Below are 72,089 nucleotides of genomic sequence, written 5' to 3'. Positions count from 1 at the left end.
AATTCATGTGGGCTGAACACAAAGAGCAGCAAGTCTCAACCTCTCCTTTCCCAATCTCTCCAATCTCATTTCCAGAGACACTGGAATTTTACCTCATTGTTAACCCCTAATTAAGATGCTTTTATTGCTTATTATGAATGTTTCTGAGTGAGATCTTCTATACTCTCTGCCAAATTAAATGTGGACTTTTGGGGGTGGGGGAGAAGGCACACTTGGCAGTGCTCAGGGCTTACTAAGTAACCAGAACTCAGATATTATTTCTGGCAGTGCTTAGAATTTTTCAAATTAATTTCCCCAGTTTTTTCTTCTCAGGTTTCTTTTTATCTCTCCCAGTTTTACCTTCCCCAAATTTATCACAATTTTTAGTTTCTCCATTGACTGAACTTGTGATGTTAAGTAATATCCTTAAAGTCATATTCTCTATTTTAGTTACATGTCATTCAACTATTTTATCTATTTATTGAGCTTTCTTCATAATTTAAACATAGCTATGGCATTCCTTGCTTCATAGACAAGTAGACTATTCATTTGGAAGATCAAAATATTCAAACAATATTTTTCTAGAATAAGCATTGTTCACTGTTCAGACATATGTATTCTATGGCTACACTTGTCTATACCTTTGATCATACATCCCTTCACTTACTAGACTTCTTATAGCCCTGCAGTCTTCTTTCACTTTCAGGTTGAGTCCAGAGATTTGCGTTCATAGTTTTTATTTGATTGTTCATTAACAAGTTCTAATTTATCTGATCATATTTTAGCTAACATTTGTGTGTGAGAGATATTGGAAGAGGGGGGAGGGAGAGAAGAGGAGATGAGAGAGTAGAGAAGAGGAGAGGACAGGAGAGGAGAGAGGAGAGAGAAGAAGACAGGAGAGAGAGGACAGGTGAGGAGAGAGAAGAGAGGACAGGAGAGGAGAGAGAAGAGAGTAGAGAGAAGAGAAGAGGAGAGGAAGGGAGGGGAGGGGAGGAGAGGAGAGGAGGGGAGAAGGGAGGGAGGGAGGGAGGGAGAGGGGGGGGGAATTGAGCATATATCTGGCTCCACATTTTGTCCTTGGTACAGAGTCCAAGTTCCAAGTCCTTTTTCTGATAAGGAATATTCAGGGTATTGCTTGTCTTAGAAAATCCACTCCTGCTGATGGACAGCAACTTGCCAGCCTGCGTCTTAGTATTGAAGGAAAGACCTGAATTTTCAATTTGTTCTTTAGAAGCCTTTAGTGTCTTCTTTTATTTTCCTCTCACTATCCTTAACTTTTATGATCGCCACATATAGGCTTTTCCTCACTTCTTTTTCCTAACTAATAGGCCTTTTACAATTGCAGATTCATATTTTTCCTTTATTGCTGAGATTTTTTTTTAAGTATGGGTAGGGAACATACCTGGCAAGTCTTAGGGCTAAATCCTGGCTCTGCACTCAAGAAGTAATTATTCCTGGAGATGCCAAGGGGACCATATGGATGCTGAGGATTGAACCCAGTCGATCACGTGCAAGGCAAGTGCCCTACCTCTATCTATATATACTATATCTATAGCTATACTTTCTATACTATACTATACTATCTATACTATCTCTCCAGCCCCAACTTCTTGTCCTTGCAAATTTTCTCTGCTCTCACTTTCTGGAATTTGAATATTAAAAATCTTGATTAATTCTGTATGAATTATCTTCTCTGTTATTCTTCTCAGACTATAATTATCCATTTTTCTCCTCCTTACTAATCTTGTTACATCATAGTAGATAAGTGACATCAAAATAGTTAAGTGAGATTATCTTGTATTTGTCTCATTTACCTATTACTGTTTTAGGAAGAATAACAACTCAGCAAGAAATCAAGGTTGGTGGGGAGGAAAAAGATGAGAAAGGGAAGTAGTGACAGGTCTAGGCTTCCTTGGTACTGGTGATGTCAAGAATGCTCTAGCTATATACCAAAGCACAGACTCAAGAAAACTGAAAACATGAGATCTGAGCTGTAAACACTGAACTTTGTAAAGTGCCTGTCAAAGTGACAGGTAGGTTTTGGGGCAGGGGAGGTGGGAATAGAATAGTGAAACACTGGTGGAGTGAAGCTGACACTGGTGGTGAGACTAGTGTTGAAATATTAGGTACCTGTAGCTCAACAATCAATAACTTCAATAACAATCACAGTTCTTTAATTATATAAAAACTTAATTTGAAATAAAACCTGTCATAGAACCTACAAATTGACCTTACAGGAGAAATGAGTTTCTTGTGCCTTTGTTTCTCCTACTTAATAAAAGGCTATGCATTGTCGCCCATATTGGCTCACTGAGTAATAATGCTGAGAACTGTTCTCCGTGCTGGTAATATACAAGTCAACAGAGGAACAAGTTCCTGACCTCTTACTCTGAACTTTATAGTTATAGCAAATAAAAAAAAGAAAGAGTTGGATATCAGAGAGAACTCTGGAATTACTATATTTTGACCTTTCTAGATTGTAAGGGGTGGTTTCACCCCTTTCCTACAAATATTCTAGGAGTCAGGTTGGAAGTTAACTCAAGCTTGCTCTCATGACACTATGTCGTAGCTTAGATAGTCTTGCAGTAAAGTTCTAACCTTGACCTGCAATGGGTGTAACTCTCTCCACATTCTGAGTCAGACACGTGGCCTGACCCTGCAGTGAGACTGCATGTTTCTCTGAGTTACACCTGCATCATTTTTTTCTGGCCTCCTATGACTTTTTGAAAGACATAAGGAACCCTACTCATCCCTAATTCAACAAGAGAGTGAAGTGAGTTACTCTCTGCATCTGAATGGACTGCTATAATATTTACACAAATTAAGTATGCTATCAGCAAGCAGCTTCCTAGCTCTTTTTCTGTCCTGGGGTCAAACTCAAAGAGCTAACTTCACCCTTCTAGTGTACATCATTTTTATTTTTTGATTTTGGGGGCCACACCTAGTGGTGCTCAGGGGGCACTCCTGGCTCTGTGTTCACTGTCATGCTAACAACCTACATGTTGTTCTATATATATGGGATGCTGGGGATCAAAGCTGGGCTGACCACATGCAAAGCAGCGCCCTACCACTGTGCTATCACTCGACCCTCAACATCACTTTTTATTTGAATTTTCTATGAGTCAAGAGAAAAGGCCCTATTATTTGCTATCTAGAGAGATGACTCAACAGTTGAGAATTCCAAGCTGACCTTTCAGAGGTATTCACTGTATTAGAAAGTACTGCTTAGTTTGAAGATAAGAAATTTCAAAGGTATGTGAGCTTATTTTCCATAATGGTTTCTAGAACCTTCTACAATTTATGGTCCACTGAGAGTCCATTGATAGACTTGCCCAATTTCTAAAACGGGCTTTTTTTTTTATTATTGGTTTGGTTTTGATGTCACACCCAGTGATATTCAAGTGCCCTCCCTCTGTACGCAGGAATCACTTCTGGGCTCAGGGAATCAAGCATATGAGGTGCTGGAGTTAGAACCTGGGTTAGTTGCATTGAAGGAAAATAAATGCCTTGCATTTATTTACCCACTTACCCACTTTACTATCACTCTGGCTTCCATTTTTAAGACTTTCAAAGGGTTTATATTTATATTATTTTGGAAAACCTAGAGGACTAGTGCAGTGGCTTGGTGCTTGCCTTCCAACATGTGGTCACTAAATGTAATCAATCCCTCCTGAATCCCAGGTGAAGCTTGCTCTGGCTGACATCATGGGGTCAATTCTAAAATTTTGCTTATTTTGGGGTCACATACGGTGGCATTCAGGGGTTCACTCCTGGTTCTGCACTCAGAAATTGCTCCTGGCAGGCTTGGGAGACCATTATGGGATGCCAAGAGGGATCGAACCTAGGTTATCGTGTGCGAGGCAAATGCCCTACTGCTTGCGCCATCCATCGCTCCAGGCTCACCTTGAGGTTATTTTCAAAGTTCCATTACTCTGGTCCTCTTGCAGAAAGGTGACCCTTGAACGGGAGAGGTTTCTGTTTGTTTTGGGGTCACACCCGAAGTTCCTCTTGGCTCCGCACTCAGAAATCGCTCTTGGCAGGCTTGGGGGACCCTATGGGACGCGGGGGGAGATCGAACCCAGGTCCATCCTAGGGTAGTGTGTGCAAGGCAGATGTCCTACAGCTTGCGCCATTGCTCCAGACCCACCTTGGGGAAGTGTTCGAGGTCCCCCTGCAGAAAGGTGACCTTTGAGTCAGCAAGGTATTCATTTATTTTGGGGTCACATCAGGAGTCCCTCTTGGCTCTGCGCTCAGAAATCGCTCCTGGCAGGCTTGGGGGACCATATGGGACGCCAGAGAATCTAGAATCGAGGTCCGTCCTAGGTTAGCATGTGCAAGGCAGATGCCCTGCAGCTTGGACTATGGCTCCAGGCCCATCTTGGGGAGCTTTTCAAAGTCCCCCTACTCAGGTCCTCTTGCAGAAAGGTGACCCTTGAGCCGGAGAGGTTGTTGTTTGTTTGTATGTTTTGGGGTCACACCCAACAGACACACCAGGGGTTCCTCTTGCCTCTGTGCTCAGAAATGGCTCCTGGCAGGCTTGGGGGACCATATGAGATGCCACAGGGCTCGAACCCAGGTCCGTCCTGAGTTAAGATCGTGCAAGGCAGACGCCCTACAGCTTGGACTATGGCTCCAGGGCCATCTTGGGGAGCTTTCCAAGGTCCCTCCTACACGGGTCGGCTTGCAGAAAGGTGACCCTTGAGCCAGAGAGGCTTTTGTTTGTCTTGGGGTCACATCCGGTGTCCCTCCTGGCAGGCTTGGGGGACCATAGGCTTGGGACGCCAGAGGGCTCGAACCCAGGTCCGTCCTGAGTCAAGAGCGTGCAAGGCAGACGCCCGACCGCTTGTGCCCTGGCTCCAGGCCACTCGGGCAGGTCTTCAAAGTCTCCCTGCTGGCGTCCTCTTGCAGGAACGGGACCCGTCGAGCTTTAAGACGTTCCGCTTCCAGGAGCTTCGACTTCACACAGCGCCGCCCGTCGCCCGTTGTCTGAAGCTCCGCCTCGGTCTGCGCAGGCGCAGCTCCGCCTCCTTTTAAACCCCAACCTCCACCAATCACGAGCGCTCCCACTCGGCTCCACCAATCGCGAGCGGCGGATGCCTCCGTTGTGCCCGCCCCTTGCGCGGCTCCACCAATCATGGGTTTGCCTGCCGACGTCACCGCCCCCCCATGAGCCGCTCAACAGCCGCCGGCCTCGCTCTCACCAACCGCCTCCTCGAGGTTCCACCAATCAGAGATTTGGCCGCCGTTGACCCCGCCCCTCCACGCGGCTCCACCAATCACGGGCTTCTCCCGCTCCCCATGCGCCGCTCAACCGCCGCCCGCCTAGCTCCCCCCTCCCCCGCGATTCCACCAATTGCGAGCTTCTACCACCGCCAACCCGCTTCCCCCACTCCATCCCAAGCTTCCACCAATCACGAGCTTGCCCACCGCCACCCCCGCCCCTCTGCGAGCTTCCACCAATCACAAGCTTTAGCCGCCGTCGTTCCCGCCCCTCAGCTCAGCTCCACCAATCGCGAGCTTTCCTGGCTCCCCGCGGCTCTACCAATCACGGGCTTGGACCGCCGCTTTCCCCGCCCCTTCGCGCGGCTCCGCCAATCACAAGCGTCGGCACCTGCGTGCCGGCCGCGCTCCGCCTTTGCGGCCGCGCCGGGGAGCTTGTCCGTCGGCCGCCGGCGTCGGGCCGGCGCGGAGTGTCTCGAGAGCCGCTTCCGGGCGGGCGGGCGGACCGGACCGGGCGCAGGCAGGCGACTCGGAGCGGCCGTGGCGGGCGGGCGCGGCGCCCCATGCCCGTGTGGTGCTGCCGCTGCTCCCTGGCCGGGCCTTTCGGGTGAGTGTCGCTGAGGGGAGCCGGGCCGACCCGACCCGAACCGAACGGAACCGAGGCCGGGCTCCAGGGCGATCGCCAGCCCGAGCCGCCCCGGAGGGTCCCGGCGCCTTCTCTGCGTCCTCCCCCGCTTCTGCTTCTGCTTCTGGGCAGGTCCGTCCCGGTCCAGTCCAGCTCGGTCCAGCCCGTGCTGGTTCCGGCCAGCCGAGACTGCTTGGAGCTTGCAAAGTTTGCAAGGGCAGCGCGTGCGAGCTGCAGCCTCCGGGGAATCGGTTGATTTTGGCAAGAAACCAACCAACCCACCCACATGCATTGCATACATTCAGACACACACATGTATATCCTATGCACATTACGTGTGCATTAATATATATGGTTCATATAGACGTGAATACATGTATGCTATATACATAGGTGTGTAGATACTTGGAGTGCATATGTGTATATAGTTTGTATGCATTTTGTATGTATATAATGTATATGGCCAGCGTCCCATGGTAGGGTTGGCACAGCCAAATACAGGATGTTTTGTAGCTCACAAGCAAGCCGGAGAGTTTCCTTAGCCAAAGCACTCCTTGCTGGTCACAGGCTTTCTTAGGAAAGGCTGCAGGGCTTGGCTTTCAGCCTCAGAACTCTAACTCCTGATCGGTTTAATGAGTAGTCTTTAGGTTAGTTTTATTTTAACTGGGGTTTTGGGGTGCATTTATAAATGATCATGTGATATCTGATGAGATGACAGTGGTTGCTAAAGGGAGAAGGGTCTGTACTCTGGAGCTTGCCAGCATCTAGCTTGCAGACAGGTCCTGATTTGGGAGGTCAGATTCCTTTGCGAATGTGGTTGTGGACGCTTGAGAGTTGGGATTGGGATTTCTTGAACCGTGTGATGGCAAGATAGTTTTTTTTTAATTATTTTAGGAGTAGCTAATAATAATAAATGCGTTTGTAAAGAAATGTGACTAGGGGGGCTCTAGAACTAGTACTGGGTCAGCACTTCTGTCATTGAAGCATCCAAGGCAGTCATAGCTGATTTTTTTTCTTAAACAGTTTAACAACTGGAAAATGATTGAACTTCGAAAAAACTTGAAGAAAGCTAGCCTCACTTTCATAGAAATGAATCACAGTGCCAGCATTCTGATCTGTACAATTGGGTTTGACAACACGTAAAACTGGGATCAGCAACTCTTCCACGGCGGGCGTACTTAGAATTTATTGTTGCTTGTGAATTGGAAGTGTTCAGAGAAGTACAAAGGTATTTTTAGGGAATCTTAGCAGGATCTCGTGTTTTCTTCCATTTGGAATAGACGTGACAAATGACAATAATGTTTTATTTTTTTTATTATGTCACCAATAAATGTCATAAATATTTCATATCATATATACGTGTTGTAGATATCTGGAAGGCTTAATATGTAAACTTCTTTTAAAAGTTATTTTTTATTACAATAGGTAGCACCTGTGTTTAATAGCAGACGCTTGTATAATAGTATGTTTTATTGGCTTTGTTATAAGTTCCATATTCTTTATGCACTTAATAGAATTTGGAAAGATCTGGCCAAATTCCCAAAGGGATGTAAGAGAGAATTCAGAACTCCAGGTGATAGAAAAGAATAACAATCCAGGTGTGCCCCACACCTGAGGCTGTAGTAATCTGAACTCTGGGGTGGGGTGGGGTGGGTTGTTTTGTTTTATGCTATCTGGATTGCCTTTAGTAATTTGAAAGATTAGATAAACTTTGGAGAGTTGTGGAAAACATATTTCCTTACTTGATAAAACAACAGCAAACCCCCCTGCCACCAAAGAAAAACAAAACTAGAAGATCCTAAGAACATCTAATGTCTCAGAAAACTACTGCCAAATGTCCTTTTTTTTTTTTTTACAACTTTTGATTCATCAGGAGATTCAGTTCCTACCCATTCAACAACCTTAGATGTTGACTACCATATGTTTACTTACTTCTTGACCAAGAATTGGAGGAAAGGCTAAAATAAAAAGTTTGCTATTTAAACATTAACTAGAATAAAGTATGGATCTAATTGGCTTTATTATCGGCCGGGATCCCACAGTAGGGTTTGCACAAAATAGAGGATATTTTGTCATTCAAGAGAAAGTGGAACAGTTTCATTAGCCAAAGCAGTTATTTCTGGTAACATGCTTTTGTAGGAAAGGCTGCAGGTAGGGGCTGTCATATAAAGGACACTATTTGGGATCTTTGTTGGTTTTTTTTGTTTGTTTGTTTGTTTTTGTTTTTGTTTTTGAGTCACATCCGACAGCTCTCAGGAGTTACTCCTGGCTTTATGCTCAGAAATCACCCCCGGCAGGCACGGGGGACCAAATGGGATACCCAACCACTGTCCTTCTGTTGGAAGGCAAATGCCTTACCTCCAGGCTATCTCGCCGGCCCCTTTCACCCTCCCCCCCTTTTAAATCTCCAGCATTTAGTACCACCTCCTTCCTTCCCCTACTGGTAATAACCACAGAGTGTTGTGTATATTGTTTTGTCTGTTCCACTTCCTTCCTCAAATAACAGATGGAGGTGAAGTCATTTAGTATTTTGTCTTTCTCCAACTCAATTATTTCTGCTTTGCATAATCCCATAAAATTAATCCATGTGGAAAAAAAAAAAAGAGAATCCATGTAGGGCCAGAGTGATAGTCCTGTGGCTGAGGTATTTGCAACCTGGGCTGGATCCTACACACCCCATGTGGACCCTCGATCCTGCCAGAAGTGAACCTTGAATGCACAGCCAGTTTAGGGGACCATATCCTGATCACCACTGGATGTACCCTTCCTAACAATACAAAACAAATCAGTGTTGCTGCAAATGGCAGATTTTAACTTCTACCAATAACTAACTGACTCATTTCATGTGTGTATGCACATCATATTTATCCAATCATCAAGGCAATCAGGTGGGTTTTCTTTAGTAGCCATGGTAAATAGGTATGTAGTAAACATTAGGTTGCTTATAGCTCTTGGATTAATGATTTCTTGTCCAATAAACACCTCAAAGTGTGGTTATTGGAGCATACTGGTAGTTCTAGTTTTAGTTTTCTGAGCATACTCTACTGAGTAATTTCCAAAATGGTGACGTCAATTTACATTCCAGTATAGAAAGATCCCTTTCTTCCATACCCTTGTTCACACTCATTGCTAGTCTTTTTGGTGTAAGCCACTCTCACCATGTGAGATGTTTGTGACAGGAATTCCCCTAGAAATTCTGTTTTTGATCAGATTCACAGCCTGAGAGGTATTTTATCCCATTTCCCCAGGTTATCTTTTCCCAGGTCACCCACCTGTTTTGACAGGCCATTTAGATCCTAGCTGCTTAAACTATATGAACAAGGTGTATAACCGAAACAATATTTTCACGATAAATTTGATTTTTTTGTAAATGTTTGATTTATGTACCTAGTTAATATACCATTATTCTTGGGGTGATTACAAATTTCTCGGGCAAAAGAGGATTCCTGAGTAGAAATGTTTAAGCCAAAGCTTTGATCTAGGACAGGATTTAGTCCTACCTTGTTTGAGAGAGGAGTTGGGGCCATACCCAGCAGTGCTCAGGCCTTCTCACTCTGCTCAGGGGTCTCATCTGGTTGTACTTAGAGCCCCATCTGTGGTGCTGGGTGTTGAACCCAGGTTGGCTGCTAGCAAGGCCAGTCTGTACTAGCAGTACTATCGACAGCCCCCTCCCCCCAGCCTGTGCTTTTTAAGCTGGTTCACCTTGCTCTTTCTCTGGTGGTCTAGTCTTAGGGAGACTACTAATATGAATTCACAGCTTTTGAGAGACATATGGTGGAGGAATATATTATAAGGCTATTTTCTAAAGTGTGGGGGTATGCTTCAGAGCCAGGGTCTCAAAACACAAACCAGGCAAAGGACCTGGCTTAAAGGCCTGTCCCCTAGACCAAATGGCTTCCTCAGTGATCTTAAGCCTCAGAGTGTAATACAGGTAAGGTTATGGTGCAAGTTATAACAGACTCTAAGAAAACTTAGAACTTGAGCCACAGAGTCAGGATTGTGTTGGCAGCTAACTAAGTAGGTACACCATTTTACTTTCTAACCAGTGAAATTAAAGTTTTAGTTTCACCGTAACCTAAGGCTTTGACAACCTGGCTGAATATGGACTGGAACCTCTGCCTGCAGTTCTGATTGGTACTTTCTCAGAAGTTGTTAAAATACAGCTTTTTATGTGCCATACAGCTTTTCCTGTGCTTACTGGCTATCCATATCCCACCTCAGAAGAATGATTCCTTAGCCCATTTTTAAATCGGGCAATTAGTTAAGTTTTTATAAAAATATTTTTTTTGGGCCACACCCTGTGACGCTCAGGGGTTACACCTGGCTATGCGCTCAGAAGTTGCTCCTGGCTTCTTGGGGGACCATATGGGACGCTGGGGGATCGAACCGCGGTCCGTAGGCTAGTGCAGGCAAGGCAGGCACCTTACCTCCAGCGCCACCGCCCGGCCCCAATATAAAAATATTTTTATATACCTGCTACATCATGGGATTTTGCACATATTTTCTCCGCCAATAGGTGGTCTTTGCAATTGTAAAATTTTAGACTTTGATTATCTTTTTGGTTCTTGTTTCCATGTTTTTGCTTGTATTATTTTTTTCTAAAATCTCCTCTTTATACCTTTGTCACTACTAGCTGTTCTTCATGAATTCACTAGGCAATTGCTAAGAAACCTTCAAAAGGATTTCCTTCTCTTCTTGGTTGGGTTTGGACCTGAGTGATGATAATACTGCAGGTAAGGTGCTTGCCTTGCACACCACCAACTCAGGTTCTATTCCTGGCATTCTATGTGTTCCCCTGAGCACTGCCACGAATGCTTATCACTTGAGCATGTGGCCCCATACAGACAAAAAAACAAAAAGGAATCGGAGAAATAGTACAGCAGGTAGACCGCCTGCCTGCCTTGCATGCATCCAAACTGGTTCCATCCCTGGCATTCCATATGCTCCTCCTGAACACCACCAGGAGTGTTTCCCGGGTGCAGAGCCAGTATTCACATTGCCAGAGGGTGATCAAAGAATTATAATGGTACTACTTTTTTTCCAGTTTCTTAGATTATTTAATAACAAACAAAAATTGAGTTTTTGCATTAAAGCAAAATGATTTGGCTTTTGTGTAAGCTGATACATCTTTTGTTTTTATTTTTTTAAGAGAAAAGCAGTTGTAGCACATAATGACCCTTCTTCAGTTACCAAGACGCAGACTTCTACTCCTTAATGTCAGCTTTTCTGCTAAGAATTTGGCATTTTGGATGATGGGTCATGTTGGGAGTTTCCCCTTCCCCAGAAAATTTTAGGAGCACCATCTCAAAGCACATCTGTGATAGGAGCCACTCCAGTCTTGTTTTTGGCAGTGTTCCCTCGTGTCAGATCCCTGACCAAGGTCCACAGTTTGCTAAAAGTCTTGATTCCTCTGTACGTGATAACGCCTTACCTCCACTATTCCCAAGTAACCTGGGTGACACTTGTTGAAGTTATTCCTGTGATGATGTATGCCACCTATAGTACCCCCACTTCCTTCCTGGGTGTCTGGCACATGGTCTCAAAATTTTTGGGCCTTTCTAAATCTGGACAGCATGTTGGCTGGTAAGATGAAAGAGAGTAGACTCCCCATGTTTTGTTCTTAAGTATTTTCAGTATTAATTATTCATTTTTTAAAGTGGAGTTTTTAGCCTCAAAAACGTATTATTTTTGTTGTTTTGTTTGTTGTTTTTGTTTTGGAGCCATACCCAGTGATACTCAGGAGTTATTCTTGGCTCTACATCAGGAATCACTACTGGTGGGCTCAGGGGACCCTAGGAGATGCCAGTGTCAAACCATGTTGGCCATATGCAAGTCAAGCACCCTACCTCAGGGCAGTGGCTCTACCTCTGACCGGGGAATTCTGATCATTGAATTTTATTTATGCTTCTATCATATTTTATTGTATAAAATCTAATATGACACTGCTTGCTAAAATACCTTTCTTGAGTGTTTCAAAGGGGCTTTAGTTTATTTTAGGATGTACAGAATCAGGTAGTATTTAAAGTAACCTGGTTTTCTACATAAACATATATTACATGTACACACACAAGGTGATTCTCAACACATAATCACCCTTTTTAAATTTTTATATGTTTATGGCTTGAAGGATGAAACCGCTTTTTAGTTATCAAGAACTTAAAAAGAGATGGTCATTTTTATGATTTTTAGATGCGTGTGTAAGTGTGTGTGTATGTGTGTGTGTAAAAACAAAAGTGAAAGGCATGTCGTAGACAAAGCTGACGCCTGTATTTTCTGAAAAGAATCCAGATACTGGGGGCCAGAGAGATAGTGCAGGAAGTGGGTAAGGCACTACCCTGCGTGCCACACTGGCAGCATCTTAGGATCTAATCTCCAGCACCATATTTTCTTCCAAATATTGCCAGGGGTCATTCCTGAGCACTGTTGATTCTGGCCCAAATTTCTAAAACCACGTGGTTTTTAATAATACTTTCTGTGATATTAATCAGCCCAAGAGTCTAGGTGTTCAAATGAACTTGGATCAGAAGCATTTGAAGGAAGCCAGGGAACCTGGCTGTAGCAGGAACAGGCCTAAATGTAATATATTCACGTTGAATGTTGTCAGGAACCAGAGCAGGCAAGTCAGGGGTACACTTGGATCTAAACAAAGATGGTAGGAGTGATCTGCAAAGGAATGGTTTGAGCAGGAAGCATGTGGGTGGAAGTCTTTTATCCATCAGTGGCTTTGTCTTGAAGAAAATTGATCTGGTGTGGATAGTTTCTACCTCCTTTTAGTTCAGTATGTTAAGTGTCTGTGGAACTGTCCTGTGGCAGAGGAAACAGAGAGGATTGTAAGGAAGCAGAAATTCAATCTCTGCTGAATTGGTTTTTTTGTTTGTTTGTTTGATTTTTGGGTCAGGGGGACCATATGGGATGCCGGGATTCGCACCACTGTCCTTCTGCATGCCAGGCAAATGCCCTACCTCCATGCTATCTCTCTGTCCCCTGAATTGATTTGTTTTATCCATCATCTCTGGGATCTGTGAGTTCTCTGAAATACTGGTCATCGTCTTGGGAATATTTACCAGCACACTGGTACTCAATATTCCAGGCGTTGTCCTGTTGCTAAGTATATCAAAATGAAAGATAAGTCAAAAAGTCTATTCTGATATAAGTTCTGTTATTACACAACAAATAGGTTGCTTACAAAATTTGCCCACTTATTGCATGAGCATGTCCAGAAGCTAAAATGAGTTTTTATAGGCAATTGGAAAAATTAACATTAAGTTGTTTGATAAGGTATTTGCATGAGGTATTTCCATATTACAGTATCTTTGAATTTATCAAGATATGTATATATAGTAAGATATATAGTAAAATTAGAACTCTATCTAAGGCCAAAATGCACAAATTGTAACTTAGTATCATAACGTTGCCTTGAAATACTCCGTGATTATATAGGGAAAAACTAGCTAGGAGAATTACAATAAATAAAGTGCCCTCTCTGTCATCAGGAGAGCTTATTTAGGGTTGTGTGTTAGATGAATTTTTGCCTACAAGACAGTAAAACACTTAACAGCTGTTGGGGATTTATAGCCATCAGAATAGTAGAAAATGAGAGTATAGCTAAACAGCTATTATAAAAAAGCATTAATTGCATGAGCTTTATTTTTCCTTTATGAGTACTGACTTATACCCTGAGTAAACTCTAAGGTATTTGAAAATTATTGTGAGGGGGACATTTTTATAATAACTATATTGACTAGCTCTTGTTTTTTGTCTTGTTTTTAAGAAACTATAGTGACACAGAAACTGAAGGAGAAATTTTTGATTCCTTAGTACAATATTTTGGTGCTAATTTGGGGCAGAAAGTTAAAGCGATGCCATTAGTTGAAGAAACTTCTTTGCTTGAAGATTCTTCTGTGACTTTGCCTGTGGTAATAATTGGTAAGTTTTAACCTTTATTATTTAAGTTATAGTTATGATCCTACTTTGAATAATCTGTAGTTACCTAGCACTGAGTCTTAAGGATTCTCTTTTTTTTTTTTTTTTTGTGGTTTTTTTGGGTCACACCCGGCAGTGCTCAGGGGTTATTCCTGGCTCCAGGCTCAGAAATTGCTCCTGGCAGGCACGGGGGACCATATGGGATGCCGGGATTCGAACCGATGACCTCCTGCATGAAAGGCAAACGCTTTACCCCCATGCTATCTCTCCGGCCCCTTAAGGATTCTCTTGATAAGTATGACGTAACTAAATCTCTGGAGAGTGTTTATTTAACTACTATGAGGTTGTATGAGAACTGACATCTTTTCCTTGTCTATTATTTTCATATAATCTATAATGGTTGTGTTAATTGTCTGACAGTATTTTATTATTTTTCCACAGGAAATGGACCCTCAGGAATATGCCTGTCTTACATGTTGTCAGGTTACAGACCGTACTTGTCATCCGAAGTCATACATCCAAATGCAATCTTACATGGTAAACTAGAAGAAGCAAGGCATCTTTCCATTGTTGACCAGGTATTGTTTCTTACATGGCAGTCTTAGGTAGGCTTGTCTTTTATTTATGTAAGCATATGTTAGTTGAACATTCTTTCTTCTCAGTAGTACTTGGTATCATTTTTTAATTTATCATTTTACTATTTTGCCTTGTTTTTTTTGGGGGGTCACATGTGGCCATCTTCATGGATCATTCTGGCTCTGGCTCTTGGTGGGCTCAGGGGATCATGTATTGAACTTGGGTCGGCCACATGTAAGGCAAGTACTTTACCCACTGTATTATTACTCTGGCCCCTCATTTTTATTTAAAATTTTTAAGTATATGGTATAGTATGTTGAGTTCTGTTTATTTTTCTGAATTGATCAGAGTAGAACTTCTTAGATTATTTTCTTTTAGAGTTTTAATATGTGCTGTATGTTCAAATAAGTGTGGAGAGCTCTGTTTTGTATTGGAGCCATTTTTTAGACATTAGCAAATTCAAGGCGTGGTCCAAGTTTTACAATGAAAGGACTCTGATTCGCATTGCTGGCATGCTGTGGATGGACGACTTGTGTCCCTAAGCAAAACCTTAGTGGGTCAGATAATCCTCACTGGGAATAAGTGGGTACACAAGGCAGACAGATATGAAATATGAAAATGAAATAAATGAGACCACACAAAATGCTTTGTATGGGGACCCACGTCCATGAGATGAGAGACAAATTTACTGTTCAGCGGACACCATTTTTAAGCACAAACTGGTATGCAAGGTGTCTTCAGGGAAAACAAAGAGCAGAGAATCTTCCCAATGAGATCAGGCCCTAGAATTTACATATCAAATAACTATTTGATGTAGGTGAGAAAGAGCCCTGCTAGAGGGCTGTGAAACAAGAGCTAGAGATTTGGTTTAGCAAAAAGCAGGTTTTTCAAGAAACTAGGAGAGAGACATAGATATTTATGATGTTTATGTAGTTGCTGGAAAATAGATTTTTTTGGGGGACGGAAATAATAGTTTACCATCATAGAGCTAGACTCAGAAAAAACAAGCTGCTGGCGCCAGGTTATACTAGAAGAGTCACAAATAGACTAGCCAGCGGGGAGCTTTTGGCGGGCTTTGGTACCGAAATCCCTTTGTGAGTGTAGAAAGGCTAAGGCCAAATTTCTATAGTAGAAAAGGAGACAAAATCAAATAAATAAAAGTAAAGAGATATATAATCACACAGCCATGTCAGATATATAGCCAGTAATCCACGCAAGGATCAATGACTTCTCCAACGGGCCTTCTGGTAGATATTTCTTGGGAGGAAAAGTTAGGCACTGCACCAGGAAAGCCAAAAGCCACGTCTGGTGCGTGCTTCCTTTTGCGGGTAGTGACACTGGCATCCTACCCCCCTGTAATTATTATATGGGAGAATCTATTTCTGAAGGATACATGAGGATTTTATAGCACAAAATATGAGGCATGTTGGATTAAAGTTATGACCTTCACTTTCTCAGGGGTTTCTTTTTAAGTACTTGCTTTTTCTTTTCTTTGGAAAAAAAAAAAAAAATTCAGGACTTAGAATACTTGTCTGAAGGCCTTGAGGGTCGATCATCCAACCCAGTTGCAGTACTTTTCGACACACTTCTTCATCCAGATGCTGACTTTGGGTATGATTATCCATCTGTTCTGCATTGGAAATTAGAACAACAACATTACATTCCTCATGTAGTTCTTGGTAAAGGCCCACCGGGTGGAGCTTGGCATGTGAGTATGATTTTCTGTGTATTTTGTATATGTGAGCTAACATTGTCTTGCAAAGACCTTTTCAGTTCTTAAAATATTTTAATATTGTCCAGTTAAATATTGCTTAATTGCCAGTAGAAGATTAGCTAAATTTGATACTGATAGTCAGAATGAAGCATTTCTATGTACTGTCCTAAAATTATACGGAAAATGTTTGGAGGAGGTTTTCCATGGTAAAGTATTTTTTAATTTAATTCATGTAGAGTTGATTTAATTCATGAGTTTTTCTTACACCAGCATCTTGGCATTCATACCTTTGTGTGTGTGTGTGTGTGTGTGTGTGTGTGTGTGTGTGTGTGTTAGAAAATTAATTTTGTATTGAATGTTAAAATAGTGATTTGTTACTCTAACAGTACTTGCTCTGAGTTTTGTCATATTACAGACTGGGGCTTTCTACGTGTAATGTTAAATGTGTGAAAGGCATATTGATAATATCAGAGGAGGAAAATATTTGAATTTTATAGTTTTTGTAAGTTGGAATAGGTTTGCTGAAAGATTCATTGCATGTTATTGTTCACATGTATATTTGATGATGTATTTTTTTATTAGAATATGGAAGGTTCCATGTTGACAATCAGTTTTGGAAATTGGATGGAGCTACCTGGACTTAAATTTAAAGATTGGGTGTCTAGCAAACGAAGGTAAAGAACAAAATATTAAGATTCTATATTGTGGGGCCGGGCGGTGGCGCTCGAGGTAAGGTGCCTGCCTTACCTGCGCTAGCCTAGGAGACGGACCGCGGTTCAATCCCCCGGCGTCCCATATGGTCCCCCAAGCCAGGAGCGACTTCTGAGCGCATAGCCAGGAGTAACCCCTGAGCGTCACCGGGTGTGGCCCAAAAAAACCAAAAAAAAAAAAAAAAGATTCTATATTGTATAGTGGGAGAGCCTATGGGAAGATTTCAAAATATCTGTGATCCTGAGATGAAGAATATGAACTATTATTTCCAAATACAAAAGTGATCATTATATCAGCAATGATTATAATGTGGTTCCTTTTAAAGATATTAGAACCTGACTGTAAAGGACTTGTCTATAAATTGGATTTTATGACTTTTTTTTTTTTTTTTTTGGTTTTTGGGCCACACCCGGCATTGCTCAGGGGTTACTCCTGGCTGTCTGCTCAGAAATAGCTCCTGGCAGGCACGGGGGACCATATGGGACACCGGGATTCAAACCAACCACCATTGGTCCTGGATCGGCTGCTTGCAAGGCAAACGCCGCTGTGCTGTCTCTCCGTGCCCGGATTTTATGACTTCTTTATCCATGTGTCCTTTTCATACTTACCCACTTATTTTCATGAGTGGCTGTATAATTTAAGCCTGTCTATGACTTTGTATTTTAAATATTTTTACCCTTAGGGTAAAAGTGAGTAATTTAAGAGATGGAGTAAATTAGAATCTGACATTTTTTTAAGTGAAATAAGATCAGTTTTATTGCATGAAACTTAATAAAGTCATGAGGAGAGAGAAAGAGAACACAGACTTCTCCAGAGCGGAAAAAGCTTAGCAAAGAAGCCTGGAGACAAGCAAGTGTTGAACGAGGAATCTGAGCTTGAGAAGCAAGGAGCATCTGGCTACTTTCAGAGATTGCAAAAGTAGGAGGAACTGAGAAGTTCGGCTTGGAAGAGTCCACCTTTTATTTTGATATGAATACAATTGCAAAAGTAGCATGGGAGTTCGGGGAGTGGTATGATGGTACAGTGAGTAGGGCACTTGCCTTACATGCAGCTGATCAGGGCTCTATCCTCAGTACCTCATGGTTCCTGAGCCAATGTGCATGATCACTGAGCACAGAATCAGGAGTAAACCCTGAACACCACCTGGTGTTGCTCAAAACGAACAGCAACGAAAAAAATTTTTAATGGAATCTTACATGCTTGAGATGTAAAGTTACGAAATCAGGCATAGTGGTTCATTCTCGATTTCATAAGTAAGCAAGTACAGTTGCTCAGAGTTTATTTCTCAGTTTCATGGGCAAGAAAAGGAAACCTTTATGATACATGTTCCAAACATCTGTTAGAGTTTACTATATAAATGATATATAAAATGAACAGTGTGTTAAATATTAGCTTCATTCTGCCTTTGTATGATTGTGATTGTTTTTTGTTGTTGCTATTTTTTTTTGACCTGTTGGTGCTCAGGGGTTATTCCTAACCCTGCAGTTGGATATACTCTTGGAAGTACTCTAGGTATTGTTTTTTTTTTTTTTTTTTTTTTTTTTTTATTTTGGTGGTTCTGGGCTCAGGGATCACTTGTTGCAGTCTTGAAAGATATTACGGGATGCTAGGACCCAGCTAAGCATGTTCAAGGCAAACACCCTATCTCTCAGGCCCCAACCTTTACCTAGTATTAGAAGCACTCAAATCTCTTAAGATTGGAAAAATTGAATTTTGAGTATAATTGTAATGTTGTAATCCTGGTTAAATAAGTTAAACTCAGCTGCCAGTTTCTTTGCTTATAAAATGGAGGCAGGAATAGTAGAAAATACTTCTTAAGATTTCTATAAATATTAAATCTTAATTTCAAGTTTTAGGAACTTCCAGTTACAAGTTATAATAAACTATAGTTAAATAGGAATTTTAAATTATTATTTACCCTAATTGGGGCACAGTGGCCCTTTGTTTTCAAATTTAAGTGGATAAAATCAGTTCTTAGTCTATTTAATTTATAAGTAATAGTTTGTAGAGCATATGATTGAGAAAATAAAAATTTTTATTTAGTTAGACATAAAATAATTTAACTCAGTCAGATGGGAACTAAATTATTTTGGGTCTTTGTGAAACAAAAAGCAATTTAAATAGCCTGTCAAAGTGTATGTAATCTTTTTTTTTTTTTTTTCATGTTTAGGCCACACCTGGCAATGTTCAGGGGTCTCTCCCAGCTCTCCAGTGCTAGAGATAAAATAATCCTTAGCTTCTTGCCCACTAAGAATGTGCTCAGAACATTTGAATATCTCTCTTACCCGAATATCTATCATTTTTAATGATGTATTACAGTCAGACCTATATATAATATATGGTGACTATAACCTAAACAACTCAGTTTATACACGTATACAAAGTAAAATTTAGTATTATGTATGGAAATTGAGTATTACTGTTATAGATTGATTTAGATTTTACTTGTGACATAGATTTTAGAATAGTTCAGTTATCAGCAACATTTTAATTGCTTTATTTATTTAATGAAATTGGTACACGGCAGCTAATTAGGGTTTTTTTGGGGATTGGTTTGATTTTTGTTGTTTACTAGGATTCTCTGGAAGCTAATCTGAATAGTTACTGTGCATAGCACTGGGGAAACAGATTGGTTACATAGTCTTAATCTTCATGGGCCTTCTGATAAACTAATTCCTTAGCAGCTTTAACTTAAAAAATGAGAGAAAGGCTTTATTTCTTTGTAAAATTACTACAAAACACTTTGTAGAAGTGTTCCTTACCTAAATTATAGGTAAGAAAGCCTAGAGGAATTAAAATACATAATAGCATACTAGATGGAGACATAATAAACATGGAAATTAAAACATGTTTCTTCATGTTGTTTTTCCTTTTACATTTATAGGAGCCTGAAAGGAGATCGAGTCATGCCAGATGAAATAGCTCGCTACTATAAGCATTACGTGAAAGTCATGGGCCTTCAGAAAAATTTCCGAGAGAATACCTACATAACCTCGGTGTCCAGACTTTACAGAGATCAAGAAGATGGCGAGGGTCCGGCCCGAGAGATTCCAACGCAGCATGTCCAGAGGGAGAAGGCCAAGCTTGCCAAGAGGAACTGGGAGGTGAGGGGTTACCAGAGGATGGGCAATGGCTCCCACGTCCCTTTCTGCCTCTTTGCCGAGAACGTGGTTCTGGCCACGGGAACGCTAGATTCTCCTGCCCGTCTGGGCATCGAAGGGGAAGATTTTCCTTTCGTATTCCATTCAGTGTCTGAGTTTGGAGCTGCTGTCAACAAAAGGAAATTCCGTGGCCGAGTGGATCCAGTGCTCATCGTGGGCTCCGGGCTTAGCGCGGCGGACGCTGTTCTCTGTGCTTACAACAACAACATCCCTGTGCTTCATGTATTTCGCCGCCGAGTAACTGATCCCAGCTTAATCTTTAAACAGCTTCCCCAGAAGCTTTATCCAGAGTACCACAAAGTCTATCATCTCATGTGTACTCAGCCCTACTCTGGAGACTCCCATCTATCCTCTGATTATACCAGTTTTCCTGAGCACCATGTGCTTTCTTTTAAATCAGACATGAAATGCATCCTCCAGAGTGTCTCTGGACTGAAGAGAATATTGAAACTCTCTGCCGCCGTCATCTTGATCGGTTCTCATCCCAATCTGTCTTTTCTCCAGGAGCAAGGAGCCTACCTGGGCCATCAAGCCAGCCAGCCAATCACTTGCAAGGGGAATCCTGTGGAAATAGATGCTTACTCCTACGAGTGTGTTAAAGAAGCCGGCCTTTTTGCACTGGGTCCTTTGGTGGGGGACAATTTTGTCCGGTTTTTAAAGGGAGGGGCGCTGGGCGTGACACGCTGTTTGGCCACAAGACAGAAGAAAAAGCAGCATTTATTTGTTGAAAGAGGAGACGCAATATCTTAAAGCAAGTTTACAAACTATTTAATTGGACAGTTTACCTTTAAAAACTTCTTTTTATAGTGGCTTTGCTGTGTCCTGATGGAATCTTCTGGTCTGGAATTCACTGGAGGAAAACCTCATATACATGAACTTCATCTTTCAAAGTTTCAAAAACTTGCTATCCTAATTTACATTAGGATTACATGTAATGTCATGCATTGACGTCTCTGTCTGAAAAGCAAGAGGGGGGATTGCCAATTTGGTATAAGTCCTCACTTAACAAAGCCATCTTTTTTTCAAAAATTTTCTGTGATCATTTTTGACTTTCTCTCATTTGATTCCAAAATACTACAGCTTCAAATCCACACAGTCATTAGGCAAGAAAATTTTCGCCTTGGTACCACCAGGAAGGTAGTCCAGAGACCAGGCATGCCAGCTCTGTGTGCAGCTTGCTCGCATTGTGCTTTGAGACTTACCCACACTGTCAGAAATGGTTTTGGTGATACCATTAAGGAATACTCATGTTCATTAAGGTTTGTGGCACACAGGTCTAAAGAAAAAGAAGAATAAGATCTATTTGCTGTGGGTGGGATGGGTAAGAGGCATTTACAACTCAGGGTTTATTTATTTTAAAATGTTATCAACTGTAAATCTAATTTATTACAAAAGATGATGATCTTTAAAAAAATATATGTTGGAACCTTAACAGATAGTCTATATTGTCAGCTTCTAATAATGTAAACAGTCTTACGGTTATATTAATTTAAGCAGCCTAGTAATGTGGGTATACATTTAGACAATTCACAAACTTGCCAATGTATATCTTTAGAGATTTATTCTCTATTTAATCATGAGAACAATCAAATTTTTAGTTCAATATATTGTAAATAGAACTAGTTATCTCTGAACACTGAAAGAGATATTGGGCATACTTGTAATAATGAAATTATTATGTAATTTGGGCATAATATTTGGGTATGCCAGAATTATTAAAAGTTTACATCTTAAGTTTAGTAAAAACTTGTCTTTTTCCACTCCCAAAATAATATTTAACTGCAACATTTGTTCACTGGAGACTATGACATAGCTGCTCTTCTGTTGACTGAATGTATATGCTCTAATTTTAATTTATCTTTACTTAGGTATGCTATGTCTATTTTCATACATGCCCTATAATTTTTAGTGTATGATAGTCCTGATTTCCCCATGACAAACTGAATTGTTTTTAAACATTTCTTCTTCTGGATCATGTTCATTTGACAGCGGATTCTATTTTTTCTTAAAATAAAAAGAACTGAGAATAAAATGTCAGCATTCTGGTTATCTTTTGCAGTATCACGTGCCTTCAAAATTATTCTCTAAACTAAGATATTTGCTTCTGTAACTGACTTCTTCAGCTAGATGAACTGGGAGATCTTTTTAACTTTTTTTTTTTCCTTTCGGTTTTTGGGCCACACCCGGTGATGCGCAGGGGTTACTCCTGGCTGAGTGCTCAGAAATCCTGCCTGACTTGGGGGACCATATGGGATACCTGAGATCGAATCAGATCTGTCCTGGATCTGCTGCTTGCAAGGCAAAAACGCTGTACTGCTGTGCTATAGTTGGGGCCTCTATTTTAACTATTTTTTATTGTAATATTTTAATATTACAAATAGGTAAAATTTTACCAAATAGTCACAAAACCCATACATCATACACGATCTTTATTTCAGATGCTTTTTGTTTTGTATTTTTTGGGGCCACACCCACTGACACTCGGGTTAACTCTGGCTCTGTGCTCAGAAATTGCTCCTGGCTGGGGGACCATCTGAGACTCCAGGACAAACCAGGTCCATCCTGGATCAGCTGCGTGCAAGGCAAACACCACTGTGCTATCACTCCGGCCCCTATTTCAGATACTTTTTAATCAAAAAACAAAAATAACTTAAGTTAGGGCCAGAGAGGTGGCGCATGCAGGGGTCCTCAAACTTTTTAAACGGGGCCAGTTCACTGTCCCTCAGACCATTAGAGGGTCTGACTCTAGTAAAAACAAAACTTATGAACGAATTCTTATGCACACTGCATATATCTTTTTTTGCAATGAAGAAACAATACAAATACAATATGTGGCCCGCGGGCCATAGTTTGAGGACCACTGGAAGGCATATGCCTTGCGTGCTCTAGCCTAGAATGGACCATGGTTCAATCCCCCGGCGTCCCATATGGTTCCCCAAGCCAGGAGAGATTTCTGAGCGCATAGCCAGGAGTAACCCCTGAGCATCATTGGGTGTGGCCCAACCCCCCCCCTTCACCCAAAATAAAAGTCTACAAGGAGACTTAAATAAAGCATTTCATGTTTCACATTTTGAGCTTTACTATCCTTTAAAGGCCTTTAGAATAAAAACTACCGGTAATTCATTAGAAGAAAAAATAAATTGAAAACATAGGTAACATGGTTGTGTATTTCCCACAATCTTGTTGCTGTCACATCTCAGATGCTAGTTTTTTTTTTATTTGTGTTGGGGATGGGGGCACAACTAGGGGTACACAGGACTTACTTCTGGCTCAAGGCTGATTTTGGCAGTGTTTAGGGAACCATAGTGATGCCTGGGATTAAGGCAAATCATCTGATTGCAATGCAAGTGCCTTAACTCTGTACTATACATGGGCTTTGAGGAAAACTTTGATCACCTATTAAATAGCTACTAGCTATGCCATAAAAATACAATACTAGTAGTAGATGAAAATTTGTTTAATTCATATATAAAATAAAATACAGGACCAGAAAGCTTCATGGGCTGAAGATATACTTGACTGAAATTCCAGCTCAGTCCTAATACCATATGTCCTCACTCACTCTTGGAAGTCGCCCCTGGCACTGCCAGGCATTGACCCCAAACCAAAAAGAAAATAGAAAGTTTTTCCCCTTCAGTTTAAATAACTGAAAAGCTATGAAGTTGTGTTTTTCAAATTGCTCATTACTCTTAAGTATCTTCAATATATTATGCCAATTTCTTTGTAAAATGAAACCAACTTGCTTTAGGTGAGTTTCTAAGGAGAGGAAAAACAGTAATTTTCAAATTCAGCTTCCTTGATATTACTGAAAGTTTCAAGATTTGACATTTTTGTAGTATTCACTTCCAGGTGGGTTGTATGATTTGACTTGAGCAAAACATCTTTATTTTTATGGCCACACAGGTTTCTCAGAGTTTATTCCTGGCTCTGCAGTTGGATACCGCCTGGTGAGGTTTGGGGAACCATGGGATTACTGGGGGGTGCGGGGATTGAACCTGGGTGGGCCTCATGCAAGACCAGAGCCCCACCTGCTGTCTTACTACTCTGGCCCTGGCAGAAACTTCCTTGAATAGTTTCTGATGTGCCCATGTTGCATTTTGAGGTACATTGGAAAAATTTTAAATGATTCTATTCTTTTCACTGGTTCCCTGAAGAATCACTTTGCTGGTTCACTTCAGCTTCTTTGTTTCACCAATACCAGGGATCAAATCCAGGGTTCTCAAGTATTAACAGGGTTCTTAGAACTGCATCCCCTAGCCTGAGGGTTTGTAAGGATGAGCTTGATTTACAGCTGGTTAAGACAGAGTTGGAGCAATAGTACAGAGGTTAGGGCTTTTACCTTGCAAGCAGTTTGATCCCCGACATCCCATATGGTCCCTTAGCTCTCCATGAGATTCCTGAGTGCAGAGCCAGGTGTAACCCCAGAGCATTGTTGGGTATGCCCTCCCCCACTGGGTGCCCATGATGCTCAATGGGGTAAGAGCAATAGCACAGCAGGGTAGGGAGTTTACCTTGTACGCAGGCGACCCAGATTTGATCCCTGGCATCCCATATGGACTCTCGAACCTGCCAGGAATAACCCCTAAGTACCATGAGTGTGCCCCCCCACCCTAAAAAAAGTCCCAGCTAGTCAAGGACTTCGGCTATTTTTCTCTTCTTACCTAGGGACAGGGTTTCTATCTATGCTTTCCTGCTACAATAGTTTGAACTTCATCTTTAAAATTTGAAGGGTAGAGTTTTGGAATCTGAATTTGTTTTCCATAAATATTTAATGATTTTCTCCTGCTTCTCTTCCCCTCTCCCATCCCATTGCTGTGCCCTTTGATGAGAGAGATTCACACTTGACTATGACATTCTAATTAATGATAACCAAAAATTTTGTGTTTGGATCTGTGGGTTAAGTCATATTCCATGTAATAGACCTCAATGTATTTGGTTACATCAATTGGGTGACAACCAGTGTATTCGCTTAAAACCTTAAGATATATCCACTTATTTGGAAAAATCCTGTTTCTTGAAAGACACAGTTGTAGTTTCAACACATCTGCATAGATGAGGAAGTTTAGGCTATCTTGTGATTATGTGTGTTCCAGAGCCCAGATAGTCTCTGAATTCTTAGAACACTTGGAATCAGATACCAATCACATGGCTACCTTTACTTAAAGCAAGTATTTGGTTTTTGAATCAAAACTGAGCTGTATGTTCCACACACTGCATTTGGGCCAGCTGGTGGAGACCATAATCTGACGGCCTTCTAAGCATATCAAGAGCATGTTAGATTTCTATTGTGGGAGCTTGTCAACTACATGAAGTGTAATCAAAACCCTGCACTCTTCAGGCCAGCATGAAAGCAGTGGGTAGGGCGTTTGACTTACCTGTGATCCAAGTTTGATCCCTGGCATCCCGTATGGTCCCCCAAATCCACCAGGAGTGATTTCATGAGCACTCAAGATGCAACTAACCTTTGAGCACCTCCAGGAGTGGCCCAAAAATTAAATCAAGGGGCCAGAGTGGTGGTACAGAGGTGGGGTGTTTGCCTTGCACATGGCTGACCAAGTAGGAATCACGGTTTGATCCCCCCAGCGTCCCATATGGTCCCCCAAATCAGGAGCAATTTCTGAGTGCAGAGTCAGGAGTAACTCCTGAGTGTCACTGGGTGTGTCCCCAAAACAAAATCAAAAAACCAAACAAAAAACTTGCACTCATCCTGTTTGTCTCTCTGGCTGGACACACTGCAGAGGAAACCCTTGTCTGGAGTTCTGTGATGGGAATCTCAATCTTGTGATTAATTCCACTCGGAAGATGTTTTTTAATTGTTTAGGATCATCCTAGCCACAGTGATGACCTGCTAGCTGGCTTCTGAGCTGCTATATTTTCTGGAAGAGGCTTTATTTTATTGCCTGATGTTAAAATTCTAGTCACTAGGATTTACAACTTTACAATTTTATTTGTGATAGGGTTTCATGAATACAACATTCCAACACCACATCACTCACCAGTGATTGCATCATTGTCCTCTATTCCCTTGCACCTTCACCTATTCCCAAGGCCTGTTCTTAGATTCTGTTACTTTTGGTCATTTGTCATTCCCTTACCATGCTTCTTTGTATTCCACATTTGAGAGATCATTCTGTATGTTTCTCTCCTGGCTGTCTTCTTTCAGTAGAGTATCCTGAAGGGGTGCTGCTCTGCAGTGTAAGGAACTCCTCCACACAGGCCTTGCCTCACCTCGCCTGCCCTTGCACTCTCTCCCTCCTATTCCCCCTCCTCCTCTCCCTCTCCCTCTCTCTCCTTCCCTCTCCCTCCAGTACTGGAGATCTCCACAACTGCACCTTGTGGTGCTCTGGGACCAGGTTGTGCTAGGAATTAAACCTAGATTGGGCACATGCTATAAACTTAATTCCCTCACCACTATATTATCACTCTGACCACTTTTTCTGTTGGTTTTTGGTGCATGGGATTGAACCTAGGGCTTTAAACAAGTAAGGTATGTGTTTAACTGCTAAGCTTCATTCCCAGCCTCAAGCAATTCTACCGTTTTTCATTTCTAATTAGGTTTCTGATTCATAACGTCACCATTAAATTCCATTTCATTTGGGTTACTTTAGGTCTGGCTAGGAAAGCTAAAGGAATAATGAAAAGAGAAAATATTTTATAAGGAAACCCAACAATGCTCTAAAAGGTTTATGACTTTCTACATCAATTTGAAGAAAAAGTACAAGATGTAGAACAGTATATGTTATACTACCATTATACTGGAGATTCAAAAACTTTTTGAATAGTCCTTAAAATTGAAGAGTTAATTTAAAAACATAACAGAAGAGGGGTTAGGAAGATAGCTCATGCCTAACATCAGATCAAGCTCTTGCTCCACATAAAAATCTGAGAGTGTTATTTGTGGGCCTAGCATCCCCAGACCACAGGGTTGAATTCTGCCCACAGTACTACTGAGCCCAGTGCACTTCTTGATTTCGATCTGATTTTTAAAAAGGGAGAGAAGAAAAATCAACGACTCTATTTGAGTCATTATTTTTTGAGAAAGGGAATCAAATAGAAAATATTTTTGGGATCTCTCACGGCTTTGGGTACTGGGTGACTTAATACTTGGGGTGGGGACCATGTAGTGCCAGGGACTGAAATGAGGTTGGCCTCATGCAAGACAAGTGTTCTCTCTAGTTCCCAAAGGATGTTATAGTTATAAATTTCTGGCATTTTGAACAGCAACTTTAAAAATTTAAAATCTTTTAAACTGTAAATATCAATAAGTGGCATTTAAAAAAAGGACAAAAGGTTACAGTAAAAGTCAAGATGATAAAGACTGAAAGCAGAAATGCTACTTATCGTGCAAAATGCAACTTTGCTGCATTTTAATTAACAAATTTATACCATACAATATTCACAAATTCTTCTATACACTGTGTTGTATCTCAGAAGAAACCTGAAGTAAAAAACATTTTGTGGCTACTTGTAACATCTTCAGTTATCTTCTCCTTTTTATATTAGGATTGTATCTGCAAAGAAAAATGTAACTGAAATCAGATCAGTGATTACATTTCTCATATTTAATGTTAACGAGCTTTCAAGTACTGTCAAAAAAACAGAAGAATACAAATTTTTACTATTCTCTTTTTATGGGGGGGGGGGGGGAGTTCAGAACACACTTAGCAGTGGTGGAGGATATTCCCAGCTCTTGTTCAAGGGTTGCATCTGATAAAGCTCAGGCCTATATGTGGTTTGGCAGGTGGAGATGAGGTTTGCTGCATGCAAGGTAAGTACCCTAACAATAAAGATGAGGGCTGGAAGTATCAATCCATGATATGAAGTTTACCACAGAGAGTGGTAAGCACAGTTAGAAAAAATATATATACTGATAACATGAGACTGGTAGAGACAGAAATACAATGCCTGTCTTGAAGACAGGCAGGGGATGGGGAGGACAGTAATGGATGACATTGGTGGTTGCAAAGTTGCACTGGTAAAGGAAGGGCCTATGCATTTTATGCATCATCAGGTGTGATACAAAACAAAAAAATAAAACTACTTAAATTTGCTATAATACTTATCAAAAACATGCAGTACTCCTCGATTCTGCTTTTAAGTTTGAGAAAATCTACACTTCTCTAGCTCTTTTTCTACGAGTAATTCAGTTTTATGAATATAAAAAAGTCTGTTAGGCCAGTAGAAATTCCAAAAATGTTAAATAAAAATCAAATTGTAATCATTCGTTATAACTCCTTTCAATCTCTCTAAAATTCTAAGATGACTTGTTTTTTACAGGCATTTTATTTGTTTATTTATTTATTGGGAGGGGCACAGTGAGCAGTGCTCAGTTTTTACTCATGGCTCTGTGCTCACAAGTCACTTCTGGCAGGCTTAGAGGACCATATGGGATGTCAGGGAGTGAACCTGGGCCAGTCATATGCAAGGCAAACATTTACACATGTATTTTGTTTTCTTTTTGTGATTTTATTTTTTGGGGGAACATACCCAGTGGCGCTCAAGGATTACTCCTGGTTCTATGCTCAGAAGTCTCTCCTGGCAAGCTCAGGGGACCATATGGGATGCCAGGGATCAAACCGGGGTCCATCCCAGGTCGGCTGCTGCAAGGCAAACTCCTTACCACTGTTCTAACCCTCCAGCCCCTCCCACGTGTATTTATTAAATTTACAATGGTATGATAGTTTACTAGTCTACGTGCAGAACTCATTCATTTATGTTTCTATGCCCAGCTAAAAATCACGTTCAGTTCAGAAACCTTTGCCTGAATGCCCTATACAACTGAGTCAGCCCTGCACCGGGAAGCTCAATCCAGCAAACCAATTGAGAAGTATTCAAGTACTGGGAGGGAGAAAAAGTATTTCTGAAAATTCAGAGAAAACTGAAATTGAACTTTACCTAAAGAGATCATCAGCAAGGGACTCTTCTTTTGCTTGCCGATTTTGCTCCTGTGAAATGAACATAATTTTAGACATTTTTTTTAGAAATGAGCACTTCAGTTAGAGAGTGACTGCTATACTTGTTGATCATAGTCATTCCCAAGATCTTCACATCCAAGAGGTCATCCAGCCTGAGTTCTTACCTTCGTTAAATCTCTCAACAGATATTCTTTATTCTCATTTAATGCTAAAGATTACTACTCAAGACATCTAATCAAGCTGCTCTGTCCAGCCAATTGCCTCTCAAAGGCAACAATTGCACACTGCTGGCTTGAGTTTCCCAACTTTCTTTCCAGCAGAGCCCTTTTAATAAGTGAAATATCTGTGTCTGAATAGCTTAAGGCATAATCAAGGAGTTGAGAAGATTTTGGGCTGGAGCAGCTGGATATGTGAAGTGCCTTTCTTCTTCACAGCTCCAAATCAGGTCTCAGACGCTGCTGTTGAATCTCCAACCCAAGGATTTATTGTATTTAACTATTTACTTTTTACTCTGGAATTGGATGTTGAACCCACGGCCTCAGACATGTGAAGCAAAAGCTTTTACTGCCAAGCTAATATTTCCAATCACAAATTAAATTTGTTTGCTTTTTAATTCTGGGGCCACACTCATCAGTGCTCATGTCTTACTCCTGGCTCTGTGCTCAAGGATTATTTTTGGTGGGGCTTAGTGGATCATTTGGGGGTAGTGCGGATCAAACCTGGGTCAGTCACGTGTAAGGTAAGTACCTTACCCACTCTACTATCTCTCTGGCTCCCAAATTATATTCTTTTCTCTTCGTATCTTTCAAGGTACATTCACCTTCCTATTTGTAAATGAACTTACTCTTCACTCCTTGTTTGAAAGTTTTCTGGTCCTATTTTAAAGTAACATTTGCTATAAAACACATAAAACTTCATTTACCTCATTCCTAGATGCTAAAAAATTTTCATATAATAATAAATAAACATACTACTGAAAAAAAAAGTTCCTTGAGTACAGATGCTGTTTATTTTTACTGTTCCTATATAACTTGGCATAAGATCTAAAAAAAACAACAACTGGGTAAACTGGTTACCTGAGTAACAAACACTACTGACTACCCTGAACACTGTTTTGTAGTCTTTAGAAAAGCTTAGAAGAATGGCTTACAGGAATTTAAATTTATAGAAAGATTTCTCTATTAACACAGAGAAAAGTCAAAAGTAAATGGCATTAGTTTGTTTGACAGACGTAACAGGAAGACATGATTTCTATGAAGTCCTTGTCCAAACAGAAGTTGGCACCATGTTCTAAGTTTTCATAGAGGTTCCTGATAGGAGATGCATTTTCAAGTTAAGAAGTCAGTCAGAATACATCCATTTTATTTTGTATCTCTAAGTAAAAAAATACTACGCAAAAATATATTAGTAATGAAATCTGTATTAATGGTATTTCAAAATGGTCTGAAAGAACGACATACGTTTTTACAGCCTTTTCAAAATTCAAAACAGATGAAGTAGGACACAAAGAAGAAATTATTATGTTTGGCACACAGAATACAATATCCTCAATTCAAGGAAGCTTCAGGAACTGACAATGATTATAAAAGCCAAGACTGGTTTGTAGCAGAAGTAGAGAAGGATGGACTGAAAAACAAAAACAAAAACAAAAAGCAGGAAAACAGAAAGGTAGGTGGGGTAAGGTTAGAAAACAAGACTGTAACCAAAAAAAAAAAAAAAGAAAAGAAAATCCAGAGGGGCCAGTGAGATAGCATGGAGGTAAGACGTTTGCCTTCCATGCAGAACGGTAGCCATATGGTCCCCTGTGCCTGCCAGGGGCAATTTCTGAGTGTAGAGCTAGAAGTAACCCCTAGGCACTGCCGGGTGTGACCCAAAAACCCAAAACCAAAAAAAAAAATTAAAATAAAAAAAGAAAACAAGACTGTAGCAGGTTCATATACAGAAGATGTAAAAGTCAAGAAGCAAGTTAACTTCATTATCTTAGAAAGTCAAACCTTCTGAATAAACCCAAAAGACACTCCAATTAAGAGGGCTGGTCAAGCCCCCACCCTGCCAAAACCACACATGCTAATTCCATCAACCAGAATCAAAATTTCCCGATGGACCTATCTCATTACCCCTCTACAATTCCTAGCAGGGACTAATCAGTTTTGAGGCTGATATTATCAAGTCTTTGTGGAATGAGTGCGGGCACCCTCCTCATATCTTCCTTCTTTTGGGAAGCCTGGCAGCTGTAACCACATCCACTGATATAGTCAAATGTTCTGCCCAGGCCATCTCCACAGATTCACTCTTTTCTCAAAGGAGATGTAAAATAAGCCATGGAAGATCATAGGTACATTGGCCCATGCAGCAGAAAGTTGGCCATCTCAGGAGGAGAGGGCCGGCCAAGCATCCCCTCTCACCCAAGCCATCTCTGCTGCCTCCACCAGCCATAATCACCGTTTTTCCGATGCTCCTGCCTCATCACCTTTCTATGAGTCCCTTCAGGGACAACAATCTGACCAAACTTCAGGTATGCCAGTATTTGGGTTGATATCACCAAGGTTTTTTTCTAGAGAGTGCAGGCAACCCCGAACTCCTATATCTTTCTTTTCCCCAGAGGCCTGGCAGCTGACTACATGTCCCTAGAAGTTGCAATATCAGTACTAATGCATTGAATTACTGGACAACTTCATTTGTTTGATATTGTCGTTCCTATAAAAACACTCCAATTTAACAGAATGGACAGCTAACAACAAGAGCTGACTAAAACTTCTGCCACTGGATTAATGGCTTCATTGGAGATGTAATCCTTAAATTTGGACTCAATTGTTTCCCACATATAAAATTGAAAATAAAAAAGAAAGCACAAGTAGTTTACACTCAGAAACCAAAAAAAATCTAACTCAGAATCAAGGTATCACTATCAGAAAAAAACAGCTGAGAAAAGATTCAACAAACACTTTGTATTGGTAGCACAGACAAATTATACAAAAGAGGAACATGCCTGTATTAGCAGGGAACAAGATTTAAAAAAGAAGGAAACAAGACTTCCAGAAGTAAAATACTGTCAAGTTGAATTAAAACTCAACAGATGGACATAAAACAAAGCAGACAAAGCCCAAGAAAGGAGAAGGACCAGGGAATAGCTCAGTTGTGGCTTTACAATGCATCAGACAAGGAGGCTGAAGTTTGCTCTCCAGAACTGACTCATAACCTCGTGTAATCCCAGTAGCTCTGCTAATTGGGATCCCAGCTGTACAACTAAGTTAAGTATGCAATTTCTATAACTAAACATGGTTCTGCTTCATCTGTTCATGAGGAACCAACAACAAAGAGAAGGGAAGTGGGGAAAGAGGGAAGAAGGGGCCAGAAGCCATAGCACAGCAGATAGGTTGTTTGCCTCGCACATGACTGACCCAGGTTCACTCTCTGGCATACCTCAAGTCTGCCACGAGTAATTCCTGAATGCAGAGCCAGGAGTGAGCCCTGAAAAAAACAAACAAACATACAAGCAAACAAACAAAACCAAAACAAGGGGCCGGATAGCACAATGATAGGGCGTTTGCCTTGCAAGCACCTGATTCAGGATGGATGATGGTTCGAGACCCAGCATTCCATATCGTCCTCCGTGCCTGCCAGGAGTAATTTCTGAGCACAGAGTCAGGAGTAACCCTGAGCGCCACTGGGTGTGACCCCAAAACAAACAAACAAAACAAAACAAAAACAAAAAAGAAAAATTTAAATAATTTTTCAAAAATAATCATAAGAACCAAAGAAATGGGCCCGGAGAGATAGCACAGCGGCGTTTGCCTTGCAAACAGCCGATCCAGGACCGAAGGTGGTTGGTTCGAATCCCGGTGTCCCATATGGTCCCCCGTGCCTGCCAGGAGCTATTTCTGAGCAGACAGCCAGGAGTAACCCCTGAGCAATGCCGGGTGTGGTCCAAAAATCAAAAAAAAAAAGAACCAAAGAAATGAAATACATAGAAATAAGGTAAAGACAGAACTACTGAAAAAAAAAATGAGTCTAAACCCAGTCCTCAAAATATTCCATTATTTGGCTACTAAGCATGTGATATTGAAAAGGCAATAGTTTATACCTGTAATGGAAATCCTCATTGTTTACAAATCTGAGTTCAAGATGATATTAGAAAAAATTTTATATTGCAAAGAATAATAAGAAATTCTCAGAACTGCTAAAAGGCAAGCCCTAGATTTAGAAAGTCAGTCCATTCAGATACTATTATATTAATATATTTTGAATGTCCTATATTTGCCTATAGGACTATCCTTTCACTTGTTTAATTGTTTATTGGCCTATAGATTCTGTTTACATTTTTTGTGGGTTAAATACATTTCCCTTTTATATGAGGATATAAATGGAATTCATTTGTTTGGGTATCATTTATTTTACTATGGCTGATTTCTTCATGTGTGGGCGTGTGCTACCAATATTCAAACCCAGGGCTTCTTACATGGAAGGAGAAAACTCAATGGATGAGTGGCATCCCTAGCCTCCTTAAATTTCATTTTATGAAGAACCGTTCTCTAATGTGTGAAAGCTTTTTATGACTTTCTCCATCTCTCACAGGTCCCCTCTCTCACCTTCATTCAAAATTTAGGACTTTCTGTAGTTAAGAAAAGCTAAAAGAAACTGGCTTGAGGTTAGCCTACTTTGTTCTACTGACCCAAATTAGGTCAGGATCAAATGTGCATAGAAAAGGACCGAGCTGGGAGGCCAGAGAGATAGCATGGAGGTAAGGCATTTGCCTTGCATGCAAAAGGATGGCGGTTTGAATCCTGGCATTCCATATGGTCCCCCGAGCCTGCCAGAAGCGATTTGAGCTTAAAGCCAGGAGTAACTCCTGAGCACTGCCAGGTGTGACCCAAAAAACGGAAAAAAAAAAAAAAAAAGAAGGAAGGAAGGAAGGAAGGAAGGAAGGAAGGAAGGAAGGAAGGAAGGAAGGAAGGAAGGAAGGAAGGAAGGAAGGAAGGAAGGAAGGAAGGAAGGAAGGAAGGAAGGAAGGAAGAAAGAAAGAAAGAAAGAAAGAAAGAAAGAAAAGAAAGAAAGAAAGAAAGAAAGAAAGAAAGAAAGAAAGAAAGAAAGAAAGAAAGAAAAGGATCTGGCTGGGAGGCCAGAGAAATAGCATGGAGGTAGGGCATTTTCCTTGCATGCAGAAGGACAAGGACAGGTGGTTCGAATCCCGGTATCCCATATGGTCCCCCAAGCCTGCCAGAAGCGATTTCTGAGCTTAAAGCCAGGAGTAACACCTGAGCACTGCCAGGAGTAACCCAAAAACCAAAAAAAAAAAAAAAAGGACCTGGCTGGTCAGGTCAGTATAGTAAGTATCCTCACCCTCCAGTCCCTTTCCTTTCTAATGCCAGGCTAAAAGTCACTCCCCCAGTGGTATTTCTTCAGCATTTTCTGGATGGGCAAAATTGTACATTCCACAGTTGTGCAAACTGCCTGTACTCTTTCCTAAATATATGCATTTCACACTCTGTACTCCGAGGGTGGATACCCTTCTCAGCTTGAGTTGTTTTAATGCCAAGAAAACCCCACTTTCCTATTTGGCTGTTCCTATGCTTTTTTGGTTGTGAAAACCAGAAGGGACTGAGACACAAATACAACCCTTCACTGGCCTGACTGCCTACTTACCTCCATTTCCTGCTGGAGCCACTCTTCTAGTTCTGCATTCTTCCGAGCATGATGAGCTATGAGATCTGATCCTCCAATGATGTGGGGAAGTTTTCCCGCTCCAGGAAAAGCTACCTGTTAAACAGTAAAGGCAAGAATGTTTAAGGCGGAGCCAGAGTAATACTGCAGCAGTAGGGCTTTTGTCTTGCACGCAAACCCAGGAGCCAGGAGCGATTTTTGAGCGTAGAGCCAGGATGTGGTCAAAAACCAAAAAAGAAGGTTTAAGGCATGAACAAACTATGTTTTCAAAATCTTTTAAAAAAAGCTCTTAAAAAGAGGTCAAAGTTGAGTCTAGAATGGGGATGTGTCAGAGCTCCTGTGTTACAGGTCTTAAGACAGCTGAATCCCATTGGCATTGGCTCACATCACCAACTATGATCCTCACAGCAACAAGTATGCGAAATAGAATTTAGGCAGAGAATGTCTCAGATACTTCTTAAGAAAAGATAGAGGAAATCTTTTGACTCTAAAAGGCCTCTGACAACCGTACCATCTATATTACTGGATCCTTACAAAGGAGCATTCAGTAAAACAAGCTCAACATAGCAATTGAACTTTATACTGAATAGCAATTGAATCTAATGTAATGTATGAATCATTCATCATTCATTACCTTTTGAACTGTATTTCCTCACACCTATAAAACTCCCTGTCTAAGACCTCTAAGTGCATTTTTGGAGGTTTCTTTTTGTTCACATAATGTGGCGAATTGCAATGGGAATGCCAAAGGACAAAGGCTTTTTGTCTTTTTTACGGGGTGTCAACTTCTTCCTCGGGCAGGTCTGAACTTTAAACTCTGGGAAATTAAAGTTCTATTTCCATCGATGCAGAAACAATTTGTTTTCTCTAACATGTGCAATTCCTTACAAGCAGTGCACTCAAGTGTAAAATCACTGGATATTGCAATAACAAAAACCACCATGAGGCCAGAGTGATAGTACAGCAGGTAGGGAATTTGTCTTGCATGTAGTTTACCTGGGTTCAATCCCCAGCATGACAAATGGTCCCCCAAGCACTGCCAGTAGTTCCTAAGTACAGAGTCAGGAGTAACCCTCTGCATTTCTGGATGTGCACCCCCCCCCCAATTAAAAGTAATTTAAAATTCAACAATTATGAGTTGCAGGGAGCAAAGACAAAACCTGCAAAGATGCAGTACATTAATTAACAAAGATATTTATATCTAATAAATCCATCTTTGTGAGAGATGAACTCTGTGCTAGTGAAACCAGCCCAAAGATTTAGAGGTATCAGATTCAAAGACTAGAATCATAGAGTCATAAAGGCAGGGGCTACTGAGTATTCTACAGTACAACTGGAAAAGATGTGGGAGCACTACAGCTCGGTGTGTGGATTATATTTTGTTCTAAGAACATTAATCATTAACGCCCATCTGGTACCTTCATGAAAATTATAAGTCTTTCCAGTTTACAGATTCCTAGGAAGAGATTTTTGATATAGGAATAATTCATTCTTTTTTGTTTATTTATTTGTTTATTTTTTGGGCCACACCTGGTGATGCTCAGGAGTTACTTCTGGCTCTGCACTCAGAAATCACTCCTGGCTTAGGGGACTATATGGGATGCTGGGGAATTGAACCATGGTCCGTCCTAGGCTAGCGCCAGCAAGGCAGACACCTTACTGCTCCACGCCACTGCTCTGGCCCCAGGAATAGTTTATTCTTGTTATGGGAATTTTAACTGCTTACAAATTAAAGACACACTGCAAAAAAGTATACACCATGTAAAAAGACAAATCAAGTTGATGGATAAATTACTATTTATGAAGCAAGTAATAAAGACTTAATATTTATTAGCTATATTATTAAAATTTTAATGTTATGAGATGAAAACAGAACTTTTACTTAGTGATCTTTCTGAGCATTCCTAACAGTGCTCAACACCAGAAGGACCACTCCCACAGTCACAGACTGTAGGGATCAAACTCACAGCCTTGAATATCCAAGGCAAAAGCTCTCCAAGCTGAGCCATCTCTCTGGTCTTAGATATATGTTTAAGCAACATTTTAGTTTGAACTGTTATAAACATGTTAATCCTATTTTTGCTATTATGAGGCCTGGGGTCAGGCACACTTATTGGCAGTATTTATACACTTGATATTGGAGTTTACACAAGTGCCAGTGAGTGGTTAAAACTCTTTGGCGTCAGTGCTTGCATATATTTGGATTTGTGGTGCACTGAAAATGAGAAATTCTGTTGTCCTATGAAGCCTAGAGCATTGTCAAAAGCAATGCTAAGTTTCCATTTAAGGACTAAGTTTCTATCCCAACAATAATGACGCAGACCCCAAGGCCTTAGAAACCACAATAGACCACCCTAGACATCTAGCCATAAAAGGACAAGCCTAGATAACAGCCAATCAACTTAAAGGTCAAGACTTCCTGCTTCTAGCCCTATATAACCTAGCTTGTGACCTCAGAAGTCTTCTCGCTTGTGACCTCAGAAGTCTTCTGAGGGAGGTGGCCCTGATAGGTCAGTTTGTAGCTTGTTGGTTGACAGAATAAAGCTTTGCTTTGCTTTATTTCAATGGTGTGATCTCACCATTCTACTCCAGACTTTAACAGCCCCTTCTATGTTGAGTGCCATGACTTGGTATCTACCAAGCTTCCCACATACAAAGGAGGCCCTAAGCTATTCTACAGCTTAATTACTAACTGGATCTAGGAAAAAAAAATCTCTCATTCTTCTTTGGCTGAGCAAGTAATCAAAATAGGTTATTAATACATAAACTTGGTAATATATATATACATACATATATATAAAACATATAACAGCAAATTCTAAAGAAAAACAGGGTGGATCGGTAATTATCCTGGATAATGGGATCTGTTCAATTGTTCATCACCTTACGTTGAAAGCAAAGATTCTCATCTAGAGCACTGTTTGTTCACTGAAAAACTGACCCTAGTTTGATCTCCAGCCACACCTAAGGTTCTCTAAGCCTGCCAAGAATGAGCTCTAAGTGCAGAGCCAGAAAGAAGCTTTCAATCTCGCCAGGTGTGGTTCTCAAACAAACAATAAACAAAACTGAAACTGTATGGCTTTTGAATTTTGATTTACAATACAATTTTAAAACACAATTTCATATGAAATAACCATGAAGTAAAAATGATTTGTATTATTCAAACATTGTTTGTGAGGGTAAGAAAGACTAAGTGGGTACCATGTGTTTAGGACATTGTATTCCTTGTATCTGTAAAATTTCAATCCTTAGCAGACTGTCACAAAAAACAAAACTCATTGAAAAAAATGCTACAAGTGTAAGTTTATGTTAGAATGAAAATATTGTGACATCTAAGTCACAGCGTAATTCATACAGAACATGTTCTAGAGAATTTTGTTTTCTTGAGCCACACCTGGCAGTGCTAAGGGGTTCCTCTTGGCACTGGGCTCAGAAATCGCTCCTGGCAGGCTTGGGGCATCATATAGGATGCCTTGAATTGTACCACCAGGAACTGAACCACCAGGAATCGAGCCACAGTTTGTCCTGGGTCAGCCACTTGCAAGGCAAATGCCCTACCACTGTGCTATCACTTCAGCCCCAGATTTAATTTTTGGAGGGTGGGAAGTATCTGGGCCATATATGAGGATTATCAGGGCTTACTTTTGGCTTTGTTCTAAGAGATCACTCGTGGAGCAGCTTGGGGGACCATTAATGAGCTGGGGACCAAAAGAGGGTGGGCTGTTTGCCAGGTGATGCTCCATCTGGTGTACTATTTCTCGGTCCCTTGTCTGTTTGGGCAAACAGTAAGCTCAGGGCTTACTCCTGACCCAGTACTATCCAGTCCTGATGATGCTCTCCACTCTTTGACCTACCTCTACATCCCAACTTTTAAATGTTTAAAAGCAGAGAAAATAGTATGTTTTTGAAAGCACCAATAGTTATTCAAAAATGTTCCAACTGCCCTCTTGTGACATTTGAGTTAAATGAATACCTACCTTTTTGAATTTCTTGAAATTCTGTGCTTGACCATAATCCTTAGTTACACTAACTGCCATCTTGGAGTTAAAATTAACTACCAGAGACCTGAATTCAGTCAGTAACAACTTTGTTGGCAGCGTCTCATCGGCCTCTTGAAGTCTGTCATCATTCTTACATGAGGTTGAGTTAAGGAGGAAGAAATAAGAAGAAAAGAAAATGTACTTAATTTAGAGGTTTACAATGTTCAAATACCTGGAAAAAACAGTAAAACGGTCTAATTTTGGTACTTGTGCTAAGAATCAATCAGATCTACATCAAAATAAGACTAACTAGAAATTCTCAAGCCTGATAAACATTATAATACATTAATTCATGAAAGATAAAAAGGAATAGTATTTTAATGTGCTTATTTAATATAAAAAAATCTCTGAAAGTAGTCTTATCTTCTTGTGCATGTTTTCTTGGCATGGTATCTCAGCTCTGCCTTCTTTTTTTCATTGAAACTACACAGGGAGGGTTATTATATTCTCAACCAATACATTTTAATTTATTTTGTATAAATTTTTAGTTGTTCACAGTGATTCTTTCTTGAGATCCTATTTCTTCTCAATTTCATTTTCTTGCTAAAACAAAACAAAACTCAAAACAGTCTTAGGAATTATAAAATAATAGCTTTCCAAAGCAGAGCTAAAGAGGTCCTACTATAAAAACTACTTTGCAAACAACGCAGGGCTCATGCTATATCTTAGAGATTGGTCCACATTTCAAAAAGATGTAGCTTTTCCACTTCTGGAGAAGTCTGTGTTCTCTCTAACCAGTGGTCCTCAAACTATGGCCCATGGGCCACATATTGTATTTGTTACTGTTTTGTTTCTTCACTTCAAAATAAGATAATATGCAGTATGCATAGGAATTTGTTCACAATTTTTATTTTCACTACAGTCTTTCTCCATACACACACACACACACACACACACACACACACACACACACACACACACACACACACACATAGACACACCCATCCATCTATCCATCCATCCCTTTATTTCCATGGCTCTGGCCATTGTTCTTAAACAACAGAATAAGTTTGAAAATTATATTGTAAAACCAGAACCAGAGTGAAACTAATTAATTATGTTAATAGCATTCCTTAGTATCTTGATATAGTATATAAAAAACTATTCCTCATCTCCCACAATTCCAGAATCAAACCCAGGGTCTTCTTATACGTGGCCTCCAATAATTGGTGACCAAATCTTATCTCTACCAAAGTGGACCCTAAGGCCACATTTCCGGGGTGATATTTGTTCTGAGAGTTTATGCAGTCAAAGCTAGAGGACCAAAGAATTATGCAACGGGGGAGCTGGAGCAATAGCACAGCGGTAAAGGCATTTGCCTTGCACCCAGCTGACATGGGACGGAGCTGGTTTGATCCCTGGCACCCCATATGGTTCCCTGAGCCTGCCAGGAATGATTTCTGAGTACAGAACCAGGTGTGACCCCTGAGCGCTGCTGGGTGTGACCCAACCCCCCAAAAATAGAAAAGAAAAAAGAATTATACAACTAGAATTACAAGTTATTTCCCAACAGACCTGTGGCCACTATGAGTCAGGGTCAATCTGATACTCAGGTTTAAGAAAAAAGAACTAACAGAGAAGGTAAAGAATATACTTGGACAAAAAGTTTTAGAAAGTGAAAACATTAGAGAAATAAATATAGGAAGAAAAATATACCACAATGGAAATGCATTTCCACAGATGTGGTCAAAACAATCTAAATTGGACCTAACTTGCCCTAAGACTCTATACAGAAATCAGAGACCAAGTAGACTAAAGGCAGATTACAGAACAATTTGGAGTTAAAATGAGTATGTAAATTCATAATGCAAACAAAATAAACATGTTGATTTAAAAAGCAAACATCTTAGTAAATGTATAGATTTATTTAAGATTGGAAAATCCTCTGGAGTTCAACATTAAACTGATTATTTCTGCCTCCTCTATGGAAGGAAACTGCCATGAAAATAACTGTTCAATTTATATATTACTAGGACTCATTAACCTCATTCGTAAAATGAGAGAATCTTAAAATCTCTGGTAATAAAGAACTTTTCTATCTGAGTTCTGAGTCTGACTACCAAGTGGAATTGGATCTCTTAGTATTGATTCTTTCTTACAGCAATATGTCAGGTTGAAAACATTTCCCAGATTCTGATCAACCAGAGTGGCACAAACTATCCCTAAGTACCAGATACTCCAAATTAACAAATGGGTTCTGAGAGAGCTTCAGGCAGTGGGAGGAGCCCACATGGAAAGGCTGAATTCTATGCCCTCAGCACTCTGTCCTTCCTCATTAGAATCTCACAATAAGGCTGCAGGTACTGAGCAGGAAGACAGCTGGCTAGAAAATAAAGCCTGGGAATTGTCAAGGGACTTCCATTACTTTATTCTGGGCTTCATTCACTGGGGAAAACTAAGTTAAACTAAACCATTTCTAAAGAGAACAAAAGAATATTAAAGGATGATATAAGGAAGGAACCAGGATCACTGGGTGGGACTCTGGCCTGGGAATCTGTATTTATAAAAAAGCTCAGATTGACCCAAACTCCAAGTATGCCAGTATTTGGGTTAACATCACCAGGACTTTTTTTTTTTTTGAGTGTAGGCATCCCTCTCCTCTCTCCCCACCCCTCACTTTCTCATACTTCCTGAAGACCTGGCAGCCAAACATATGGCCCACAAAACCTACCGCATCAGCTTGGAATTACGTTTGGAATTCCTAGACCACCTGACAACTCCATTTTTGTTTAATATTGTCATCCCATTAGGAACATACTTATTTACATGCTAACTTGTACCTGAAGCCACCTCATGTTCATAAACAAATTAAGTAACAGAGCTGCTAGCAACAAGAGCTTACTAAACCTTCTGATCTTATTGAAGATAAAATAATTTTCAAAAATGTGCTGCTTGTTGTTGGACTTTCCCCTTCCCTTTCTTCTTTTATCTTTCTTTTCTTTCTTTAATAATCTCGCTCCATTTATGCAGGAACAAATGCATTAGTATTAACTATGCAATACATGCACTTTAAATAAAGTAAATAAAAGTAAATAAAGTAAATGTAAAAAAGGTGCAGCGTATATTGCATATAAACACCCCAAAATAAAATTATCTTTCATACAAAAGAGGAGAGGGGTGGGTAGGGTGCTTTCCTTATACTTGGCCAACCCCAAGTTATATCTATGGCATTCCAGATGGTCCCCCATGCACCTCCAGGAGTAATTCTTGAGTATAAAGCCAGGAGGGTGAGACCCAAAACAAATAAACAAGTTTTAATACTTCACACCACTGTTGAAATTATTTTTCCCTTGTCAAGGAGACAATAGATGCATATATAATCAATATAAATCTTTTTAATGTTCAAAATTTCTATTTCAAAAAAATCAAAATTCCTATTTCAAATTATAATTTAAAATGTTACTTACAGACACTTTCTTGCTTTCTCGTCTCGCTTCATTAGAAATTTCATTTGTTTCTATATCCAATTTTGGCCTTTTCCTATTATTTTTAATGCTGTCTTCTTGTTTTTGAACATTCACTTCAACTTCACATTCTGACTTTATGTCCTGGAGTAGCTCTTCCAATACTTCATTTTCTATGGCAATATCATTCATTTCTTTTCTTTTTCCCAATTGGTGTAGCTTTTCTGTAGAAAGAGATTTACTAGCAGAATTTTTTACAGATCTTAAATCTGTGACAAGATTATCTGAATTTTTGTCCATAGAGTCATTCGGAGTTAGATTTTGCTCCTTATTTTTCCACAGTAAGGGTAAAATGGGTTCTGTTTGTTCTGAAAGAGAACAAGACATTTCGATTCTTGCAGATTTAGATGAAGACATTTCTTCATTTTCTTCGTCCCTTTCCCTTTGATTTCAAAAGGGAAAAAAAAAGGTAAAAAAGAAAAGAGAGAGAGAAAAAAAATCAACACGTGATTTTTCAGTTGGCAATATTCATTCCTCCCACTTGATAAAAAATACTGATTTTATTAATATAAGTGGAAAAAAAAACATCTAAAAGTAATGACAATCCACATAAACTTTATAATTTTGATCAAAGTGATCATCCTTGGAGCAGAAATAATACGGGCATCTTGATCTGCTGAAGTAGCAGTAGATGATAAAACATTGAGGAAAAGGTAGAAATATATAAAAAAAAAATGTAGTCAGGCAATAATGACCTACTTAATGAATGCTGAACATGTGTGAGATGGGAAAAATTACCCAAGAAATGTAAAAGCTGAATACAAGGAGATAAATGAATGAGCTGCATTCAAGTTAGGTCAATTGATAGAACTGATAAATACATATTATCACACAGATTATATACTGAAAGTGTAATATGACCAAGAGTTTTATTTTGCGGGCTAAAGGAGAGGAGGAGTACACAGGGACCGTTTCTCCTGAATGTTTAGGAGCTGACCACTTCTGGTGCTAGTGATTAAACCTATAGCTTTAACATGCCAAGCATTCAATACAGGGCATTGAACCAGTTCCTAAGTGTTTTCTATATAGTTCATTTTGGGGGAGTGGTGTTTGGCCACATCTGGTGGCACTTAAGGGTTACTCCTGGCTCTGCTCTCAGAAGTCACTCCTGGCAGGTTTGGAGGACCATATGGAATGTTGGGGATCGAACTCAAGTCAATACCAGGTCAGCTGCGTGCAAGGCAAACACCTCACCACTGTACTATCACTCTGGACCTCTATATAGTTCTGTATCATTCTTTTGATAAGTAAAAATTACTTTATGCTCTTAAATCAATCTATCTATCTATCTATCTATCATCTACCTATCTATCTACTATCTATATCTATCCATCAATATATCAATCATCTATCTATCGTCTATCAATTTATATATCTACCTACCTATTTATCATCTACCTATCTACCTACCTACCTATCATCCATCTATCTATCTATCTATCTATCTATCTATCTATCTATCTATCTATCTATCTATCTATCTATCTATCTATCTATTATCCATATATCCAGAGACAATACAAAACTGGGAGAAACTAATGACCTACTGACAATAAACATTTCTGAAAAGAAACGAGAGCAAGAACAACATTTCTTAGAAGCGTGATTAAGCAGATCAAATATCCTTCATAATCATATAACAAGTTCTATTATTTTTCAGATATGCAAAGAAAAAAATCTTAAAACTATACCTTTTTTTGGTAGAAGTCTGAAAGTAGTTTTTGATGGTGTTAGTCTGCTGCTGTGAAGCCTGCTCTCTACTTTTATTTACACCCCAAACTTTAGTTGGTGAAAGCTGATAGTCTGGAATTTTTATTTTATTCTGAATTTTTGAGATCATATTATTATTGGGGTTTATTTGTGAGGGCTCCTTTAAAACAGAGGCTTCTTGTGAAGAGTTTCTAAAATTTTGTTCCATTCTGGAGAGTTTGACATTGTTTGGCCTTTCACTCAAATCCTTACTGTAGCGAGAGAAGAATACAGAGTGATCAATTAAGTTTATGACAATTTTACCCAGAAACAAAGTCATTTTAAAAAGCACTAACATGGGCGAAAGAATTTGGCTTTTGGAGTGTGATCCGGGAACGTGGCACATTCAGCTCTCAAGTCTGAGGTCACCAGTGCAATCCTGAATGGCCCCAAGAATGAAACAAGTATGGCGGATGCAAACCTGCTAAGTACATCAGCTATCAAACTTGGCTCAATGGAACAGTGCCATGGCTGATCCCTTAAATTATTTTTATGCAAAAATAAAAAAACCCTAAAATATGAAAAAGCAGGAAAGGAATAATCACATTAATTTAGCGTCATATAAAAAGAGCTTTTTAGTTTAATTTAAACTAATTTGCATACTTTTATTCCACTCAGGTGGCAGTCTCTATAAGCAAACAATGAGAGGGGCCAGAGCCATGGCGCAGTGGTAGGACGATTGCCTTGCACGCGGCTGCCCCAGGACAAACTGCGGTTTGATACCCTGGTATACCATATGGTTCCCCAAGCCAGAAGTGATTTCTTAGCGCATAGCCAGGAGTAACCCCTGAGCATCACCGGGTGTGGCCCAAAATAATTAAAAAAAAAGAATGATAAAAAGATTTTCTTGATCTTGTTTTGGGGTCACAATTGGCAGTGCTGAGGGCTACCCCATGGCAAGGTGTTTGGGAGTGCCATGTGGTACAGTGATTGAAATTTGGGCTCCTACTCATGTGTTCTTCCTGTTAGCCCTATACTTAGCACATCAGAAAACAATTTTAAACACAGGTATACATGCCCTGGAGAGAGAGTCCAAAGGTTTTAGGCACTTGCATAGTAAGAGACTATCACTACAATGCAGATTTAAAACCTTAAACGGCATAATGTCTCCTGAACACCAAGAGGCATGGCCCTTGACCCTCCCATCCTGCCTAAGAACAACCCTTCCCCACCCAAAAGGAACTCCACATGTGCAAACAGGTCAAAGTAAAATACATATTAGCCATTTATTATTCTCATATGCCACACATATAAACCAAAGTTTTGTTTTTTTAATTTAGTTTTAAATTTTTGGTTTTTGAGCCACATCCAGCTGCGCTCAGGTTACTCCTGGATCTGAACTCAGAAATCACTCCTGGGGGTCGGAGAAATAGCATGGAGGTAAGGCATTTGCCTTTCATGCAGAAAGGATGGCGGGTCAAATCCCGGCATCCCCTGTGCCTGCCAGGGGCGACTTCTGAGCATACAGCCAGAGTAACCTCTGAGCATTGCCAGGTGTGACCCAAAAACCAAAAACCAAAAAAAAAAAAAAAAAAAGAAATCAGTCCTGCAGGTGCGGGGGAATCATACGTGATGCCAGGAATCGAACCGCTGTCTGTCCTGGATCGGCTGTGTGCAAGGCAAACGCCTTTCGCTGTGCTATCTCTCCAGCTCCATGACCTGCCATTTTCTTGGAAATTCAGTTTTACTGGGACACGACCACATTAATTCACTTCTATAGCATCTGTGGCAGTTTTAATGTTTTAACAATAGAAATGAGTACCTTTGGCAGAGATCAATGCGCATGCACCAAAGTTATTTGCTTTCTGAGATAGCTAATGGTTTAAGTGTATACTGCATGCAGGAGGCCTCGGTGCAGTCCTGAACACAGCCAGAATTCCCTGACGAACAGGAATGGCTCCCAAATGAAATAAAAAAAAAAAAAAATGTATGTCTTCTTTCTTTGCTGATCCTTGTCCAAAAATATTGTTATCCCCGGAAACTTACTCTTCGAGCTTCTATTTTTTAAAAGATGATCTGCTAAAGGCACTGTGAGGCTCTCCTTCTAAAACACATGGCTGTATTACTGATAGAAGAGTAACAATATTGGTACATGGTAAAATCTTACCATGTCCGCTCTGATTCTGAGTCAGCCTGGCTTGTCGTGCTCACGGAGGTTCTTGGCATTAAACTTTCACTGGCTGAGAAGCTTTGGGAAAGGCTTGGTTCTGAAGCTGTCTTCAGCCCTGTAAATCACACAGAGAAATAAAGAATCAGGACTGCTAGACCAAAGGTGGGCATTTGATTGGCAAAACTGTTAAGACTGCCATGCTGAATAAAGCAACCTAGTTACACAGCATACTCTTCTTTTTTTTAAATATCTTTATTTAAATACTTTGCTTACAAATATGATTGTAGTTTGGTTTCAGCCATATAAAGAACACCCCCTTTCACCACTGCAACATTCCTATCACCAATATCCCAAATTTCTCCCTTTCCCACCCTTCCCCCACCTGTATTTTAGACAGGCTTTCCACTTCCCTCATTCATTCACATTGTTATGATAGTTGTCAGTGTAGTTGTTTCTCTTTGTGGTGGGCTTCATGTTTTGAGCTGGACCTTCCAGCCCTCCTCTCTTTGTCTCTGAGAATTATTGCAAAAATGTCTTTCATTTTTCTTGAAACCCACAGATGAGTGAGACTATTCTGCATCTATCTCCCTCCCTCTGACTTATTTCATTCAGCATAATAGATTTCATGTATAGGAAAATTTCCACGTATAGGAAAATGTCATGACTTCATCTCTTCTGACGGCTGCATAATATTCCATTGTGTATATGTACCAAAGTTTCTTTAGCCACTCATCTGTTGAAGGGCATCTTGGTTGTTTCCAGAGTCTTGCTATGGTAAATAGCGCTGCAATAAATATAGGTGTGAGGAAGGGATTTTTAAATTGTATTTTTGTGTTTCTAGGATATATCCCTAGGAGACACAGCACACTTTAATGCAATAGCCTCTAAGCAGCCTTCTGGTGTCTGATACCGGCTTACCAAAATGAAATCGTTTTTCTTATTTTGAGGTCCCACCCAGCAGCGCACAGGGGTTACTCCTGGCTCTGTGCTTAGAAAAGTTCCTGGCCATATGGGAGGCCGGGATTCAAACCACTTTTCACCCTGGATCAGCTGCATGCAAGGCAAACACCCTACCGCTGTGCTATCTCTCTGGCACCCGAATAAAATAATTTTAAAGCTAGAACAAATCATTGAGGAGACTTTTACAAAGCCTGTGTGACGTTCTATTCAAGCAAAAGCAACATAAAAATAAAGCAACTTCAGTTATAGTTCAAGTTATACATTGACAGAGAAAAAAATTTCATTTTCAACAGAACCTCCCTCCCGCGCGCGCGCACGCACACACACACACACACACACACACACACACACACCCCTTTTGGAGGAGGGGGCCATACCCAGTGATGCCTAGGGCTTACTCTTAGTTCTGTGCTCAGGAATCATCCCCGGTGGGGCTAGAGAATCATATATGGTATAAGGGATTGAAACTGAGTCTTACACATGCAAGACAAGCTTCTAATCCACTGTACCACCATACCACTCACTACTGGATGCTAAGACAATCTATTCCAGCAAAAAAATTCAGTATGCCCTTACTTCTGAATGTCCAAATACGCAAATATTGATACCTCTGAGAAAACAAGCCCTGTGGTTAGCGCTGCCATATAATTTCAAACTACTAAGAGTTTGTAATCTAATCAGTTGCTGAAAGAAGTATACAAAACCACTGATTATACTTTCCAGTCTTTTTTCTTTTTTTTTCTTTCAATATTTTGGTGAGGGCAATACCCAACTATGCTCAAAGTTACTTCTATCTCTGTTGCTTGGGGACCACTCAGGAGGGACTGAGGACAGAGCTAGGGTCAGTCATGTACAAGGCAAATGCCTTAACTCTCTGGCTCACAACTGCTTATATGTATATTTTGGGCCACACCTGTTGACACTCAAGGGTTACTCTGGGCTATGAACTCAGCGATTGCTCCTGGCTTTGGGGGACCATATGGGACCCCATATGGGATCGAACCACGGTCCACCCTAGATTAGTGCTTGCAAGGCAGACGTCTTACCTATGGCCCCCACAACTGCTTTTATTTTAAAGTTAGAAAGAAACTAACTGGAATGCAAAAGAAAATAGAAGCAGAGCATATCAAACAATAATTCTGACACAAAGAAGAGTTCTGGAAGAGGAAGAAAACTTAAAAAAATTTCACAATTTGTGTGTGTATTAGGGGGTTGGGCCCCACCTGCTATGTGCTTTGAATTTCCTACTGGCAGTATTCAGGGGACTGAATCTTCTATATGTGCTCTGGCCTATTGAACTGCCTCTGCAGTCCCTGAGTCAGAGTTTAAAGACAATATTGGCATTCTACAGACAGGCACCAGAATAGGCAAAGAGGGTGGAGAACTGTGTACTATGGAACATGAATTCTGTAGGTAGAAGTACAAAGGAAAGGATAAGGGTGTTAGGAGCTACTACAGCTAAATTATTAAGAACTGAAAAGGCTAGAAAAGGATTTACTTTCATTTACTTTACTTACGGATTTACTTTCATTTAAATAATGACTTTCAGTAAGTTTCTGAGAAAAGGAAGTGATCCTAGTGGCAATGTCAAATACAAAATGCAGGTAAGTATGCAGACAAGAACATTACTGGGAGAAATTCTAGCATTCCCTAGGATAAGGATTTCAAATAGGTCAGAGACTGTAGACCTTCTGAGCCAAAGCAATAGCAGAGGAATTTGAGATTTTGTTGACAAAATAAATAATTAAAATGTCTGAACTTGATTATTTTAATGCCTCTTCCATTTACATATAAGAAGGTATCACTCAAGTTCAGTCTCTTCCAAGATTTCTATAAAAAACATGTTAAGAGGAATTTTATAAGAAACCTGAGCTTAGAATAAGCCAAAGTGAAGCTGCTCCTCCCTATCTCTAACTGAGATAGGATTTGGCTCTGTCTTAGGATATTCAGAATAATGGAAAAAACCAAACTGCAACTAAAAATGGAGAACTAGATTAATAAGAGGAGAAATGAAGGAGAGTTGTCCCAAATGGAGGAAGGGATGTGGAAGTAGCTTAGTGGAAGAATGCATATTGGATTCAAGCACCAAATTTTAAACAGAAAAAAAATGGGACAAGAATAACTCACTGCCTAAGACTCAATTTGTCTTTATGTTGTGTTATTAAAATCTTGCAAATGGGGCTTTTTGTTCCACATACAGAAATCTATTGTCAATCAAATACTATTTACAAGAGTTCATTTGCACAGAAATGCAGATTTTTAATGGACTACTTCTCCAGCAAATCAGCTTTCTTTTGTTCCTTTGGTGTCTAGATCAAAAAATCAACTTGAAGCATCTGACTTTGAATAAATTATAGAAAAATTAGTCATAAATAAGAAGAAATATTCATCATATCACAATTTAACCAAGACTGAAAATTTCACGAGAACTGAAAGTACTTGTATATTCTTAAAATGGGAGTGTGATCGCAGTAAGTGTTGCTGAGGTAGAATAATGGAAGAATGAATGTACTGCCTCTAAAAGTGCTTGTATTTGAAGCACTTCAAAAAAATAAAAATACACAGCTGGGGAGGAGTGACAACACAGCAGCGAGGGTATTTGCCTTGCAAGAAAGAATCCAGGTTTGATACCTGGTATCTTTTGTGGCTCCCCCAAATTAGTCAGGAATAATTTCTGAGAGCCACTGAGTGTGGGCCAAAAACAAAACACATAAATAAAAGAAAGAAAAATACAGTCAGTGTGGGAGGACAAAGGCAGAAACATCAAGAGAATAAGCATTCTTCTATTTTTATTCTTATGCTACTCCTGCCTCAGAGCTCATTGTGTGTGGGGAAGGTTTGCTTTGGGTAGTGCTGGGGGACCACACAGTGTCCTGAGCCTCCAGCATGCAAAGGATGGACTCCAGTCTTTTGAATTCTAGTTTCAGGCTTGAACCAACATTCTTATCCAAACCATAAAATACTAGCCTCCTAAAACTGATCCTCTGCTTATATTCTCATATTCATTCCCAGACATGCCCACATATATCACTTCTCAAACTTTTACACAGTTTTATGCCATCTACACTCTTGCATAATTGGGTCACTATAGCATGACTTTAAACGTCTAAATTAAAACTTTAAAAGTTTGGTTAATTTCTTACCTTCTCTGTGTAGTCATTACATGAGTATAAAATGCAGTTTCTAAAGTTTATTTTTAAAATAGTTATTTATAATTAAAAAAATTTTTTTTGGGGGGGAGCACACACAGTTACTCTCAGGAGTTGCTCCTGGCTATATGCTCAGAAATTGCTCCTGGTTTGGGGAGCCATATGAGACACCAGGGGATCGAACCTCGGTCCATCCTAGGCTAGCGCATGCAAGGCAGACGTCTTACTGCTTGGTCCACCACTCCGGCCCCAATTAAAAAAATTTTTTCTTTTGGTTTTAGACTACATCCGGGGATTCTTCAGGACTAACTGGCTCTGTACACAATGACCACTCCTGTCATATAGCTTGAGGGACAATAAGCAGTGCCAAGTATGCAAACTGGTCAGTGGAGGCACACAAGTGCATTACATTTCGATGATGCAAAATACTTAACTTCAGTCTCTGCCAACTCAGAGGCAGTAATTAATTGAAGCTCTGTCTTCAGACCCAATTCCCTTAAATCTCTTAACAGGTTTCCAGTCAGTATTGAAAGGAGTTTTCTGACCTGCCTTAAAAACTCATAGCACAACTCACCAGTGCAAATCAAGGACTTCATGCCAACAAGGTGTTTTCAAACACATATTCTGACCATTGGTTAAGAAAAAAAAAGCAGCTAAGTAAAAATAAATACAGAAATCTTTAAGGAAGAAAGGCAAGAAAGAAAATTAAGAGTCACCTAGATGAAAACAGCAGCTATTTTTTTTTGAATTTGGGAAAGATTTTTTTGTTTTTGTTTTTGGGCCACATCCAGTGACACTCAGGGGTTACTCATGGCTTTGCGCTCAGAAATCACTCCTGGCTTGGGGGACCATATGGGACACTGGGGGATGGAACCATGGTCCATCCTGGGTCAGCAGCATGCAAGGCAAATGCCCTACCGCCTGTGTCACAGCTCCAGCCCCAGGAAAAGGGGTTTTAAATAACAAAGGAATGGTAGGACTACCTATGATGAGCATGATGGCTCTTGTGAAAGCCAATATGATAGGGGGGGCTGTACTGAGACCCTTTATCCATCTAGTCATTCATACCAAACAACTAGGAGTTATATCCAGTTCTACATCTTGATCCTCTACAAGTCACCACCCCCAAATCCACCCATTTGCTTTCTTTGTACCTTTCCACTTCCACCCCGGATGCCCAGTGCCCATTCTCCTCACAAATGCTACTTTAGCATATTGATTCTTGTTGAAATTCTCTGCTACCTAGATTCTCCCATAGGATGTGAGACCCAAAGGCTCCATCTTCAGTGAGTTCTTCTCTGACCATCTATCTTAAAAGGCCCAATCCCAGACACTCAACAATCTTTGTACTTAACCCTAACTGAATTGATCAAATGTATTAATTCTTTAATGGATCTCATTGAGATTTTTAGACCATACAGTTTTCAGTAGCAGATATCCTGTTAATCTATTTACCACTCCATCTTTAGCATTTCAGTATATGTCACAAATGTTTCTCAAAGAAATAATGAATAATAGAGTAGATGAGTTATAAAAAGGGATAAAGATGATCACCTCTAACCATGCACAGAATGATGCGTAGTCCAACATCAATTTATAAAATAAAGTGCTAAAAACAATAAAATAATACTGTACCTGCACTGGGTTGTCTCTTAGGATTACAGTAATTCTCTGTTGTCATAAAAATAACTGCCAATCCGATTTCTGCTTCGGGAATGGGTCTAAGACCTTGCCTATTAGAAAAAGAATTTTAGTATTACAAAGTATAAAAGCCAGTAACTTTCATTAAGACGCTATGAAGTTGAGTCTTGCCTCCACACAGAAGTAGTTACGGTAACAGCATGGACTCTGGACTGCCTGGCTTCACATCCTTGCTCCCCTGCTCACTTCACATGTGTGAAGATTTGATGTCTTATACATATAGAACTCTTAGAACAATGTTTGTAACCCAAAACTACGTAAGTGTAGCTACTATTACTGTTACTCTGACTGGCTTTTTTGAAAACTGGTCAGAGTAAAGTATTTTTGAAAAGAGGCCTTCTCTATTTAGAGTAGTCCTAGGTCCTGCTGTTTGGGTTCCTTTGTAAACATTTGTCATTATTTTTTTCTTCTTCTTCTTCTTAATATCCCCTAAACAGTATGTTTTGATAGTATTAGAACTTCACCATTCTGTTTACTGTTAAAGTTACAGTACCTAAAATATAACAGAATCACTACCACATTTTATTTTGGAGATAAAATATATTTCAGCTCCAGACAATTTCAGAGGAAACACACACACATATTATATTTGATTTTAACATTCTCAAGTGTCACATATCTTCAAGAAAAATATACAGCTAATATATAAAACTTCCTCACTTTATTATTTTTTTTTCCTAGTAAAAATAATTCTGTACCTTTGGAGCATATCCATAATGGAAAGAATCCATTCTTTCTGTGAGTCAGGAATTAATGTCTGTGCATTTGTTATTCCAATATCAACGATGCAAGTTCCAGGAGCAGAAAAAAAATCTTCACCTTCTTCACTTTCTTCCGTCAGCAACCTAACTTTTCCTCCTCCAAAAACAACTGCTGAACTTAACTTTTTATGCTAAAAGTGGAAAGAATGAAAATTAAAAGTCATGACAAATTTTACTCGGTTAGGAAAAAAAAAATCACAATTTTTTTTGGGGGGGGGTCACACCCGACAGTACTCAGGGGTTCCTACTGTCTCTACACTCAGAAATCACTCCTGGCAGGCTTGAGGGACCACATGAGATGCCGGGATTCGAGCCACTGTCCTTCTGCATGCAAGGCAAATGCCTTACCTCCATGCCCAACAATTAATTTCTTATGGGGGTTACTCCTGGTCAGGCTAGGGATCACGAGCTATACCTGGAGGCTCATTGGTGCTACAGCAGCATTGGTAGTGCTCTGAAAACCTTGCAACATGGGGGACTATCCTCAGAAGGTGGCATGTGTCTGGCATGAGCTCAACCACTTGAGTGATTACCTGAGTCCCTGAAACACATAAGCTAGTATAACTAATAGAATCAAGCAAGTATAACTAAGATTCTTACTGGAGAAATAAAATCAAAATAGGGTTTAACTGATTCTGCATCTTGAGAGCAATCTGAGCTTCCAGTCTGAGAGAATTACTAGTTTAGTGGCTGCTTCTGAAGCCCTGAAAGGAAGCTGTTCAGTTATTCTCCACCCAGAGTCCACAGTACTCTGGCTGCAGAATTGTTCCATCTGTCACAGAGGTTTCCATGATGATTTGGTTGACTGACCCCTTCAAATCAAAACTTTCTCTCCATATCCTCTTCTCACTTATATCCTCACATAAATTTAATATGTTAATTAACAAATAATAGGTGTGAGGAAAGGATTTTTGAATTGGATTTTTGTGTTCCTAGGGTATATCCCTAGGAGTGGGATAGCTGGATCATATGGGAGCTCAATTTCCAGTTTTTGGAGGAATCTCCATATTGTTTTCCATAAGGACCAGACTAGAAGGCATTCCCACCAGCAGTGAATGAGAGTTCCTTTCTCCCCATATCCCCACCAGCAGTGACTGTTCTTGTTCTTTGTGATGTGTGCCAGTCTCTGTGGTCTGAGATGGTACCATGGTACCGCATTGCTGTTTCGATTTGCATTTCTCTGATGATAAGTGATGTGGAGCATTTTTTCATGTGCCTTTTGGCCATTTGTGCTTCTTCTTTGGGAAAGTGTTCATTCATTTCTTCTCATCATTTTTTGATAGGGTTAGATTTTTTTGTTGTTAAGTTCTGTCAGTACCTTGTAAATTTTCGATATTAGTCCCTTATCTGATGGGTATTGGGTGAATAGTTTCTCCATTCTGTGGGTGGCCTTTGTATCTTAGGCACTATTTCCTTTGAGGTGCAGAAACTTCTCAGTTTAATATATTCCCATTTGTTTATCTCTGCTTCCACTTGTTTGGAGAGTGTTATTTCCTCCTTGAAGACGCCTTTAGTCTCAATGTCATAAAGTGTTTTAGCTACGTGTTGTTCTATATACCTATATTCATTGCAGTGCTATTTACAATAGCCAGACTGGAAACAACCAAGATGCCCTTCAGCAGATGAATGGCTTAAGAAACTGTGGTACATATACACAATGGGATATTATACTGAGATGAGTCATGAAATTTTCCTATATGTGGATGAGTGAAAAAAGTCAGAGAGAGAGATAGAAACAAAATGGTCTCACTCATCTATGGGTTTTAAGAAAAATGGAAGACATTATTGTAATGATGCCCCGAGACTCACAATATGAAGCTCACCACAAAAAGTGAGTGCAGTTAGGGAAATAACTACAGTAGCAACTATCATGACTATCTTAATGAGGGAGAGAAGTAAAATGCTTGTCTCGAATACAGGCAGGGGGTGGGAGGGGAGGGAGATGGGGGCATTGGTGGTGAGAATGTTGCACTAGTGAAGGGGGATGTTCTGCTTATGACTGAAACCCAACTACAATCATGCTTGTAAGTATGATGCTTAAATAAATATCGTATATAAAAAACTAAAAATAAATATAACCCAACTATTAAAAAAAAAACAAAAACAAATAACAACAGATATCATAACCATGGATGCTGAGAATGTTTCAGAACTGGGCAGATTTTTTTTTAACTACATAGTTTCTCTAAACAAAAATTTCAGGAAACATACTAACAAGTATTGATAATAGCAATCATTTGACTTAGTTGTAATGTTTTTTAGTTTTGAAGACACAGAGTAAAAATGTCTTTACCAAGGAGTCTGAGCCTATGTTCTAATTTTATAAATACTGCAAAAGCAACTATGAAAATGCAGCCAAAGATCAGAAGGGAAGACTTTTTTAGTAGCACTGTAAAACTCTACCTTCCCAACTTACCCACTCTTACTCACCTATTCCTGCAAATGCAAAAACAAAAACTGTTTTGCTGTCCTCAGAATATGAAAGTGAATCACTGAGTCTGGAAGAATAGTATAGCTGGTAGGGAGTTTGCTTTGCATGCAGCTAACCTGGGTTCAATAATTAACATCACATATGGTCTCCTGAGTTCTACCAGTGTGATCCCTAAGCACAGAGTGAGTAATAAGCCCTGAATATAGCCCCCTACCAACCTCAAAAAAAAAAATCATATTAAGAAAAAAGGGAAGAAAAATGTTTTCCAAAAAGGAAGTCAGAAATCATACCCATTAGAAAGCATAAGACATTAGTTTGGTTATATATGAGCAGATACTAAAGAGAAAGATATTTCAAAATAGCACAGGATTAGCCAGCATGTAATGTTTTCTTTAGGAATTTCAGCATACAGCATTACCTGCTTGGCATTTAGAAATATAAATGTTTTTCCTCTGAAGAGGTGTTTTCTTTCCTGTCGTCCTGAGAGATCAAATTTTTTACTTCCAATAGTTGGTTCATCAATAGGTGGATAAAAACTGTAAAAAATTTCAAGTATATCCTATTTATATAAACTCTACATGTATACCACTATATCTTTAAATGACATAGGCTTGATTTCCAAAAATCATTATTATATTTTTCAGCTAAGAGTTTTATATGAATAATATTTATTTTATGAACTCTGACAAACACTGTCTCTAAGGTTTAAAAAAATCCACACAGCCAATAAAACATTGAAGAAGATGAACAAAGAGCATGATTCAAACTCAAGACGTAAATAAAGCCATCCAAATTAAGTAAAAAACAAAATATAACAACAATAAAAAAAAAATCAAATAGATCAATGTAAGAAAAGAGAGCTCAGAAAGGTCACGCTAAATATAATCTTTTTTTTTTTTGTCTGTTTTGGCTCACACGCAACAGTGCTGAGGTCTTACTCTGGCTCTCAAGAATCACTCCTGAAGATGCTCAGAAGACCATCTGGGGTGCTGGGAAGTGAACCTGGGTTGGCCATATACAAAGAAATGACCCTATCCACTGTACTATCTCAATGGCCCATGGCCTTTTAAAAGAGAAACAACACAGTACCATGGGATCAAGATAAGCTTTCAAATGATAATAAGCTAGACAAAAACTAGAAAAAATCCAAAGATGCCACACCCAGCAGTTACCAGGAATGATTCCTGGCTCTGCATTCAAGAATGAATCCTATCGGTGCTCGGGGGGCCATATGGGACGCTGGAGATCAAACCCGGGTGGATGTGTGCAAGGCAAGCGCGCTAGCCACTGTACTATCACTCTGGCCCCATCACGACACTTCAAGTACATAATATACCTTTCGATTTGTGGAGGTTCTTTCCTGGACTGAACGGCTTTCACAAACTCAGTGAAATATTCTGGCTTCACAATGGGACATCCACAAGTGAGTGCACAGATGGTCTACAATGAAGAAAACATAAAGAATGCATACATTTTAGATGTTATTTTCAAATATATATATGCTATTTTTAAAGGAAACGTTCAAGTCATAGACTACAAAAGAAAAAAAGAAGGGCCGGAAAGATAGCATGTACATAGGGCATTTGCTTTGCATGCAGAAGGACCATGGTTCAAATTCCGGCATCCCATATACTCCCCTGAGCCTGCCAGGAGCGATTTCTGAGCATTGAGCCAGGAGTTGGCAGCCTGAGCGCTGCCAGGTGTGACTGACCGCCCCCCACCCAAAAAAAAAGGGCTCTTTCTTTTAAGGACTATTTCTCTACCTTTATAAGAGTCACAATCTATAAAATAGAAGTTAGTATATGGTCACTGCTTAGTTTTAGCATACAAATCCTGCTATAACCACTCTATACAAAACCACCCTTTCTATATTAATTAGAAACCTACTTGAGAAATGACATAACCTAAAATTTAAGCCAATAAAAATAATGTTCCAGTTGGGATGAATATTCCAGATAATTCATCAAGCATGAATCCTGAGTCCAGAGGCAAGAATAAGCCAGGTATGTCCTCCCTTCTCAAAACAAACAAACAAACAAACAAAACCACCCTCAAATTTAGAAAATATTACAATGTTAAAAATGTATCTTAGGGGCTGGAGAAATAGTGTAGTTAGTAGGATACTAGCCTTCCACTTGGCTGATACAGGTTCACTCCTAGGCATCCTATATGGTCCCCCAAGCACTGCCAGGAACCCCACGCACTGCCAAGAGTAATTCATAAATACGGATACAGGAGTAACCGCTAAGCATTGCTGGTCATAGAGTCTCCTAGAATTGAGGATACACTATCTTCCTTTAGAGATAAACATAGACACGAAGTTTCTTCAATTTATCTACTTTTTTTTATTTTTGGTTTTGGGGGCACACCCGGCCACGCTCAGGGGTTACTCCTGGCTCTGTGCTCAGAAATCGCTCCTGACAGGCATGGGGACCACATGGGAAGCCGAGATTCGAACCACCATCCCTCCTGGATTGGCTGTTTGCAAGGCAAACGTCCTACCATTGTGCTATCTCTCTGGCCCCCAGTTCATCTACCTTTTAAAAAGTAATCCATGATAGATAATAATAAATAAATAGATGCTAGAGAATAAAATCTTTTACATTCTTAAAAATGTATTCAAAGAATCTTTATATTAAGGCACCATGATTTACATTAGTTGAGTTTCAGGTGTACAATGCTACACCAATCCCAATGAAATGTAAGCTTCCCTCCAACAATGTACCCAGTTTCCTCTCCTTTTTTCCTTTCCTTTTCCAATGTTTCCTCTTCTACCGCAGCCTGCTTCCTTGACAGGCATTTTTTAATTTAAAAAAAAAAAAAAAAAAGGTCTTTTGTTTTGGGGCCATCCCCAGCAAAGTTCGGGGATTACTCCTGTCTCTGCACTCAGGGATCAGCCCTGCTGGGGTTCACCATATGGGGTGCCAGGATCGACTTCGAGTCAGTCAAGTTGCCAGGTAAGCTCCCAACCCACAGAACTATGGTTCCAGCTCCAACAGGCATAGTTTAAGCTTGTCTGTTGTGAGTTAGATTTTCCACTTTAACAACTGCTTGCTCTGTGGCGTGGATCTATAAATGTACCCACCTCTCCCCGAACACTGTACCCCAGGTCCTTGAGCCCTGCTTGCTGTTACCTCCTGTTTATCTTTTCTTTCTCCTCCCTTGATTTCCTGTCAAAGCAGATAGCTAAAATTGGGTAAAAGCTCAAAGTGTGTGTGTGTGTGTGTGTGTGTAACATCAACCCCAGGAAGCTCAAAATGTGTGTGTGCTCAAAGTGTGTGTGTGTGTGTGTGTGTGTGTGTGTGTGTGTGTGCTCGGAATAGACCAGACTATTCCAAGCCAGTCAAGCCCAGGTTTATATGTAAGACAATCTCTGGTTTGGGGTAAAACCAACTTCTAAGCAAATAGATACAAAGGAACCAGGGGCAATGTTTGTTTTGGGTAAAACAAGGTATATCTAACATGTGTTATTACACATTACATATATAATCTAACATTTAGGTATATATGTTTTGTGTATATATACATGTATATATATGCTTTAATAAAATGTTTTAAGCATATTTATAATAATGTGGGGTATAACCTAAATATATATAACCTAATAAATAAATAATATAACCTAATATAAGAGCAAGCAATACAGGGTTTGTGTTGTGACAATTTCAGAATGGAATATAAAAGATATTAACCTCAAATGTGATTGCTATGAACTTCTTGAATAAATTAGTAAAGTACACCCATAAAAGACTGAGTAGAAAACAATACATTTTGATCCTGGCAAGAATCTGGGTGTTCTATGCCTAGTTTTCATTTTAGAAAATAAAAAAAAATTAAGTGGGTTTTTGGGGGGATGGGTACACCTGACACTGCTCAGGGGTCATTCCTGGTAGTGCTCAAGGGACTAAAAGGGATGCTGGGATCGAATCTGGATTGGACATGTGCAAGGCATCACCCTAACCTCTATATATTGCTTAAGCATCTTAGATGCTCTTAAAGATCTGTTTTTGGGGCCCGGAGAGATAGCACAGCGGCGTTTGCCTTGCAAGCAGCTGATCCAGGACCAAAGGTGGTTGGTTCGAAGCCTGGTGTCCCATATGGTCCCCTGTGCCTGCCAGGAGCTATTTCTGAGCAGACAGCCAGGAGTAACCCCTGAGCATAGCTGGGTGTGGCCAAAAACTAAAAAAAAAAAAAAAAAAGATGTGTTTTTGGTTCACTGTTCAGTGATCTTGCTCCTATTTCATACTTAGACATAGACACACCAAAAGGGAGTAAGCACAATTTCACACACAAATACCTTGGTCAATTTAAATGGGCATCAAACAAATAGATTTTTACCTGAAAAGTCATTCCTGTTTGAAATAGGCAAACACACAGAACTGGCATCTATAATCAGGAACCAACAGTTTGCATAGTTCTAAAGTAAAAATGTTCAAGTACAGGGCTGAAGAGATAGCTCAGAGAATTTAGCATAGGCTTTGCAAGTAGGAGGCCTGAGTTTGATCCCCAACTCCAGGATATGGGACCCCAAATAAGGGGCTGGGAGTAGCCCCCTAAGCATTACAGGGTATGCTGTCCACCTTCCAAAATGTCCTTAAACAAAACAGTAAGAATCTCCTCAAATACTACTTACTTTAATGGTCACTTTAACTGAGACCATGACAAGGTGAGTACATTCTTCTGTCCAATTATTTACAGTAAGTCCTCCCAGTTGCAATACAGTTTGGTATAAGGCATTTTTTCCAGAGTTATCTAAACAAGAAGAGCATGCGACCAAGGGCTCATATTCTACTCTGTAAGTGAGAGCAAGTTACATAAAATCACTGCACTACTAGAGGCAATTATTACATTCACATGTTATTACTTTCATCTATATGGATCAATAAACATTTAAACCAATGACCAGTTTCTAAGTCTTGAGTTGCAACCAAGAAGAAAAAGTTCACATTAAATTTTTACCATAAGTTCTCAAACAAACATAGTGCTTACCAAGTTCTCATGGTTATGAAAGAGCTGGATTCGTTTTTAATTCATTATCAGAAATACTTTTTTCCTTTCGAATTTTATTAGTTCGAAATAAGTGATTTTGAAGATGAATTAAAAAAATGATTGCTTACCTGAATTTACTTTCAAACATCCCGAAAGTAACTCTATCTCCTGAATTCAAAACTACCGAAAGGCCATTCTGCATTTTTTTCTCATTAACAAAGGTGCCATATTTAGAATTATCTTTTATTGTCAATTCAGGGATTTCTATAGTTTGACTCTGGGAGGGGAAAAAAGAGACAATAATTTAAAGTCTTTCTGTAGCCCAGGTGCCCAAGAAATAATAGTATAAGGTGCTTGCCTTGCATGTAACAGAACTTGGTTAGATCCCAGCCTCTATCAGGAGTGACCCCTGAGCAAAGAGCCTTTGAGCATCACATTCTGTGGGCCCCAAGCCCAGACCATTCAGCTTGCAATTAATGAACTTTTTAATACTTCAATTAACAACTGAAACACTTAAATTGACAATTAACTTCTTAACACAAGTGAAGCAGGCAGGTAGACAGGGAAGGGTCTCCCTGGCAATGAGTTCCTGGGGGACCAGGAGTGATAACTCAACAGGTAGGGTTCTTGGTCAACCAGTGTTCAATCCCCAGCATCAGATAGGGTCCCCAAGCCCACCAGGAGTGACTCCTGAGCACAAAGCCAAGAGTAACCACTGAGCACCACCAGGTGTGGCCCAAAACAAAAGTTCCTGGGAGGGGGCAGAGCAGTGGGGGATTTGCCTTGCATATGGCTGACCCAGGATGGGCCTGGGTTCGATCCCAGTGTCCCATATGGTCCCCCCAAGTCAGGAGCGATTTCTGAGTGCAGGGTCATTGGTTGTGCCCCCCCCCCAAAGGCCTAATTGGATTTTTTTTTTTTTTTTTTTTTTGTGGTTTTTGGGTCACACCCGGCAGTGCTCAGGGGTTACTCCTGGCTCCATGCTCAGAAATTGCTCCTGGCAGGCACGGGGGACCATATGGGACGCTGGGATTCGAACCGATGACCTCTTGCATGAAAGGCAAACGCCTTACCTCCATGCTATCTCTCCAGCCCCTTGGATTTTTTTTTTAATATAGCTTTTATAAATCAAGTTGGAAACCAGGAAAGGAACACATATGTTCCCTGGGTCCATGCACATCGTGCCAGCATGCTTGTCACTCCATTCTCACCTTTCTCAATTATTTTTTCCCTGGGGGGCACACCTGGTGGATCTCAGGGGCTACTCCTGACTCTGCTCTCAGGGATCAGTCCTGGCAGGGCTTGGGAGATCATATGCATGCCAGGGATTGAACCTGGGTTGGCTGTTTGCCAGGCCTTGTACCTTACTCACTGTACTATCTCTCTGGCCCTCACCTTCATTCTCCCTTCTTGAGCGGTGTGCTTTCTTACTTCCATGCTGGGTTGTGTACTGGGGCTCTCTCCCCCTTTGGAGAAGCGAGCACACTATCTCCTATGCTCTCGTTCCCCTTCCTCAGAATTTCTAAATAAAACCTGTTTTACTTCACTGCTGTCTCCTGAAACTCTTTTCTGTGAGGGAAAGTGACAGATCCAAAAGACCAGGTAAGGTTTAGCAATGACAAGGCTTAGGTTGTCTTTCCTTGCCAGACAGTCCTGGGGTGACCAGAAGTGGAAAGAAAGTGGCAGACCCCATTCTTGAGGTGCCTGTATCATACTCCTTAGAATACACATTTTTTAAATGCTTCTCAATCAGTGGCAATATTATGACCCCTCAATGTCACAGATTTGAGATCCTTTGCCATTGTAAAACATGGGTTTTATATATAAAGCGTTGTTAAGCTTCCTATTTTTTTTTAATACTATCAAAATCACACAGTAAAAAGTGGTCCAACAAGCAAAGGAGTTTTGATTCTCAGTTCACATTCTTTTTCTGTAGTAATTATAAGCATATTTTTCCATTCATAAAAGAATGTTAACATTAGACCCGAACAACACTTAACAGACACAGCATTTGCTGGTAAGCAGTCTTTGCTCAAAAATAATGATTTTTTTTTCTTATTGCTACTAGCATCATCATGAGACCCAACTATTGGTCTTCATTTGCTTTACTGTTAATCATCAATGTTTGTGATGAAAATAAATAAAGCCAGGGATAGAGTTCAAAGGGCTGGGATACATGATTTGATGTGTGAGACCCCAGCTTTGTATTTTTGGGGGGTTTTGAGGGTTGGGTCGCACCTGGAGGTACTCAGAGGTTACTCCTGGCTCTGAACTCAGAAATTGCTCCTGGCAGGTTCGAGGGACCATATGGGATGCCGGTCCATCCAGGGTTGGCTTCGTGCAACGTAAACACCCTACCACTGTAGAGACCCAGTTTGTTTTTTTTTTTGGTTTTTGGGCCACACCCGGCGGTGCTCAGAGGTTTCTCCTGGCTGTCTGCTCAGAAATAGCTCCTGGCAGGCACGGGGGACCATATGGGACACCGGGATTTGAACCAACCACCTTTGGTCCTGGATCGGCTGCTTGCAAGGCAAACGCCGCTGTGCTATCTCTCCGGGCCCGAGACCCAGTTTTGATCCCTACCACTATGTGGTTCCCTGAGCACTGAGAATTACTGGAGGTGACTATCTTAGCACAACTAGGAGCAGCCCCTGTGCATCATCACACAAAAAATAAACAACCAAAATAAAATGAAAGCCATCCAAAAAAGGCGATGTGAAATCATCGACAGCCACTTTCCTGTATAAAGTGATTCTCACTGTGAAAATCCATTTCCACCGTGTAAAACCTACTACATGAAGTGAGAAATTCTCATGTTCACAGGGTGACAAAACACATTAGTGTTTGTTCTAAGGCTCACAGCTCTATCCTCAGTTTTGGCAGTGACTGACACATTGTAAGCTGTGGGAAAACAGGTCTAACAGTAACAAGTGCTTATTAAAGAAATTAATGAATATTTTTACTTCCTCTGAGTTGCTGCAAAAAAAAAAAAAAAAAAAAGAGAGAGAGAGAGCAAGGAAGGACCTGGGTTTGATCCCTGGGGTACCATATGGTCCCCCAAGCCAGGAGCGATTTCTGAACGCAGAGCCAGGAGTAACTCCTGAGTGTCACGAGTGTGGCCCAAAAAGCAAAACAAAACAAACAAAAAAAAAGAATTGCTGAAAAAGAACTCTCAAATCTGAAAATAAACAGAATTGTTATGCCACTGCCAAAAAGGATTGCATTTGTTCACTTAAAAAAAAAGAAGTTTAGGGGCCAGAGAGATACTGTGGGCAAGGTTTTGCCTTGCGCACAACCCACTTAGCTCCGTGCCTGGCACCACAAATGGTCACTAGAGTCAGCAATGGGTGATGCTTGAGTACCTCTGGTGTGGTCCCCAAATACTCCCCCATTAAAAAAGGCAGCAAACAAAAGTCTAGGTCCCCAGAAGATAATTTAAAGAGCTAGAGTGGGTCAGGGAGCAATAATACAGCAGTTAAGATGCTTGCCTTATTCATGGCTGACTCAGGTTTGGTTCCTTAGCACCCTGCATACAGAGCCAAAAATAATCCCTGAGATCCACTGGGTATTGCCCCTGCCCCCCCCCCCAAATAAAAATACCTAAAACAGGGCCAGAGACATAGCACAGCAGGCGTTGGCCTTGCATGCAGCCAATCCAGGATGGACGGTGATTCAAATCCTGGCATTCCATACAGTCCCCCGTGCCTGACCGGGGCAATTTCTGAGTGCAGAGCCAGGACTAACCCCTGAGCATGGCTGGGTGTGGACCCCCCCCCCCAAAAAAAAAAAAACCCAAACAAACTAACTGTGTACTATTAGCATGCTGGGAGCCTGATTTTGACCCCCAGCACTCCCCGAATCTCTGCTAGAAAGAGCAGTCCCTGAGTATCACTAGGTCTGGCCCCCAACCAGAAACCCAAATCTAACATCATCATGCCATAAAAATGCCTACCAACAATCTCACATACATAACAAGGTAAACTGTTTTATTTCAATCATTATACTGCAAGCACTGAAATAAAATTAGTAACATACCAGACTGTTTATGGAAACACTAGCTGATAACACAGCGTGATCACGACTGATAGACTTATCGTTGTCGATTAAGATGCTACAGTTTTTCCTTCCAACGACGTACTCAACTCCCGTCAAAAGTCTGTATGGATCTAAGAGAAAAGACAAAAGCAAAGTGAACCAGGAAAAACACAGATTCACGTACATACAATATACATACAACAAATTCCCCTTTTTTGATGGGGGGGGGCGGTCACACCCAGCAGCATTGAGGGGTTACTCCTGGCAGACTCGGGGGGACTATATGGGATGCTGGGGATGAAGCCCCGGTGGACTGGAGCAAGAACTGTGTGCCCATTATACTGTTACTCTGGCCTCATACAACAAATTCTTAAAGGAATTATTTATTTATTTTATATTATTTTTGGGGCCATACCCGGCAGCACTCAGGGCTTACTCCTGGCTCTATACTCAGGAATCACTCCTACCAGGCTCAGGGACCATACAGGATGGTAGAGATCAAACACAGGCCTGCCGCATGCAAGGCAAACATCCTACCCACTGTGTTATTATTTCAGCTCCAATTTTATTTTTAAAGTCATCATTTAATACTTGCACATTTCAATTCTGCTAATCAATGTTTTAGAAATCAAACTTGTTTTCAAGAAAAGTCTTGCTGAAGGATGCAAACATCTGTCTAAAGCAAGTGTCCTCTAACTTTTTAAACTGGAGGCCAGTTCACTGTCCCTCAGACAGCTGGAGGGCCAAACTATAATTAAAAAAAAAAATTCCTATACTTTTGCCTTGCAAGCAGCCGATCCAGGACCTACGGTGGTTGGTTCGAATCCCGGTGTCCCATATGGTCCCCCGTACCTGCCAGGAGCTATTTCTGAGCAGACAGCCAGGAGTAACCCCTGAGCACCGCTGGGTGTGGCCCAAAAACCAAAAAAAAAAAAAAAAAAAACCAAAAAACAAACAAACAAAAAAAATTCCTATGCACACTGCACATATCTTTATTTTGATGTAATAAAACAGAATAGAAACAAATACAATATTTAAAATGAAGAACAAGGACTGGTGAGATAGTACAGCCTTGCATGTGGCCATCTAGGGTTTGATCCCCAGCATCACATATGATTCCCTGAACTCGCTAGGAATGATTCCAGAATGCCATAGCCAGGATTAACCTGAGCATCGCAGGTGTGGCTTAAAAATAAACAGATAAAACAAAAATAAAATAACAAGTAAAGTTAAATCAATAAACTTGGGGCAGGAGAGATAGCATGGAGGTGAGGTGTTTGCCTTGCATGCGGAAGGACGGTGATTCGAATCTCGGTATCCCATATGATCCCCCGAGTCTACTGGGGTGATTTCTGAGCGTAGAGCCAGGAGTAACCTTGAGCACTGTCGGGTGGTTTTTGGGTGTGACCCAAAAACCAAAAACAAACAAAAAAAAACTAATCAACAAACTTACCAGTCTTTCAATGGGAACTGTGGGCCTGCTTTTGGTGGGCCATAATTTGAAGACCCCACCCAAGACTTAATGAAGTGGAGAGACAGAGAGGGGAGTTGGAGAGTGCAGTGCACATCCCATACATGCGCACGATGGGCCAGGACAAGTTAGTGCTAAGCAGGACAGGCAGGCAGCACCTGGCCAAAGCAATAGCACAATGGGTAGGGTATTTGCTCTGAATGTGGTCGACCCAGGTTTAATTCCCTGCACCCCATATGGTCCCCTGTGCCTACCAGGAGTGATTTCGCAAAGCCAGGAAACCCTGAGCAGTGCTAGATGTGGTTCCCAAACCAAAATCCAATACAAAAAAAAAAAAAAAAAAAACAACAACAGGCGAGCTGGATGTGGCCCGTGGGCCTTAGTTTGAGGACACCTGGTGTATAGAGATACAAAGCTCTAGCATTTTCCCAAAGAGTAAAACAGTATTGAAAAGTGAGGCAAGCACCCGCCTCAATTTTAAAGGAATTATTGAATTATTAAATTAATTATTTTAATTTTGGGGCCATACTCCAAAGGGTCACCTACTCCCATGACAATGAGTTTTGATGTAATAAAAGAGAATAGGAACAAATACAATATTTAAAATGAAGAACATGGGCTGGTGAGATAGTACAGTGGGTAGGGTGTCTGCCTTGCACATGGCTGACTGAGGTTTGATCCCCAGCATCACATATGGTCTCCTAAATTCCCCAGGAGTGATTCCTGAATGCCTGAGACAGGGTTAACCTGAGCATTGCAGGTGTGGCTGAAAAACAAACAAAACAGAAAACAAAAACCAAAAACAATGAGTTTTTCAGATATAATGAAAGTTCTTGGAAAATTAAAAAGCCAAGAGATGGAATTTGAGGTACTAATCTTGTCACTAGGCTACAAGGGTACACCTTGTGGATAATGAAACTAAGGACAGATAGAAAATCTTGGGGTGGGGGAGGGAAGCCAGGTAAAGCCAAAGAGCAACTGATCCCAACCCTTCCCTCTGGCAACCACAACTGGACTCTTACCTAGGCATAAAGATCCACCTCGGACAGGTTAGAAAAAATTCTATATAAACCAACTTGGTTTTGGGGTCACATAGGCAGTGCTCAGGGATTACTCCTGGCTCTGCACTCAGAAATCGCTCCTGGCAGGCACAGGGGACCATGTTGGATGCTGGGATTCGGACCATTAGTCCTGGATTGGCTGCATGCAAGGCAAACGACCTATTGCTGTGCTATCTGCTATCTCTCCGGTCCCTATAAACCAACTTTGAGCAAGATACTTTCATGTATGCTTTTAGGCCCATATATATGTTGCATGCATCTCCCTTCTTGAGATGTATAATTTCCTACCTAAACCCGAATTCTTCTTGAGAGCCTTACTCTCTTCCCTTTCTTAACCTCTCCTTCCCCTTTCTCAGAATTTCCAAATAAAACTTGATTTTACTTCATTGCTTGTCTCCTCCTTAAATTCTTTTCTGTGAAGGAAAGTAACTGACCTCAAAAGCCTGGGTAAGGTCAAGGATTGAAGTTCCTTTTCTGCATAAAGCAAGACTCACAGTCCTCAATCTCCCTAGCCACTTCCCCAAAGGTCAGGGGGTGGAGGTGGGTAGAGAGGATGGGCAGATTCCCTTGTTGGGACTACCCACTCCTTCCTCTAAGTCACATGGGGACCTCCACCATAATGTAAGAGTGCTCACCTAACATTAAATATGATCACCAAACAAAATCAACTCCTCTACCATAATGCTATAGCTATTCAAAATTATGGTATTGGATCTGAGTAAACAGAACTTAAAGAAAAGTCTAAACCAGATGCAAGTATACATTCTGGGGGAATTTTGTTTCTGTTTTGGGGTCACATCCCACAGTGCTCATGGGTGACTCCTGGATCTGCACTTAGGGATCATTCCTAGAGGTAATTAGGAGACCATATTGGGTGCCAGTATAGAAACTGGGTTCACTGTATCTAAGGCAAGCACCTAATCCATTGTTATCACTCTGTCCCACATTCTGGAAAATTTTAATTTTTGTTTGTTTGGGGTTTTTTTTTTGGCGGGGGAGTCACCCCGGCAGCGCTCAGGGGATACTCCTGACTCCATGCTCAGAAATTGCTCCTGGCAGGCTCGGGGGACCATATGGGATGCTGGGATTCGAACCACAGACCTTCTGCATGGAAGGCAAGCGCCCTACCTCCATGCTATCTTTCCAGCCCCTAAAAATTGTAATTTTTATAGAACTCTCTTCTCTTACACTTGACTTCTATAAATGATTATAGAGTTCTAACTGGTTTTCTGGGGGGAGGGAGCACTAGGCTACTGCAATACCACAACAGGCTTGTACATGCTATGATTCCCAACATTTGAGTGATCTTCCTGGCTACTGAAATTTAAACATAAAAGCATTTCAAATCAGGTGGCTTTTCTTTTAATGCCAGAAACAATACTTAATTAGAAGAAAGCATGCCTAGTGAAAGCTAACAGAATTTGATTTGGGAATATGGGATTCTATTACTGAGGGGAAGTGATAAGAACAAAAATAAAACTACTATTCAAGCAGGATAATTATATACTTTATCAGGTATAGGATACCCTGATTCTTAGTCAGGCAAGTCATGTTTTAAAGGAAAATCTTCTGTGGCTAGGGCTAGAGAGAGTACAGGGGTTAAGAAAGATGCTAGCCTAGTACTGGCTGGTTCAATCCAACATGGTATTATGGTCCCCAAGAAGAATGATCCCAGGGCACTGCCAGCTCTGGCTTCCCAAAGGCTCCCCACACCCCCAACCCAATTCCTTTTGTGTGTTGGCTTACTTTATTTGTTGTTATTATTATTATTATTATTATTATTATTATTATTATTATTATTATTATTTTGGGTCACACCCAGCAGCGCTCAGGTGTCACTCCTGGCTCCATGCTCAGAAATCGCTCCTGGCAGGCGTGGGGGACATATGGGATGCTGGGATTATTCAAACCACTGTCCATCTGCATGAAAGGCAAACGCCTTACCTCCATGCTATCTCTCCGGCCCCGGCTTACTTTATTTTTTAAAGAGAAATAAACTCATAATCTCCACTAGATTTGGAAGACTTTAACATTTCCTTCAAATTAGGAACGTGCACATTTTTCTTCTGCAACACTCCAGAAACTTGAGAGCGAGCCAGAGGCTATAACTTTTACTCCTAAATACCTAATACCTTTTACTCCTAATACAGGTTAAACAACAGTGGCTCTTCTATTCTGTAAGCACGGGTCTGTGGTAAAGCCTTGTGCTCTGCGTATTGAGAGTAGTTTGCCACTGACAGATTCTAATACCAAGGATCATAGAGCCTCCTGCAGGCAAGGATCAGTCTTGAGGTACTTTGGTAGAAGCAGAGATTCATTGTCAGACTTTTTTCACAGCTAAAGAGGCAGCACAGATCATCAGGGAGAGAGAGAGGATATGGGAGGGGGAGAGAGAGAGAAGAGAGGAGAAGAGAGAAGAGAGGAGAGGTGGGAGAGGGAAAGGGAGAGGGAGAGAGGGAGAGGAGAGGGAGAGGAGAGGAAGAGGGGAGAGAGAGAGAGAGAGAGAGAGAGAGAGAGAGAGAGAGAGAGAGAGAGAGAGAGAGAGAGAGAGAGAGAGAGAGAGAGAGAAACACTGTTGGGGAGGGGAGAGGGAAAGGGAGAGGGAGAGGGAGAGAGGGAGAGGAGAGGGAGAGGAGAGAGAGAGAGAGAGAGAGAGAGAGAGAGAGAGAGAGAGAGAGAGAGAGAGAGAGAGAAACACTGTTTGTTGGGGAGGGGAGAGGGAAAGGGAGAGGGAGAGGGAGAGAGGGAGAGGAGAGGGAGAGGAGAGAGAGAGAGAGAGAGAGAGAGAGAGAGAGAGAGAGAGAGAGAGAGAGAGAGAGAGAGAGAGAGAGAGAGAAACACTGTTTGTTGGGGAGGGGTTGCAAGCCTGAAACAAATGAAGGGGGCTTTCAATGAAGGTTCTTGCCTTGCAAACTATCAACCCTGATGCCATCTCTGACACTGCATTAAGATCCTTTGTGCTACCTCCAGGGAAGGGTATCCCTAGGTGCAGAAGCAGTAGTCACTCCTGAGCACCGCCGGGTGCATTCTCCAAAAAAAAAAGAAAGAGAAACAAACAACAACAACAAAAAAAAAACAAAAACAAAAACTGGAGGCCATTCCCCTGGCCTCCAACCAAAATTTGCTTGATTCTGCAAAGTGCTCAAGCAAGGTGGGTGAGTCTTCGGCCGCCACCTTGGTGGTGGGCGCTGGAAGTCACTTGACTTTGTTTCAATAACCCCCCAAAAAGTTGAATACAAGCTCAAGAGGCGCCCCCAGTTTGTAAGTTCTGGTCCCAGCAAACCAGACATCAGGGAGCAGGAGGCATGGAAGCCGCCATTTTCGACCTTCAATGTGCCGTACGAGACTTCGATAATCTCGCGAGATAAAAACTAAAGTCTCATATCCAAGGAAACCCACCAATCGGAGACCCTCACAAGTCCCATCCCAGTTCTCGCGAGAGCCGAGAAGACGGCGAGAGAAGAGGGTCAAGCCGGAAGTGCCAGCCTACAGTACCTTCTGCGGCCCTCCCGGGAAAACGGCCCCCGGGCAAACGAGCCCCGGAAAAACACTTCCCTTCCGCCCTACCTCGGGCCGAGCCCGCGATGGGGATGAGCTTCCACATGGGGCCGGATTCTCAGGGATCCCCGCGGACACCGGCCCGGTAGCAGCTGCTGCACCGACGTAGACGTAGACGCAGGCGCCGTGCCGGCGAGCGACGGCGCGTCCCATTGGGGAGAACGTGCGCGCTCCCGAGCCGCCTATAGCGACGTGGCTGCGCGAGCGCCACCTGGTGGCCGGGCTGGGGAGGAGCAAGAACAATGCCCCGGCCTGGGAGAATGAAGCCCATGCATGGAAAGGCCTTGGCCCGGGAGAATGAAGCCTTGCAAAGGCCTTTGCATCCCAATGGATCCCGTCGTTTTTCATGGGAGTGAATGCAATTGGGCGTTGCAGGAGCTCCAAGCTGCTGCAGGAAGGGCTGAAAGACAAGACGTGATTCAAGATTAAAGTGATGAAAGACTTAAACCCTTCTGCTATTGTTGGAATGACTTTATTGGGGACACAATAAAATATATTTTGATCTATATTATATTTATATAATAGACAATATAGAATAATATAATTTGTGTATTAGAGAAATAACTACACTGAGAACTATCCTAACAATGTGAATGAATGAGGGATGTAGAAAGCCTGTCAAGAGTACAGGTGTGGGTGAGGTGGGGAGGAGGGAGATTTGGGACATTGGTGATGGGAATGTTGCACCGGTGAAGGGGGGTGTTCTTTACATGACTGAAACCCAACTAACAATCATCTCTGTAATCAAGGTATTTAAATGAAGATGTTAATATAAAATATATGATTTATATGATATACATATATTTATATTACTTATTTATTTTGTTACTCCTGGCTATGCGCTCAGAAATTGCGCCTGACTTGGAGATGCCAGGGGATTGAATCATGGTTTGTCCTAAGTCAGCCGTGTGCAAGGCAACTGCCCTACCGCTGCACCATTGCTCCAGCTCCTAGATTTATATTTATAAAATATATTTTAACAAATATACTTGCTAGGGGCTGGTGAGGTGGCACTAGAGGGAAGGTGTCTGCCTTGCAAGCACTAGCTAAGGAAGGACAGCAGTTCGATCCCCGGGCGTCCCATATGGTCCCCCCAAGCCAGGGGCAATTTCTGAGCGCTTAGCCAGGAGTAACCCCTGAGCATCAAATGGGTGTGGCCAAAAAAACACAAAAAAATAAATAAATAAACAAATATAGTTGCTACTGACCTTTTTCTTCTTTCTATTTTTCTTCTCTTCCATTTTATTTTTTTATTTTTTCTATTTTTTTTTACTATTTTTTTTATTAACTTTGCTTTCTCACATCTTGAAACAAATATATTATCATCAGTCATGTCAACTAGTGTTCTTTTTATGCATTTGCAATTTCCTCCATTTGGAGATGTGGCTCTTTTTTAATTTTTGTGGAAGGAGTCATCATTCGCCCCAGCACTATTTTTGCTTTTCTCCAAGTTGCAAGTCATCCAATTCCTAACACTTATGTTTCATCTCTCAGAGAAAGATGTTCTGCCCACCCTCCAAAACCCAATACTAGTAAATGTACAATTTCTTTCCATTTCCACTTTTATCTAACTAAACCAAGCTTAAATACTGCAGTAACCTCCTAATCTTTGATCACCTCTTGCACTAAAGTATGCTACATTTTGCACTACAAAGTAAAATCTCTACACATCTGGTCATTTAATTTCTGGTTTTTCAATTTTAGTGTATGTACTATTGAAGAGAGCACAATTTCTGTTTTTCAGAAACATTTGGTGATGAGAGAAAAGGCATTTTGCTTTATTAGAATGACATTGCTTTACAAAACTGTATGTCTAAAGACACAAATTTATCTCTTCAAATATATGTCACCACACCACTACCAGCAAGGTAAAGATATCCCTTCACTAAAGTTTAACTTCATCACATGATGGAAGCTTAAAACAAATCTATTTTACTAATGATGTTTTATTTTACTAAGCTATATATTTTTTACTGGACATATTTTTTTTTTTTGAGGAGGGAGCTACACCTGGCAGTGCTCAGGACTTACTCCCGATTCTGCACTCAGAAATTACTCCTGACAGGCTTGGTTTTGGACCACGTGGGATGCCAGGGATTGAACCCAGGTTGGTTGTATGCAAGGC

The 72,089-nt window shown here is 40.7% G+C and overlaps 2 protein-coding genes across 2 annotated transcripts; one reads left to right on the top strand and one right to left on the bottom strand.

Moving 5' to 3' along the window:
• The first annotated feature begins 5,754 nt into the window (after window positions 1–5,754).
• Window positions 5,755–21,679, top strand: OSGIN2 (oxidative stress induced growth inhibitor family member 2). The gene is made up of 6 exons (XM_049782123.1): window positions 5,755–5,806; window positions 13,596–13,750; window positions 14,189–14,325; window positions 15,840–16,031; window positions 16,620–16,711; window positions 19,633–21,679. Exons 1-6 carry the CDS (start codon window positions 5,763–5,765, stop codon window positions 20,657–20,659), a joined length of 1,647 nt encoding a protein of 548 aa, XP_049638080.1. The 5' UTR covers window positions 5,755–5,762; the 3' UTR covers window positions 20,660–21,679.
• Window positions 21,680–27,246: 5,567 nt separating this feature from the next.
• On the bottom strand, window positions 27,247–70,086 carry NBN (nibrin). Its single transcript, XM_049782118.1, has 15 exons — window positions 69,974–70,086; window positions 63,875–64,005; window positions 59,968–60,116; window positions 59,484–59,643; window positions 56,187–56,290; window positions 55,269–55,386; window positions 52,357–52,550; window positions 51,593–51,690; window positions 45,846–45,945; window positions 43,681–43,950; window positions 41,933–42,371; window positions 38,463–38,615; window positions 34,468–34,581; window positions 28,805–28,854; window positions 27,247–27,420 (listed from the first exon to the last, which is right to left on the bottom strand). The coding sequence occupies exons 1-15, from the start codon at window positions 70,008–70,010 to the stop codon at window positions 27,390–27,392; spliced, it is 2,148 nt and encodes a 715-aa protein (XP_049638075.1). The 5' UTR covers window positions 70,011–70,086; the 3' UTR covers window positions 27,247–27,389.
• Window positions 70,087–72,089: the final 2,003 nt, after the last annotated feature.

The sequence above is a fragment of the Suncus etruscus genome, chromosome 10 (genome assembly GCF_024139225.1).
Source record: "Suncus etruscus isolate mSunEtr1 chromosome 10, mSunEtr1.pri.cur, whole genome shotgun sequence".
NCBI classification, from domain to species: Eukaryota; Metazoa; Chordata; class Mammalia; order Eulipotyphla; family Soricidae; genus Suncus; species Suncus etruscus.
This window is presented reverse-complemented; position numbering and strand designations above follow the sequence as displayed.

What these genes read in the sequence shown, in the direction of transcription:
- OSGIN2 (XM_049782123.1), top strand. Translation starts at nt 5,763, where the DNA reads ATGCCCGTGTGGTGCTGCCGCTGCTCCCTGGCCGGGCCTTTCGG. An exon ending in TTTGCCTGTGGTAATAATTG is followed by an intron (nt 13,751 to 14,188) that starts GTAAGTTTTAAC and finishes ATTTTTCCACAG; the next exon opens with GAAATGGACCCTCAGGAATA. An exon ending in ATCTTTCCATTGTTGACCAG is followed by an intron (nt 14,326 to 15,839) that starts GTATTGTTTCTT and finishes AAAAAAATTCAG; the next exon opens with GACTTAGAATACTTGTCTGA.
- NBN (XM_049782118.1), bottom strand. Translation starts at nt 70,010, where the DNA reads ATGTGGAAGCTCATCCCCATCGCGGGCTCGGCCCGAG. An exon ending in GTGTTTCCATAAACAGTCTG is followed by an intron (nt 60,117 to 63,874) that starts GTATGTTACTAA and finishes TTCCCCTCCCAG; the next exon opens with AGTCAAACTATAGAAATCCC. An exon ending in CAGTTAAAGTGACCATTAAA is followed by an intron (nt 56,291 to 59,483) that starts GTAAGTAGTATT and finishes TCTTCATTGTAG; the next exon opens with ACCATCTGTGCACTCACTTG.